Source organism: Medicago truncatula, chromosome 3 (assembly GCF_003473485.1).
Source record: "Medicago truncatula cultivar Jemalong A17 chromosome 3, MtrunA17r5.0-ANR, whole genome shotgun sequence".
NCBI classification, from domain to species: domain Eukaryota; kingdom Viridiplantae; phylum Streptophyta; class Magnoliopsida; order Fabales; family Fabaceae; genus Medicago; species Medicago truncatula.
Window position 1 is genome coordinate 34,584,121 of NC_053044.1, and position 72,089 is coordinate 34,656,209.

At 32.4% G+C, this 72,089-nt stretch overlaps 6 protein-coding genes and 1 non-coding gene across 8 annotated transcripts; 4 read left to right on the top strand and 3 right to left on the bottom strand.

The window, feature by feature from the left end:
- Positions 1-2,519: 2,519 nt before the first annotated feature.
- Positions 2,520-4,205, bottom strand: LOC11409736 (GDSL esterase/lipase At5g45910). Its single transcript, XM_003600754.4, has 5 exons — positions 3,974-4,205; positions 3,535-3,756; positions 3,293-3,435; positions 2,862-3,135; positions 2,520-2,758 (listed from the first exon to the last, which is right to left on the bottom strand). Exons 1-5 carry the CDS (start codon positions 4,203-4,205, stop codon positions 2,520-2,522), a joined length of 1,110 nt encoding a protein of 369 aa, XP_003600802.2.
- A 23,155-nt stretch (positions 4,206-27,360) lies between these two features.
- Positions 27,361-31,036, top strand: LOC11411356 (uncharacterized). Its single transcript, XM_003600758.4, has 6 exons — positions 27,361-27,796; positions 29,611-29,668; positions 29,823-29,998; positions 30,365-30,443; positions 30,592-30,652; positions 30,726-31,036. Exons 1-5 carry the CDS (start codon positions 27,641-27,643, stop codon positions 30,606-30,608), a joined length of 486 nt encoding a protein of 161 aa, XP_003600806.3. The 5' UTR covers positions 27,361-27,640; the 3' UTR covers positions 30,609-30,652; positions 30,726-31,036.
- A 2,928-nt stretch (positions 31,037-33,964) lies between these two features.
- Positions 33,965-34,800, bottom strand: LOC11406134 (uncharacterized). Of its 2 annotated transcripts, none has more exons than XM_039831416.1 (2): positions 34,134-34,800; positions 33,965-34,080 (listed from the first exon to the last, which is right to left on the bottom strand). In XM_039831416.1, exon 1 carries the CDS (start codon positions 34,729-34,731, stop codon positions 34,219-34,221), a length of 513 nt encoding a protein of 170 aa, XP_039687350.1. In that variant the 5' UTR covers positions 34,732-34,800; the 3' UTR covers positions 33,965-34,080; positions 34,134-34,218. The 2 variants fall into 2 exon arrangements, with proteins under 2 accessions (XP_039687350.1, XP_039687351.1); XM_039831417.1 differs by having other exon boundaries at positions 33,965-34,076; positions 34,130-34,800.
- Positions 34,801-34,870: 70 nt separating this feature from the next.
- On the top strand, positions 34,871-34,942 carry TRNAP-AGG (transfer RNA proline (anticodon AGG)). Its single transcript has one exon. It is a non-coding gene; the product is annotated as a tRNA-Pro (tRNA).
- A 1,816-nt stretch (positions 34,943-36,758) lies between these two features.
- On the bottom strand, positions 36,759-40,904 carry LOC11419629 (rop guanine nucleotide exchange factor 5). Its single transcript, XM_003600760.4, has 7 exons — positions 40,249-40,904; positions 39,774-39,890; positions 38,874-39,028; positions 38,701-38,775; positions 38,299-38,589; positions 37,497-37,853; positions 36,759-37,403 (listed from the first exon to the last, which is right to left on the bottom strand). Exons 1-7 carry the CDS (start codon positions 40,544-40,546, stop codon positions 36,909-36,911), a joined length of 1,788 nt encoding a protein of 595 aa, XP_003600808.1. The 5' UTR covers positions 40,547-40,904; the 3' UTR covers positions 36,759-36,908.
- Positions 40,905-52,678: 11,774 nt separating this feature from the next.
- Positions 52,679-65,454, top strand: LOC11409737 (guanylyl cyclase 1). The gene is made up of 10 exons (XM_003600761.4): positions 52,679-52,791; positions 53,759-54,019; positions 54,124-54,248; positions 56,513-56,624; positions 57,593-57,667; positions 58,272-58,360; positions 58,437-58,495; positions 58,973-59,045; positions 64,885-64,960; positions 65,092-65,454. The coding sequence occupies exons 2-10, from the start codon at positions 53,858-53,860 to the stop codon at positions 65,164-65,166; spliced, it is 846 nt and encodes a 281-aa protein (XP_003600809.2). The 5' UTR covers positions 52,679-52,791; positions 53,759-53,857; the 3' UTR covers positions 65,167-65,454.
- A 2,709-nt stretch (positions 65,455-68,163) lies between these two features.
- LOC112420210 (uncharacterized) lies at positions 68,164-70,071 on the top strand. Its single transcript, XM_024778932.1, has 3 exons — positions 68,164-68,281; positions 68,735-69,507; positions 69,712-70,071. The coding sequence occupies exons 1-3, from the start codon at positions 68,164-68,166 to the stop codon at positions 70,069-70,071; spliced, it is 1,251 nt and encodes a 416-aa protein (XP_024634700.1).
- The last annotated feature ends 2,018 nt before the right edge of the window (positions 70,072-72,089 follow it).

Consider the following 72,089-nt stretch of genomic DNA (forward strand, 5'->3'; position numbering starts at 1 on the left):
TGCCACATAATATTAAATTTTTAAAAATAATTTTTAAATTCTAATTGTTTTTAAAATTTAAAAATATTAAAATAATTTTCTGAAATTATTTTTATCGTATAATTTTTAAAAAAAAATTATTTTTTTTAAAATTATAAAATCTGAAATTTCTGAAAAAAAAAATGAAATGATTTTTTTAAAATATGAAGAAAAAAATATAATTTTCAAACTAAAAAAAATTAATGGTCGAAAATTTAATTTTAACAGTTTTTTTTTCGATTTTTTTAAATGATTTTTGAATTTATTTTCATATTTTTTTAATTTAAAAAAATAATTTTCAAAACTTTAAAAATAATTTTAATTTTTTAATTACGTGGACTGCCACGTGGCAAAACCCATGCCATATCATCAAAAATGTGGGGTCAGGGACCTTTTTCAAACAAAAAAAAATTTACAGGGATGTTTTTCATACTTTTTTTTTACAGGGACGAAAATCAAAACGGGCCCAAATTACAAAGACGAAAATCATATTTAAGCCAAAAAATAATCTTATTTTTTAAAAATTGTACATTTTTCTCTATCTATTTTCACATTTTGTTTTATGTTTGATCCCAAGACATACTTTTTGGTAAAAAAAAAAAAAAAAAAGATTATTTATTGGTCCAACGATGAATATAAAGTCATACTTCATCCGTTTTTATTTATCTGTCGTTTGATGTTTGATTTTATGTTTTTATTTAACTATCGTTTTGATTTTTTAAGGTAATTTGTCAATTATATCATTTCTCAACTACACTCATACTCCATTTCAATGATTCAAGTTTTTTTTTAAGAAAAAAAACAGAGTTTGTTTTCTAGAAACAAACGTTTGACACACCTTTCATAATCCCTTAGCATTGATATTTTATATATTTTGTTTTAATTGATGATATTTTAGTGTCGAGGGTTTCTGTAAATTTTGATTTTTTTCGTAGTGAATGATCAAATGTTTGAATTATGAATGTTGTTTAGACTAGGTTTAAGTTCAATATGATGGTTTAAAACTTGAAATAACTCAATGATCCAATAATGTATCTTTTACACTCCAGGTATTTGATGAAATGTTTGAATGTGTTTTTCATTGATTTTTTTTCATTTCTTATGTTGTGTATATTTGGTTGATAAGAAGATGCTCGTTAGGTAGATCTGAACAACCTCTATCCAGTAGATTTTGACAAACTTCAAAGAACTGGGAACACTTATCCAGTAGATTTGAACACCAAGTTAGTCTCATTTTACTAAAACGCTGGAAAACCCAATCTATTTACGGTCGGGTCGATGTCACTCCATTAAATCTGAATGATCAACGGGATCAAATCAACAATCAATTCAGTCACAGAGACACAAGGAGGGTGGACAGTGTTAAACATCAACGTCCATCGACGGTAATGAATGACTGATCGAGTTGGATGCTTCCTTGTTTAGATTTTTCCAAGATATTTGAAAAGTTTGATTCGGTCCAGAACCTATGAAGAAATCATATCTTGCATGGAGGAACCAAATGAAGATGTTAAGTTTTCTAATTTCATATGATCTATTATGTTGTGTTTTATTATGTTGTATTATTATGTTTTTTAAAGAATGTTGAATTATTTTGTTGTTGGATTTAAGTTTAATTCATGCAAGTTTATGAAAATGTTGACATTGAAGTGTCTTTCTTAGTGTAAGGATTTACCAGTCACTTTGAGAAAACTCAAAAGAATGGAGAGAACATTTATTTGTATGCTACCAAATAAGTTGTGCAAATTCTCACATTGAATTCATTCATATAAGGAAAGCAGTGACGAAAGTGAATATTTTACGAAATATTGTTTTGAATTTGATCATGCTTCTCTGCCAATTAAAACATGTCCGTTGACATGATAGTAAGATGAAATTAAAAATAAAAATTAGAACATATTCGCTTTCATCACTAATCCTCTAGTGAAAAAATTCGATGTGAAAATCTACACAACCGTGATATTATTAAGCACATTGAAATTGATAAACTGGTACTATGTAGTTGCACATTAGACCTAAATTCAGTAAATCTCTACCCAAGTTCCTACGCCAAGGTTTTATTGTCTCTATTACGAGTTAAACTTGATTCCATTTCTCCTTTTTTTATCACTACATATGCACGAAAGGGATACACGATTTTGGGATGACTTTTCACTTTTAATTATACCCGTAAACAAATTTTTCTATAATCATATCATATTTTTTGTGTCATTAAAAAATATAGTAGTTTATATTATATCATATTATATTAGCTATACTATTGATTTCATTAAAAATTAATTTTAATCAATTTTTCATTACATCACAACGAGTGAAATTTTTCATTACAAACAATGAGAATATTCATTATATAATAATTAATTTATAGATAGTAATTCACCTTAAAATTAAATTTTATTCACTATATTGAATACATTTAAACTTTCCCATCAGAGATATAAAGTGTAATCATGCTTGGAATTCATCAAAGAAAGTCGTTCTTAATGTTTACATCATCGATTCTAAGCTATCTTGAAAGGAGCAGGTTTTAGAGAAGGATATGCAAAAGAGCCTTCCACTAAACATTTAGCTATATGCTTATAAGCGGCTTCGGTAAAGTGTTGACCATCCCAATTTAATAGTTTTGAAGGATCGGAGCAAATTGTTGTATTCGACGTTCCACAAAAATTCTGATCATGATGATATGGTCCACTTCCTCCGCAACATGCTTTCAAAATTTCGACTTTATCAGAAATAAAACCTGCATCATTAATGAACAGAAATTAGTGCATGGGATCAAATAAATTTGATAAGTATAAATCAATGAAAACTTAACATGGAAAGAAAATAATGGCTCCACGCACCATATTGTTGTGGTGCTTGATATAAACGTTTGGCATCGTTGTAATAGTCAAAATATACTATCTTAGCTTGAGGGTGTTTCTGTTTTATTATCTCTATGGATTTTTTTAGCTGCTCATTAAAGTATTCGATGAAAGTGTTGTAAGCTATCAAACATCCAAATTCATCATAGTCTTCTTTCTTCTGACTAATCTTTTTTGACAATATGTCAGTATTACACCCTATTGGAAAGTTTCCTGAAACCACTAGCTCAACCGCTCCTTCTTCAATTAAAGCCTGATATACATAATTAAATAAATCTCTATTACTTTTTTCCAAGACTGTTATTTATTTAATAATACCTATAACTCAAACACAATATATCTACAATTGAAGTAAACTTTTTTTTTGCCAATACTTCAACATTTAATTACTTAAGTTTTGTATAACATACAATGGTGGTATTTTTGATTGAATCAACTATCAAGGGAACTATCTCTTGCAGTTCTGTAATAGTTTTGAAAAGATGGTAAAAAATATCATTTCCACCAATCTCTCCCACTATAAACAACGATTTTTTGAAGAAGCTATCACATTCTGTGAACTCACAAGAAGAAAAAAAAAGTTTTGTTAGTCATATTGATGATAAATCATTTATATCACACAAAAATAACAAGCAAGGAGTTAGGACAAAACCTTCTTTGTTTTTACACAATAAGGGTTTTAGCTTCTTAAACCAATCAAATTGCACAATTAATGAGTTATCTTTCTGTGGTGTAGAGACTCCACTACCACTGAAATATTCGATGTCAAGTGCAGTTGAACCGGCATAAGCGAAATTAACTCCCTTTTTTACATCACCTTGGCTTTTGGTGATATTCTTAGAGGCCAGTAAAAATGGCAAGCCATATGCCTCAGCTACAGTTAAAATGAGAATGAGCTAGTGAATTTGTCAATCAGAAATGTATCAACATTGAAAATTACTGATTTTAATAATAACAACTATATAAAATAGATTATTTTAGAGTTCTTGGTGGTATTTCTTTTGTTGTTATTTATTATTTTTATTTTTGTTATTTACCATTTCATGAATATGAAAAAATTATTTAAGAAACAAAAGAATGTCTAAAGATACCTATGAAAATTATGATGAGTCGTCCATTTGACATGCGTCCTGATGCATGTTTAAAGTACGTTGAACCATAAGGACCCATATCTCTGGGGTAATCAAATGCAGCATTTCCGGTATCACTTATAGAGTCACCAAAGTTGAAGATGGCTTCATACGGTAGAGGATTAGCATTTGAAATGAAGTTTCCAAAAAAGCCACATGCAAAGGTGATACCAAAGAGAATGAAAATCTTCATGGTGTTAAAAGAAAGATAGCAAAGGAATGATATTCATGTATGCTAGAAAATGTGATTGATAATTTATATATTGTCACGCTTACTCCTGTTATGAAACGATTTCTCTAATTTTTTAGCTGGAACTTGTTTAGCTATTTTTATGTTTGTAAAGTTGTAAACTTAAAATATCCAACGCATAATCATTAATGAATGTGTATTGATTATGCTTGTTTGTTGTCACTATTCTTTCTATTGTTTTTGCTTCCACTTTTTTCCACCTAAATTTTCTAAAACAATATAATATACTAAAATTAGATTATAATAAAAATTAGATATTTTCTCCTCTCAAACAAATAGATATATTCCGTCCACAGAAGTAATTAAAATAGTAATCATAACAACATTCATATACTAAAACTAGAGATCATAAAAAAGTTTCTAGTATCTACCCAAAAAAAAAAAAAAAAAGTTTCTAGTTTTAATTATTATCCTCACACAAATGGGTTTTCATAGCTCCATAAATTTCCAAAAGTATTTCAAATATCAAAGCTTAATGATATCAGATCGTTTAATAGATTGAAAAATCGTCGATTAAACAGTACGATCGAAATCACGACATTATTTAGACATAAATAATGTTGTCGAGTGATATATGAGAATATCAATTAATAGCTAGAATCCATATATGTGATCATAAGCTATGCAAAAGTTTGGTCAATGAAATCTAATACTAACATTTTCATACCTTTATCAATCTCATTTCAATTATTGTTTTTAGTCTGATTAGATTTTAAACAAACAAACGATCAAACCCTAACTTAAGATGATAATTGATGTTGAACGATTTATGATATCGCACTTGTCCCTGTAAAAACGATATTAAAATACTTACTTTTGATCCATAGTAAATTACTACATCAGATTTGAGGGTGTTATATGTTGCACTACTTCAATTATTTTCTTATTCTGAATTTTGTTATTCTAGTACTCCATTCTAGAATATAATTATTTGATACTAATGTACATAGCATACAAATATTAAAGTAATAATGAGGCAGGGCGGGGTGGGACATGTTTTGCCTTCTCCGTCCGCATCTCTTACTCACATATACTTATCCATTAATTGTATTATCTCGTCCCCATCCCTGCCTCATCCCCGTCCCCGAAGTAAATTATTTTCGAAAATAAAAATTGAAGAATTTTCCAGCCATGAGAGCGATTCGCTGTGTAAATCTGTAAGAGTAAGACTGATTGAGAAAAGATAATGAAGATCGATGTCTATGGTGATGGGGAAGAGAGAGACCGAGTGTGTGATGTAACGTCCACTTTCGTTTAATTAATTATTTAATCAAGTTTAGGCGATTATATTATATTTATATAATATATGTGTGAGTTTTGTTGATTTAAGTTGATTTAGATGATTTGAATGACTTTGATGTGTTTTGATGATTTGATAAGATTATGAGACTTATTTTATTGTTAAATAAAATAAGATTTGAAAAGAAAATAAAAATATTTAGTTGAGGGCTGTTTTGAGATTTTAGAGAGTTTTGGGGGAGAAAGTGAGATAAGATAATATTTTAGGAAGAGGTATATAAGAGATAGACCTAGTTTTAGAAAAACAATTGCACGTACGACTGTTTTGGAGAAAAAGGGAGAAAAGGCCAAGAGAAGAGAGAATCACCTAGGAGAGCTGCGATTTCTTCATACAAGGTAAGGGTGAGACTAATAATTCAGTAATATTGATTGCTATAATTCTGATGATTAATTGACAAAGTTAGGATTGATTTAGAAAAGTTTTGAAATTAGGTCAAATCCCTAAATTTGATGATCAAACGGTAAAACTGGATTAGATTGATGTAGAAACTGTCCTATAACCTTAGAATATGTTTAGGATGAATTCTGGAAACGAAATTAGGCTTGAAACCATAAGATTAGATGAATTTTTGAGAAGAACTGCATTCTGCCCGAGCCTATGTTCATCGCTCGCCCTGGCGAGGGATGATCCTCGCCTCGCGAGGGATGAAGTTCATCGCTCGCCACGCGAGCCAAAACCCCTCGCCTCGCGAGTTAATTGTCGTAGCTCGCCACAGCGAGCAACCCTACTCGTCATAGCGAGCTTGACCAGAGAGCATGTCGAATTCTGAGTTTTTGACTTTTGAGTTGAACCTTAGATGCCTTTGAGTACCTTTAGGTGCCTACTAAAGATTAGAGAATGATTTAGAACAAGATTGAACCTGGAACGACCTTAGTTGGGAATCTGGCTTGTACTCGCCATGGCGAGCAGATGCTACCGCCTCGCGAGCACTTCCAGAACTGAGTGCATTTGAAGATTGTGAGACCTGAGTTGTTTGGATTGGTTAGGAAAGGAACTTTAGGTACTACTGAGACCTATTTAAGATATTAACTGAGAACTGTGAAGCTTTTATGAGAATGCTAAGTGATTATGTTGTGATATATTGATTGATTCCACTACTTGAATTATTGTTGAATGATCAAGAAATTGTTGAAAATGAATTGTTATTAAGCTATTGATGTGATCTGATTATGCTGCAATTGTTAATTAACTATGTTGCATGAGTCTGAATAAGTTGATGAAGAACTCCAAATTATTGGATGTATAAGTGATCTGTTGATTAAGGTGTTTTGTTGATATAGTCCATGCATTAGCATACATTGAGCTTTGTCCTCACCACGATCGGAGTCTTGTCCTCCACACGATAGGAGCTTTGTCCTCCACACGATTAAAGTATATTAATACTATGATGAAGATTGGTACCACATGCATAAAGAGTGTCTAAGTTGCATTGTCGCATTTGTCGAGTCTAAGATGTTATGTTATTGATGATGATTGAATGTTGTGATTACTTGGTAATTGTTTATCAAAGATGCAATGATGTTTAAGACTGATTATGATGTTAATTATGATTTCGAATTATATTGATTAATATTATTGTGTTATGAAATCTCACCCCTTCTGCTTGAAAATGTTGCTCTTCGTATGAGTAACTTGCAGGTGATCGTGCTTAGTGTGCAGTTTGCCGTCGTGAGTGGCCTTGCCTCACTGAGTCGTCTAGGTCGCTCTGATACGTAACGGGATGGGGTTTTGATATGCATGCTTCATTCTCTTACGTGAACATTTATGATTATTTTTATGATGGTGAATAACTGTTGAGATATGTTGATGGGGCCTACGTGCCAAAACGATTTATGGATTTCGAAACAATTTTCCGCTGCAACGTTTAAGTTATTATGTTGAATTGTTATTTAACTGATTTGTATTATGTTAAATGTGATATCCCGTTTATTTATGTTGTTTACTCTGATAAATGTTTAGAAATTTTTATATTGGGAAAACGGGGTGTTACATGTGAGATGATGAAGATCGATGGCTTTGGTGAAAGAGAAGACATAGAACTGGAGTGAGTGTAGACACACTCTGACCATGTGAGTAAAATGTTTAGGGTTTGTGTTCCTATTTTTATATAAAAGGAGTAATAAAGAGGTATAAAGTAATTTTTTACATTAAGGACGGATTTGGGTATGAGTTCGGAGTGGATACGTCGTATATCCTTAATACTTGTCTCGAACTTATGTTTTGAAATCGAAAAAAAACTCATACCCAAACCCGATCAAAACGGAAAGAAAAAAAAGAAGGAAAAAAACCGTCAAATCGGAATGATTTTGGACGGTTAACTGCGGATATAATTTTTGTTGTCATGCCTAATCAAAGGCCAACACATACACAATATTGATCGATAAAAAAACATACAAATTAATTTTATTTTTCAACGTGTTTTTGAGCTGACTAAACTTTAAAACTAAATAAGTAATAAGGAAACTCAAATTCAATATGAGCTAAAGACTAAATTAAACACAACTTTGAAGAAAACTCTAATCAATGAATAACGCAGCAAGGGCTTAATTTCCTTTTTGTTGGTTTTCTAAATAATTGAATCCTAAGCAATATATAAGCATAGCAAGTCCAATTCCTTCAGTAGATCTCTGTTTATGTGGCTCTGGAAAATCTTTGGGGAGAAAAGCACCCAAAACAAAGATGGTTGTTTAATTAGATTAATATTAATTTATTTAATAAAAAACTTCATTTGGACTAACACAAGGACTACTTCCTATTCTTATAATTATTGTAAAAAAACAACCATCAATTTGTGCACGATGTGAGCTGGAAGAAGACACTGAAAAGTACTAATTAATCAACAGATCTTAGGTTGAAACTTGAAAGGCTAAAAGCTAACATAATCAACTAATATTGGCTATCAAAAAATAATAATCCTTATTTCAAACTCTGTCACTTGAGTAGAACTGATATTTGAGAGAGTCATAATGATTTTATATTTCCAATATCGTGTTCTGCCGTCAACATTGTCCAAATGAGGAGTTTTTCTTTTTTGTCTCCATCCATGCGAATCTTTACGATAGGTTGAAACTTGAAAATGAATCGAGTTGAATCGAATTCGTCGAGAGCTTTACTCAATTTAATAAGAATTTGTTCTATTTGAAACTCTACACGAGTTTGATAAGAACTTTTTCTTTAGCTACAGTTCAATTCGTTTAAATTTCATAAACAATTCGGTTTGACTCATAAGATTCAACAACTCATTTGCTCGATACACATAATTAAAAAAAGACAAGAGTTAAAAAAAATTATTTTTAACCTTCACTTTTAAAAAAAAAAAAAATCAAAGATTGAATTAAAATAAAAATTATCCCAAGGTTAAGGTGTTTAATGGATAAACACAAATACAATATTCAGACCTACATAAATATTAAATATTCAGATAGATATAAAAAAACTAAAAACATAGTCAGCTACAAACACTCAAAACATAAATATAAAACTACATTAAAAAAACTTGTACATCTAAATGAGATAAAAACCAAAAAAAAATCATAAATAGAAATGGAAATCCTCAAACTACTATTCTATTTTTAAACTCCAATATACATTTAATATATATATATATATATATATATATATATATATATATATATATATATATATATATATAATCGAGTCACATCAGAATCAAACAAGTTGAATTATGTATAACTGAAGTTCAACTCATTTAATCAACGAACGTAATTTTCAAATCAAATTTAACGAGTTAATTATCGTATTAAGTTTTGATTTTTGTTTGATTAATGGTTCAGTTCATTGTCAGCCCTACTTTATATGACATCAAAAAGAATTAACCAAAAATTTAGTTTACACATCAACATATATGTTATTTTTATAGTTATTTTTAACATATGAAAACATAAGTTTTATATAAACTAAGTTAGTTTTCTCAATATTTTGTTATTTTGTTTTGATGAATATAAACACAAAAGGAATACGAAGACAAAGCTAATATTATTGATTTTACATTAAAATATATGCATTATCCACATAAATTCTACCTCATGTGAAAGGTTGCATACAAAAAATGTTAAATATTTAAAAAGAAAGAGAGAAAGAAAAAAAAAACATTCTTCATTCCTAATTTGCAAGATGACAAACACAGTTTGTCATTTTCCTCCTTGACTTAGCAAAACAAGAATTTTAGCTTGGCTAAAGTGATTCCAATTTCAATTATTCTCTCCTCAAATTGATGCAACAATTCCATGTACACATGTTCAAGTCAGTAGATTGGAGTAGCTTTCGGGCAAATTCTTTGAACCAACCTGGCTTTAACTTTGTCAATAATGTCATTTAAAACATAGGGATTTCTTGAATATCCAAAGCACGCTGAGCGTTAATATAATTACTCTGAGGTTTGAAGCACTATTATACATTGGTCAAACCAAAATTTAATTAGACACTCTTTATTTGACGCTTGAGGCTGGTGAGGACAAAGAGTTATCATCGGTGAACTTGACATGTACAATGAGAAACTCTTGGCATGATTCTAGATAGGGGGTGCATGAATGAACCAAAATACATCAAAATGAGAGGGATTCATTGGTCTTGTAGATCTAGAAAGAACTGTACGGTTAAAAAAAGGTCTATAAAGATTGATTGGTATTACCAATACCAACAATAAGTATCTTCTTTTCAGTAGTCTAGAAGATAGGAATTCAATTGTTAAGCGTTGTTTGACTTGAAAAACTTTTTGGATGGGTGATATTATGAAAACTTTTCCATAAAATATGTGAGTGAGAACAAAACATACTGAAAATTAAATTCTAGTGTTGATTTATAGAATTAATTTGCAATCCTAAAATCATTTTGGAGTGTACACATTACCTAGCCTCTACAAATGTATGTTCACAAACAAGAAATCCCAACACGATATGTCACCTCTAGGAATCTCTCGTAATATATTAACTTCAATCTATATAACGAGTCATGCTAACAAATGTCTTAATAAGGAAATTGTCAACAAATTTAATATTAATCCTAACTTTTTTAATTATCTTGATTTGATCAATGAGGTTTTTTATTTAAGAACATAGATATATTATGCAATTACTTTGTTAGCTTTCAAGGAACAATAGTAAATAAATTAAGTTTGATATATGGAAGAAGAAAGAACATTTGTTTCATGTCGTGCGATTACTTGTGAAAATAAGTTGCATCGAGCTAGACTTTATATTCATAGATCTAACATGTAATGCAAGACTTGAGTCTAGTTTCTTTTTTAAAAATAAAAATAAAAATTTATATTGATTTTTTTTATCAAGTAGTCTATTGACTAAAGTTCGCTTTTAAGATGAATAAATTGGATGTCTGAAGTTTAAATCTCGATCCCTACATATTACATTACCAACTGAGTCATGATCAGCAATAGAAGTTCACATTGGTTTTATTATCAATTCTAGAACTTCTTTGAAGTGTCAATAGGACAAAGGAATCAGAATTTGATTCCCCATATTTTATTATAAAGGGAAAGAAAAAACACCCACGTTCAAGTGTTCATATTTGCTCCCAATTATTTTCTCCTGCTACCTATTTTTCCTTGTTTTTCGGCTACTATACGTAACTTAAAGCTCTTGGGTTTCTCTATTTTGCTCTCTTCAGTATGGTGTTGTCACTTATCATGAAAATGTTCACCCAAAAGTGTTTTATATTCTTTGTTTGTCTCCTAATAATTTCTCCTAAGTTAACGCTCATTCCAAACAGCGTGGAAGGCAGAAAAGTTTTTACCATCAACAGGAAGGAAAACGATTTCAAAGGTGAATTTCTCTAATCTCACTCTTTGTGTTTTACTCGAATTTAGGATTTGCCTAACATGAATCTCACAAGGTATAACATTTGAATCCTTTTTAAGTGTTAAATTAATGGTGCAATTTAACCGTATAGTCAATAGATTAAGAAACAATGTACATATATATTTCATGAGAGTTGATAGACATGAGGGATTAGGATATATGAGAATGAGTGGTTGAGCTAGCCTTATAGTTGTTTAGATTTTAGAATTTAATTAGGTTTTTAACATACGTTTAGTTGTTTAATTGGACGACGTTTAAATAGTTAAACGAAATAAGATAGAACCTCTCATTAGCCTTAACAAAATGGTTCAATTGGTCACGCTTTAGTATGTTGTTTATTGTTGAAAATGAATCATTATTACTTGTTTGATAGATTAATTTATTTTGACGCTTTTGGTATCTTAAGCAACTACAAAGAAAACTTTGTTGGTAATGCAATTTGTAAAAAAAAACTCAAGAATAAAATCAACAATGAGTTTTCGTGCAAATTTGTAATAACATATATTTGATTAATTCTAATAAATAGGCTATTCAAAGCGTGAAGCTTATTCAACTCTGGGTCTTGTTTGCAAATGTTGTGATGGTGAAGGTGGCGATTGCATAAGCACTTGGGATGCTTCTTGCTCCAACCTCATGTGCAAACCGTGGAAATATTAACAATATAGCTATATGTAATTATAGATATTTACGTAGTTTCATAAATAAATCATCAAGAGTAGTAAGTAAGTATATTCATCTTGTATTTATTTTTAAAAAAGGCTTGTGTATGCTAGATGTACTATGACCACCACATAAACAGTATTACATTTCTCAAAATAAAATTCAAACTGTATTACATGTTATACAAAATTAATCTTTTTTGTTAGCTTGACATTTTTTTTATGCAAAGAAAATATAATAAATAAAAAAGGAGTATAAAATATTGGGAGACATAAACATGACCGAGCGTAACCGTAAATCAACCCTAACAGGTAATACAACCAAGATTACAGAAAGTGGTACAAAATAACCAACTGAATTTAAATCCAGTAATGAACCTAGATGCATCGCAGAAAACTACACACCATAAGTACAAACCAGCAAGCTCAGCGTGAGACCTTAAATTAGATTGTAAAAAGAAATTGATGTGTATAAAATTACAACCATTAAATGGACCAAACGAACCAAAGACACGTCTGAGTAATCAAACCGTCTTTTGAAGAATGATTTATGAAGTGTCCATCAACACAGACAAATTCACGTACCAACAGACCCTGCGACAAATCACAGCAAGCATTTCAGCCCTTTGAACCCTACACGCAAAGTAATCGTCTTTCCCGTTTATTTAATTTTAATCAGTGACCCAAACAAGCTATTGGTTACCAGAAAAACATGCTACTGGTTGGGTGCTCCCCTGTACTACTATTTTATGAACCTAGATTACTTCTTTTTATTCCAAGATGACATATATAACTTATAACATAAATAAAATTTGATTGTTATAAAGTCATTCATCTATTAAATTTTGATTTGAAATTAAACTTTATAATGGATTATGTACCATCACAATCATAATTTAAGTGTAGTCAACCAACCCTACAAATCAACACGAGTCGTTTCAGCATGTTTTGTTCTCACTCGCGCGTTTTTTGGGAAACTTCTCATAAAGTCATTCAACTCCAAATTACTCAAAGTCAAAGACACTTAAATGTGAAGTTCTTATGGAATGAGAGCTACCAAAAAGAAAATGCATCTAGTTGGTATAGATAGTATCAAACAATTCTTATAAGTCTTCCTTGAACCATGCAATCTCATACCTGTACAACCTTAAGATCCCTATCATTTCAATGTAAATTTAGTCATTTTCCTAGAAGTTGTTAGGAGTCTATCATTGACATGTCTTGTACAACGATAATCACTCTCCACCCCCACCTTAGGGGTTCCAGATTAGCTGGTGAATGAATGAAAACTTTAGCTAGCTAAGTCCATAATAAAAATGAAGGATATGGAAGCCTTAGGTCTTCTTTAAGCCTTGTGGAGGGTTGAGGACTAGGGTGTTCATATCTAAATTGATCTAAATAAAAACTGCAAATAAATTCAAAAAAATTGAAAACTGCAAACAAATTCAGAAAAATTGAAAACTGCAAAAACCAAATTTATTATCATGTGAAAACAAATTGGATCATTTCATACTTCGGAGTCATTTTTCAAAAACGAACCATACCGCATACAACGTTTTTTATTTATTCTTTTATAAATATGATATTTTGTATTAATTAATATATTATTTGTTAGTTTTTAACTTTTTTTTAATAATACTTACTAGTTTAATTTAACTTATATGTGTCATAATCAATCATTGTTGTTCGATAATATTAATTTTGATATTTTATGTGATTTTTAATTGAAATGGACCAAATTTGTAATTTAAGGTTATCATCTTTACCACATGTAATAACTTTCTCTTTCATATTAACATTGTCCTTCTACTTTCTCTCTCTATTGTTTTGATTTTTGTGTCACTACCTAAATTTCTTCGTATAATTTAGTTGTCAAACAAATTGTCACAAGAAAAAGTTGTTCAAATAACATTGCTCTTCTTTTTAATATATTTGGGTCACTGTCCTCAATGGACAAACCTTTTTGCCTAAAAAAAAAATTAATAATCTTTGTCCTGGATAGGTTTTTCTCATCAAAATCCATATAAACCTCACCAAAAACACCCCCTACTTAGGTTGCAGACACAAAAATATTAAGTGATGGGGGCAACAAATATATACATTTGTAGCATATTGTTGTTTCCAAGAAGAAGAAAAAACACTCCTACATTTATTTTTGAAGCGCTTCTTAGCATGATTCATATAGAAAAATGTTAAGGAAAAAATGTTAAAAACAAAGTGGGGACACTTGCAGCCACAATGATTCACATAAGTTCATCCCTTCTAAGGTTAGCAGTATCAGCTTTACTTTGTGGTTTTTGAGTTTGATTCTCAATTTGTGGTGGATATAGTCAGATGATTTGGGGCCAATGATTCCTCGGAATATGGATCCATCGTCTAAAAGTGTAGGCATCAAAGGATGTGGAAGAAATTATTGAAACAAACATATATATTTGATGATTTGAGTTATCTTGCACTACAAGAATATATAAGATTCGCTATCATAACTATCTTAGGAAAGGTAATGGTAGTAAATATCAAAATAATTAGCTACCATTTCACTGAAATTAGTTTTATTTTAATTTTTTATGTTTAAATAATTTTTTGTCAAAGATCCTTTTTGTAAAAAAATAAAATTCTCTTAGAAACACACATCACCACACTATCATGAATAGTGATCTCGCTCTCGCTCTCTCTGTAACCGTTGCTTTTGCGATCTCCATTGTGAAATTGATCATCACTGTCGTTCGCACCGATCTCCGACTTAACGCCGATCATCGTCCTGTGCTTCTTCGATAAGAAACCCTAATTTTTCTATTTTCGCCTCAACTTCATCTTCTATGTAACTTTTTCGAAGTTTTTCACCTTTAACCAAGCTTATTGTCAAATTTATTTGAATTAGGATGAAATTATTTGAATTGTAGTGAAAGTGTGTTTGTCTTAGTGTGTCTGTGTAACAAGCTTTGTAGTGAAACGTATTTGAATTAGGATGAATATTCACTTTTTTGCTAGTTCAATTCATTTTTGCGCAACCTAAAATCTTGTCTTGGTGTTATTGGATATTGAAATTCCCTTTGGAGCATGTGTTAGTTGTTGTTATGCTGCATCAAACTTTAGAGAACTATTGAGTTATGGTCTATTTGGATAAATAGCTTATTTGGAGCTCATAGCGCAATTACTTCTCACATTTAGTGCTTATGTATGAGCTTACATAAGCTAATTTTATAGCTAATAATATAATGAAGTTAAATTATTTTTGTATATGTTATAAGTTATTTTCGTAATTTATCTTGGAGATCTTTTAAAAATAAGCTGAAAAAATTTCTGCAAAATGTCATACGTTGTTTATAAAAGCTCTCCCAAACAGTCTTATAAAACATATGCCGATATATAAGCTCGAATAAGCTAATTCAAATAAGCCCTTATTTTCATATAGTATAATCTTTCGATTTTTTTTTTTTAACATTCAACACTGTCTACTTTTAAACATTTCAAAGCAGCACACGGCCATGATTATTTGAAAAAAAATCTCAAGTAAAGATCTATCAACCTACTTTCAACGACACTAACTTTTTGAGTTCTTTCTCGTTTCTTTTCACACATCTCACTCCCTCAATTGCCATGATCTCTTTATTGAATATGAGGCATTACAACATTACGATCATGGCTGAAAAAAAAAACTTCATTTTAAAAATAAAAATAAAAAATAATTGCAGGGATGAGGATGAGGCAGAGATACATGTATCCGTCAAAAACGGAGATGGAATTTAATTTTTCATCCTCGTTGGATATAAATAGTATACAAGTAAGTATATAAGAGTCGAAAATAAGGGCAAAGAAGGTAATATGTCTTTGCCCCTCTCCATTATCATGCCTAGCTATGGGATGACTTTGGCTATTCCAAAAAAAAATAAGCTAAATATTTATATCCCAACATTTTTGACTAAATAATCCGCTTTCTACCTAATAGTAAAAATTAGTATGGTTTTCTAGGTTAAAAAATATTCACATCTCCATTAAAAAAATTTATTTACTTCATAGATGTCTTGCGTCTTATTTTAAAATTATTTTTCACTTAAGCAACTATACAGAGACCTTTGTCAGCAATACAATTTGTCAAGATAACATATAATTTATCTTATTTCTTAATATTATTTTATATTAATCTAACCCCCTTATATAGAAATGGCTAACTTTGTCGGAGACCATAACTTTGTTGATCCTCTAAAAAATGAGATGTATCAACTTTTATTAATTAGGATGAAATACATCAACTTTTATTAGCTCAATTTTTTCTTATATATTAAGATTCAAATGAGTAATTTATGCCATTATTTTGAATTTTCTATCATAAACAACTTTGCACACAAACTATTATATAAACTCATCACAAAATTAAATGTGCAAAGATATTTGCATTTTAAAACCATAATCTATGTTAGGAAAGAAAAAAAAGTAGCAGTAAGGATTATCAAATCTTAGTTATCTTAGCATTCTTTTTTTCTTTTCTTTTATTACTACTACGTTATGGTCAAAGACTCATTTTCCAAATGTCAAAGAGGGCTTTGAATGCCAAATTAGTCAAAGTCTTGGCTCTATGTACCTCTCTTCTTGATAGTCTATTTCAGATTTGAGCCGCACATCTACCTAAATTCCATTCTTTTCCCATCTTCCAACCCATTCTTGTTCTTCTTGACAACAAAAAGGTTATTATAAGCACATGCCTGTCTAACTAAGTTGTCGGCCTAAAGAAGTTATTCTTAGAATTGGTATTTTCTGATGAATTGTTGGAGATCTATAAACTCATGAAATTGCCATTAGATTCTATATTTTTTTCAAGAGAAAGTCAAGCATATTTGCAAACTTTATACAATTTGATTTGCTTCATACATTCAAAGAACATGAGCACAAATCTAAGAAAGAAAATTCCCACTATTTTTATCGAAGTCAAATGCCTAGATCTAAATTTCATAAGATGAATCCAAGCACTAATTAAAAAAAAAAAATAACAAAATATTATATATTAATTATGAAGCAAGTACAAGTCCAACCTACAAGTACAAGGAGGCGAAGAATGAGGGTGTCCAAACACATTTGTACATCAACATTATGAGACAGCAATACAATTCCAATATCCACTCTTATACACACTCTCATGTCTAGCGTGGGTGCTATGTCCAATTCCCACATTGCAGCAATGAGTTAATGATCAAGACGACAAGAGAGGAATATGTCAAATCTCCACTCAAAACCCTGAGACAGTAGGTATATTGATGACATCTCTTATATATCCAATATATTATTCGTTCATAGACAATGTGAGACTTAATCACTCACACTTGAAACCTAACACGCTGTTAAATCCTTATGGCATGGTTTTTGAGTTGGTTGTTCTTATGCGAGTTTTTGTTATTATCGGCACAATTTGGTTGTTTTCGACACGATTGATTGTATAGTTCTAGCTCAGGTTTTGATTTAGTTGTTCTTTGATGTGATTATGTTACATCCGGTCTAATTTTACGGTCCTCCGATGCGGTTATGGTACTATTTCTGGCATAATTGTGCTGTTTTACTATGTGATTTTAGCTTGTTAGTAGAGTTGGACTTTTTTTTTTGTATGTCGTTAATTCAGATGTTGTGTTTCTTTGATGTTTAGTTGTTATATTTCAATTAATTTGTCTAACTAATTAAGTTGATTATTTAGGTTTATATTATATAGTTGTCATTGAGATGTTTTTGTTTTTTGATCGACAAGAAAGTGATGCTTCCTGTTAGGGGTGTACATGGGTCGGTTGGGTTGGGGTTGGGTTTGGCCAAACTCAAGACCTGAACCATATAAGGTACTCCGTCACCTTTTTCAAGGTGAATAAGTGGGGTGTCTCGGGTTCGAACCCCAGCCCCTGCATATAATTATGCATGTCCCTGCCAACTGAGTTATGCTCACAGGGACGTAACTCTAGCATGTTCTAGTTCAATATAAATAATGTTTTTTTTGTCAATTTTGAAAATTAGACTTGATTTATGACCAAAATCTTTTGTATTCTCCTTCTTTCCAATAAAAATAAAAATAAAAATGTTGGCATTATTGAGTAAGTGAGTTTGTTGAGTTTGAGTCTAGTTTTACCCAAAAGTCATTATTTTTTATGGATTTTTCATTTTTAAAACCATATTCACTCAATTACCCAACCCACTTTTTTAGATTTTTTAGGTGGGTTTAACTGGATTTTTCAGGTTGACCCAAATGATGTACACCCCTAATTCCTGCTAATATGCTTTGTAAGTTTATGGTTGGTGTTAGATAATAGTCTCTTGAAAATATATTATTGGGTCTTTTATATTTCTAAGCTAATGGTCTATTTCTTTTATATTTTACGATATATTTTCTTGGTACCCGTTATTTTCATTATGATTATGCATTGTAGTTCAAACCTTAATCCATCTCCCCTTCCCCTCTTTTCTCTTTGTATTTGAATCTCCTTTATTAACAATATATACACTTTCATACATCATTTGTTGAATAAATCTAAAAAGATGGCTTTTATTTATAATGACGATCGGAAAATGTATATCATCTAGTTAGTTTGATTCAGGTCTAGTTACAAAATACACATTAAACCTAACCAACATGTGAAGATGTGATTGGTTTGGTTGTTTTTTCTTTTGTTGCTTACACCCCTAATATGTTTTTACTTTTGAAAATCAAACTCCAATTCAATTCCTAAATCCTAATAGTAAGAGATAAGTTGAAATTTATAAACAAAATTACAAACTTCAATATTGAAAAGACAAGCATTTGATTCCCCCAGCCAATGCATTAATAGGATTAAGGGATTGATAATTTATCCTTTAGGCATATATGGAAGCTAATTTGTTAGTTTGTTTGAAAAGCTTCCACGGTTTTGAGGCATATTCTATAATACTAACCTCCAACATTATTTGATGTGAGAATGTACTTTAATTTTGATGAAGAATATGTTACCCTATGCAGGTCCTTATCTTTAGTTATCCGAAACGAACCTAAAAGAATGAAGGGAATTATTTATGTACACCTACATATACTTTTACTAAAATTCTCCTTCATCCCTTGTATATAATATTATATTATATATGTTCTTATGTAAGACCATTCCCCATGTGACCATTTGCAACCATTATTTAAACTATGTAATGTTAACGATACAACTGCTGCTTATTAACGATAGAATAAGGATCTAATCCTATATTAATTTAATTAAATAAAGGAAATCTAATCATGCAAATTTTGCTTTTTTGATACCTTCCTTTTCAAACGATCTTATGAAACACTTATGCATATCAAGTTCAGTGCATTTATTAAATGGTTCTTGTTAGTTGAAGATTCTTGGATGTATTATCTATTTTCAAGATTATTCACTAACTAGTGGTGTCTACATTCTACCATGTTGATCGAATGTATTTGAGTCATGTTTTAGAAAATCCATTTTAAAAAGGAAAATTCTAACAAGTGTTATTGAAGTAGTATTCGTTAAAAAGTTTAAAGAGAGAATTTTTGTTTTGAAAATGGTGTATTCAATACATTGAAAATTTTAAAAATAAAAATAAAAATTTACATAAAACTTGTAAATTATTGTCATTTTTGAATCCTTAATAAGGGCAGGTTACTTGTTAACAAAACTCTTTAAAAAATAGGAAATGCTAGCAAATACCTTTAAGACACTTGTTTAGAGATTTTTCAAGTGAAAACTTTATCTTAAAAATTATGCATTCGAGATATTAAAACAGTAAAAAGTAATTGTTTTTACGTAAATTTTTAATTATTTCTATTTTTAAATATTTAACCGTGCCCTTGAAACATTTAAAAAACGGTCATGCTTGGTTTAAAATGTTTTTACTTTTTAACAATACTTTAGAGTTTTAACAAAATAATGCACGCAATTTCACCGAAGTCATTGTCGAGCCAAACATGAAACATACCATGTTGATTGATAGTGGAGTCATGTTTTAGGAAATCCATTTCATAAATGTTCATGTTTGGATTGAAATGTTTCTAAAATACTTTAGAGCTTTGACAAAACAAAGCAATTCTTCAAAAAAAAAAACATGTGATTTATCCAAACTCATCATCAATCCAAGAAACATAAATATAATGTAATTTTTTTTTGTAGGAAGTCAATGTAATAGTAGTACTTGACTTCGTTAAAGAAAATTAATACTTAATTAACGCATTTATGGTGGCTAGTGGATCATTTCAATTTTCCAGGCACAAGCTCTTGTGTAAAACTTGGGACTCAAATTAAAGAAAGTTGTTTAATAAGCACCTTAATTTCATTTGATCATATTGTAATCTCTTGATCGGTTTATAAATGGAGATGATTTTGACCCACTATTTTAAGATGTCTATTAGAAAACCATCCCAATTAATTTGACAAAATCATAGCCTCCGGTAAATATAACTCGTAGCCTTCTTTTACCCCTTCATTCCATTTTGAGAATGAAAACAGAGTTAGTCTTACAAATTGTATGTATCTACTAATTTTTTATGATATCTGGAAATACCTTTTATAAAGAATCTTCATTTCTTGTTGAACACTTCCAATATACTAAAATACGAGTAATATTATGATGCATATTATGATTCCACTGCCACTTAAGCCAGTATTTAATTGTAAATCTATAACTGCATCTAATCAAGGAACTGGTATATCTGGCCCAAAAATCTTAAATAGAATCTTTTGAAGGATTTGGTAGAGCTTAACTAAAATTAAAAGCAGGACAATAGTGCACTTTATAAAGAGTGCATGCACACTTACTTTTGAAACTATAAATTACTTTTAAATTATAAATTATGTGTTAAAATATTCTCTAACACACTTTTTTCAACGTATTTTTTAATTGATTGAAATTTAATTGGGTCTCGTAAGATATATGTGGGATCTATCTAATTTAGCGTGCATATGCTCTAAAACTTCATGGGTGGTTCTATCTCCTTTAAATTTCTTCTCGGTATGTCCTCCACCAATGTTGGTATATGTTGCATGTACTTTCTCCCTTGTCTTTTTTTTTTTTAACAAATTTTAAAATTTAAATCTTATTATTATTCTCTTTGAATATGAAGGAAATCATTGATCAACTTATATGATGTTAATTGATCAATCAAGATTGGTTTAATTATATAGTCTTTAAGGTGGATTCAAAATGTGACTTGGACATTGTTGAGTATGGTTCATATGTACAAAAGAGAGGCAAGAGGCGGGTGAGCTGAGCTAAACGTTGTGTAGCCAGTAACCATTAAATGTAGCTAATATGTTGACCAAACAAATTGCCGGTTACAAGTTCAAATATTGCTTGGACTTGTTACATGTTTCTCAATGTTAAGTGAGAGGGGTACATGTTGGAATAATTATTTAATTAATAAATTATGGATCTACAATAATCAATTATTATAAGTTAATATCATAATATAAATTATGGTCTATTGTGTTAAGTACTAATTAGTTGATGAATAAGTGTGATTGGGCTATTCTTTCTAAATGGACCGTGATGGGTTGGACCATTTAGCTAAGCCCAATGAGAGGTCCATGCCCTTAGCCGTTTAACTATTTAAACGTCATCCCATCAGACGGTTAAACTATTCTGAACTGGTGCTAAACGGAATGAGGGTAGTCATCCCTCTCCTCCTTCTGACAGCTATCCTTCATGAATCCTAATCTTAAAGGTCACAATCTCTTATCTCTTATTCCTTCTTTACTGTATTGAAATGCTGTAATTTGTATCTAATGATCCATAGTTAAATCTTTAAATTTTTATCGTACACCCTCTAGTTGTCTTTATAGGAACTTGATATTCGTTAAGGTAGAGATTGTTGAGTATATTTTGTAGGCACGAAAGAGAGGAAAGGGGAGACGAAGTTGAGCTAGCACAACATTACTGTGAATGACATCAGGAATGTACTAGTACCTTAGAAGGTGAAATTTTTCTTGTTGTGGGTGTGTTGAAACGTGTTGCCAACTATATAATTAGGCCACAAGATAACATAGTGCAGTGGCCTCATAATTGAGATGTCCAAGTCTCATAGATACAATATATGACATATTATTTTAATAGAATATAATGATACAATAGAATGTGTACCTTGTATGATCGAATAATTCATATTTGATACTAATACTGAGAAAAGCCTTTAGAGAAGCGAGGGTGTGAGAGTTTTTCTACCTCTTACTGATGAGCGCAATCGATGTTTATTCTAACCTAATGGAATTATTAAAATATATACTCATTAGTGGATGCAGAGATCTCTCAACGGATTACAACCTAATATAACATCAGCTTATATATATAAAGTAAGTGCAAGGTCAAAACCTCTTCAATAGATTATGTCATGTTTGATATGTATGCAACATTTTCCTCTCATAGAGATTTTGTTGGTGTTGCTTGAAAATATACACATTTAAGAAGTTTCACATTGCTTATAACTGAAACCTCACCTTAAAAATCTATTGGACTCAGGGGGAGCTTACAAACCTCATACCTGGCAGTCAACTTGTTAATTAGATCAACAACAATTGAACATTTTAAATACTATTGTTTGTCGTCATCAAAAAGGGGGAGATTGTTGGAACAAAATGTGTTTTACAATAAACCTTAATGAGTTTTGATGATAACAAGGTATTAAAAATTGTCAATTGGTTATTGCTAATATTTGTTCAAGTGTACAGGACCATAGGCAAAGTTGATCAATTTAATAGGTCTTGGAAGAACAAAAGAAAGCAAAAAAAATCATCAAGAAGAGGAACCTAAAGCATCTGAAGAAAACTGCGTCTGAAGTTTTGAAGTGCTTCTGAAGTTTCAAGTGCCTCTGAAGTAATGACGTCATCAGAAGCAGAACTCATCAGAAGAAAAATTCATCAGAAGCAACTTCATCAGAAGCTATATCATCACCAGAAGCTACAGTTGATCAGAAGATTCAATCTGAAAGCTCAAATGGCTGTTTATTGGATTTAACCTCGTCTAAGAGAGCGAAAGACTAAAAGGGAAGTGACAATGTTCATTTGAAAAGCACTAGGTGCTTGTCCTTCATTGAAGAGTTGACAAAGTACAAGTGTACAACCACTACCTCCACGACTCTGCTTGTGTCTGCGCTACAAGACAAGATAACAGCTCTGCCTGCAGAAATGTTCCTTCAAGTTAGGAATGGTTTTGAACTTGATCCTTCATAGGACAACATCCAAATCAAGCAAAAGATTAATGTTGAATGATCAAAGGTTCTCAACGACTCTTTAGACGTGCTTAAAGGTCTCAACGTTTCTCTACACACCTCTATAAAAAGGAGTGAAGACTTGAAGATCAGGAGAGACATTATAACAAGTTAAAAGCGCCCAAACTCTGCCAAAATTGTTTCTCAAAAGCACTTTGAATTTCTGTGTTAATTTGATATATCTTAGAAATTCTTAAGTCTAGAGTCTTTCAATTGCATTGTATTGTGAACACCACTGATTGTATATCAAGTGTTCAAACTCAAACAATTTTCTGTGTAATTCTGTTTGATTAGAAGTCTCTTGCTTTAGTGCTTGAGCATAGGAAGTCTCTTGCTTTAGTGCTTGAGCAAAGGAAGTCTCTTGCCTGCGTGCTTGAGCATTATTGAAGTCTCATACTAGGTAGTATTGAGCAGTTGTAATCTGTGTGATTATTTCTTAGTGGAAATCTCCTTGGAAGTGCAAGGGGGACTGGACTACTTCCGGTTTGTGGAAGGAACCAGTATAATTGCTTGTGTCTCTCTTTCTTTTCTCTACTCTGTTTTTACTCCGCTGCGTATCCGATTCTGAACAATACATCAAAGGCAATTTGATTGCATCTGAAGTATTATTACATCAGAAGCACTCTCACAGCTTCTGAAGTGATATCAGAAGAATATTTTTTTAAGAAAAAGAAAACACAATTCAACCCACCCCCCCCCCCCCCCCCCCTTCTTGTGTTTTTCTCACCTTCAAAGAAGTTTCACATTGCTTATAACTGAAAATAAAGAAGGAGACCAAGGATATATATATATATATAGTCAGGATCCGTTAACACGTGTCAACGGATTCGTTGATACCAAATCTCAACCGTTTACTTTTTTAATCCAAAGGGCCGCAATTGTTTGTTAAAATTATTCACCTGGGCTATTTTCACTTGATTTCCAAGTGCTCCATCTTCTTTTCACTTGATTTCCAACTGCTTCATCTTCTTTAAGCAGCCAAGAAAGAATGTATTCTCCTCACCGATTTCAATTACACAATCACATGATAATTATTGATTTTTTTTCTCTCTATAGGACGATTGAAAACAATTCAATTTAAGGGCTTTACCATTTTATCAAAATCATAAATTTAATTTACATATTCAATCATGGTGGTTAATCTAAATTTCCACCAATTAATTCAATAGAAGCAAACTCAACAAATATTACTCCAATTGCAATAGTTATCACTAGCTTTATACATAAATTGTTTTAATCTAATTGGTAGAATTAGCCACCAATTAGCACAAAGAGAAGGGAGATGCAAACAAGAACAATTGTGAGAACCTAAGAAATTGAGCGTAACAAATTCTCCCAAAGAGAATAAGGAGGTTAAAGAAGATGGAACAGATGGAAATCAAGTGAAAAAAAAAACACAGAGAGTAAATTTAACAAACAATTGTGGTCCTTTGGATTAAAAAAAAGTAAACGATTGAGATTTGGTGTCAACGAATCTGTTGACACCTAGTGTCAACGGATCCCGACTCATATATATATATATATATATATATATATATATATATATATAGTGCTTCTTTTATTTTGAAACAAGAGGTGAAACTAAGGCAGACTAGGGTTTATCAAAAAGGGAAATCCTAAGCAAATCAAAATGTTAAGGGTTTGTTCCTTTTGGTGTAGAAATTAGGGTTGGGAAACGCTTGGGATCTTTTGGCCACAAGAAGAGATTCAGAAAAAGGTAGAAATTATGGTTTGTTCTTAGAGATCTCATTGAAGGTCAATTTTTTGCAACCCTTGTTTCTCTTTATAAAGAACTCTTATATTGAATTGGAGCGTTCTCTCTCCTCCAATTTTGGGACAAACAACGTAAACAAATATCCGTGTTTTTCTTCTTATCATTTATCTTATTTTATTGTCTATGATCACTTTGATTTTGGTTGTTGCTAATTGTTTCTCCATGCTTCAAAATATTGGTGTGAATTTTGACCTGAATTGACAACAATTGGCACTCATCGTGGGGTAATCATAACAAATCATTATTGAAGCATCATGGGTACCAAGTGGGATATCGAAAAATTCATCGAAGACAACAATTTTGGGGATTGGAAATTAAAGGTGCAAGTAGGCTTGATCCAACAAAAGTGCGTAGAGGCAATGAAGGGTGAGCTTGTGTTGTCGACTACATTGTCACAATCAGACAAGATCAAGATTGTGGACAAGGCTAGGAGTGTCCTTGTCTTGTGCCTCAGAGATAAAGTTTTGAGAGAAGGTGTGAAAGAGATAATTGTGGGTGGTGTCTTGTTAGGTAGAGGAAGAAAGTTGAGTATCTCAACTTTAAAACAACGACTCTTGCAAGTTGACCTTCATGTAGAAGTGATGGTCGTCTGGAGAGACGTTAAACACTCAACATCATCCTAGAAAGGAGGTTCTAAGAAGACTCAAGTTCATTCTGGATAGACGAAGGTAATAACACTCATGATTAGTCTTAGGGTGGAAGTTACAAGGTGAAAGGTATAGTGCATGTACGCATTTAAAAATTGAGGTAGATATAACTCAACTTGATGTGGAATCTTTAACTAGTGAGACTATGAGGAGACAAACACTGGCACCAAAATGGTACAACTATGGAGTCCATGTGTGTTGTGCACTACACAGATGTGCACTCTAGAGTTTGAAGAAGGTATGAAATGACATGTGAAATTACCTAAAAGACCATAGGTAATTGAAAGCAAGGAGATATTCAGAGACAAAAATTGATCACTTTGGGGACTGAAGAGGTAATGATGAAAACTTGTGAAACTATCTAAAAAGCCTAGTGTAGTTGGGTGCAAGGATTTTTAAGAGAGTCGAAGGAATTTCGAGGGTTGAAGAGGTACAAGTGAAAAGTTTGTGGGACTACATAGTGTATTTGAATGCAAGCATAAGAATCAGACTTGATGGCTTGTGAAACTACCAAGGGTTGTTCGATGCAATTGGAAGTCGGTGTTCAAATCAAGGTTTTAGTGGGGCTTAAACTTGATCGATTTTGTCTTCGAGAGTGAGGCAAGGTTAACGAGTAAGGTAGTTGATGGTTAAAGTGACATCACTGTCGATTTAAAGGTAAGGTGGAGTATGAAAATGGAAGTAGATGTATCATTTTAAATTTTTAGATTTGATATCGGAGCAGGTATTGTCTAGGGATAGGGATAAGGAACTCAAGTTCACAACCGTTAGCAAAAGGATACATTCACGCAATCACGTTGTCAAGATCATTTGTTCAAGATTGAATCATGAAGATCTCAAATATATGTTAACATTTTAAAAATTGAAAATTTCTATTTTAAATATACACTATTTGATCTCAATCTAATGATTTGAATGACATGAATGCATGTTTTTTTGTTGATTATAGGGAATCAAAATCCAGAGATTTTGGATGTGCATACAATATTGATACAATATTGTTGATTGTTAGTTAGTTGTAAAATTATTTATGTTGAGCAAATATAATTAGGCTTAATTGCACTTTTGGACCCCTATCTTTTCAAAAGTTGCGGTTATGGACCCCTAACTAATTTAAATACAAAACAGCCCCCTATGTTTTGATTCTTTGGCAGTTTTGAACCCCCAGTCAAATGTTGACTCGGTCAACGCTGACGTGGCACCCTAAATGAGGTGCCACGTGTCAAATTTTTTATTTTTATTTTGCTTTGGGATCCAAACTGCCAAAGAAACAAAACATAGGAGGCTGTTTTGTATTTAAATTAGTTAGGGGTCCATAACCACAATTTTTAAAAAGATATGGGTCCAAAATTGCAATTAAGCCATATAATTACCCATACTCTCATTGTGTCACATCTATTGTGCTCACATGTCTTCTATTACAACATGTATTGAATCTTTCACATGAATGAATGTATAATGTCCAAAAGAAATCTTGAGAAGTCAAAGAAATGAAAACCTATCATGACACGTGGCATGATTATTCGGATTTAGGCATAATGTCCACGTGGGTCCCATTAGGACAAGCATGTGTCATGGAGAGGGGAAAGGGATGGAAAACAAGTGAGAGCACATGGAGAGAGCATCCTATATTTTTCCCTTATAAATAGCCCTTTCATACGTTACATGTTCCAACACACACATCTTTTATCGATCACGTGCTTTCCTCTTCTTTTTCTCTGCTCTTTCTGCACTCTCTCACCTTAATTGTTATCTCTTTAAATTTGTTGGCTTCTTCCATGCAAACCTTATCCAATCTTTTTTAGTCGTTAGTTTTGTTCGTTAGCTTTTCTTTTTTTTTTCCTTTTCTTTTATATATAAACAGTTTTGTTCGTTGGTTGACAAAGTTAAAGGTCTCAAAAAAATAGTTAAATTATAGTAAGTGTGAATTATACACTTTAGTAGCAAAAGACATGGAGAACAAGAACAACAAAAAGAAAGTTGGAGGAGCTGGTTCTTCCTCATCCACTCCTACCAATTTTGATCATCTTTTTGGTCCTAAGGATCCATCCACCACTTCATCTTCTTCCAACAGCATCTTTAGCTCCATTTTTCCACCTCCATCCACTGTATGCATGATTTCCTCTCCCTTATATAAATTTTTTTTCATGCATGGATATATTTTGCTCATTTATGCATGTCCCTTCAAGACTTTTTTTTATTTTTTTCATTTTATATTTTCAGATTGTGTATTAGTTTTGGAAATATGTCATAGATATTGTTTCTAAGTTCTTCTAACTTTGACCTAGCTACTGGTATTTCATCTTAAACTAACTGTTCTACACCATAAAACCATTGTAGATGATCTATGTCCCTATTTAGGGAGGGACACTTCCCATAGCTATGGGGTAGTCATGGCAACCCCAAAACAATTAAAATAGTATAAACCATATATACGTATATACAAGTTGTAAGTTAATTATTTAACTTACTCTTAAAATGTACGCTATATTGATCAACACAAAAATAAAATTTGGCTAAAGGATATTTTGTCCCAAGCCAAAACATGCCCTTTGATTTGAAAAGTTGTATGGTCTAAAACAAGTGTTGCAATGTTTAAGTATCAGTAAATTGAGTTGAGTTTTTGGTTTTATTAAAATAGAGGGTTTTTTTATTTTTTGAGGAGATTAAAATAGAGTGTTTGTTATTTTTATAACTATTGTTTGTAGATATACTCCTAATAATTTTAGCGCTTTTTTTTAATAAAGTTTATTTTGCTTGTACAAAATTTAGCTCCATACATAAAAAGATTAGGCTAACTCCGCCATTGCTTCTTTTTTTTTTAGAATATACTTCTGTGTGCTTATAAACTAATTGTAATATCCCGTTGTCAAAAATAAAAACTAATTGTTATATCCCTTCAAAAAAAATTGTAATATTTCTTTCATTCAACTTTTGTATATATACTTCTTTCATTCAACTTATTTGGTCCTTTAAGGTTTTGAAAGCATATAATATATATAGCTTTATTTAACTATATTTAATTTATTGAGTAAAAATAAAATTTATATGCAGTGTATGTTTTTCATTTTTGTAATAATACAAAGAGAAAAATATGCTAAAAAAAAGATATGTATATAACAAGATAAACTTTTTTTTTTTTTGACAAATTTAACAAGATAAACTTAACATCTAGGAAGGAAAATATGTATATGGACACAATATGGTTTGGATGCAACGTTTGACTACACACACATACTCAGAAGTACGTATCATTTAATTATTTTAGTAATATTAAATTATTTTCTCTTTCTAACTTTTTTTCAAATATGTGAATGTCGAATATTATGTCCAAATTATTGAGACCACGCAAAACTTCCTCCATCTAAAAGATCTAAGTGTCTATTCTAGTTATGGTCAAAACTGTAATAACTACTAGTCTATCTCAATATCATTATAAGGTATCGAATATATGGATCGTCTTTATTATATATCTAACATTTAGTTTAATCATAGTTGATATGAATTTGTGGTTGATATGAATTTGTGGGACATGTATTTGTGAATGAGTATATTTTACTAACTATTGAGCATGTATTTGTGGGACATGTATTTGTTTATGAATTTTAGTTACAAAAATGTTTTATGGACACCTAATTTTTCAACACCTACAACACTCAGTTAATCATGTAATAATGTCATTAATTTAGTTGAGTATATGATTAATTTTGATTATGTTGAAAATTATGAAATTGTGATTAATATATAATTGAATTTATCACAATTTTAACAGTGAATTGAATTAACAATTTACTCAATTGAATTAATCATATTTCTTAAAGTAATTAAGATGCTTGGGAAAACATAGGTGTATGAGTATCATTACTCTTATAGCTAGTTGACATGTTACTAATCATATACTGTCACTGTCTTGGAACTTTAGGGTGGATGGAGAGATTCAACAAGGCACGACATGGGATCCAATACTTATGGAGCACCAGGTTCGTTAAACATATACTAGTTTGACATGGAGAGTACAAAATATATATGCCATCTTGAGTTAATTCCAACCTCAAAACTTGTCTACATAAAGGAAACATATCACTTTTTAATGTCTAGATTTATATAGTAAAGTTTCAATTTGGATTCTTTCAGGAAATTACTCAAACAAAGGTGGAAATAGCGCTAACAAGAATACCGGTAGTGATACCACCTATTATCAGAATGAGACAGTGGAGCCCAGTAATTACTACAGTTCCTCAATCTATTATGGTGGTCAAGAAAATTATAATTCCCCAACAACCTGCAAGACCACTCAAACTCCCCATTTTGTGAGTCTCTTTATAAAGATTTTTATAAGAACTATGTAAACATAGCTTAGATGGTAGGATATTGCGATATAGAGGGGTCAGGATTCAAAACCTTAGATATTTTCCACTTTTTCGCTTTAAGAGATGAATTTTTAGTCACATTAAGATACTTGATAAAAAAAAAGACTTATAAAATTTATAATATGACTACAACTATACTTGCGATATACAGGGGTCAGGATTTGAAACACAGGATATTTCCCACTTTTTCGCTTTAAGAGATGAATTTTTAGTCACACTAAGATACTTGATAAAAAAAAAACGACTTGTAAAATTAAGAATACATGTAATGATGCTGAAGCTAATTGTACTTTGTTAATTTTGCAGACCAAGAAAAATAAGGATGATGATGATGATTCGAATGGTAGCGATAGTGGCAGTGCTTCAAGAGGGAACTGGTGGAAAGGTCAGAAAGTTCTCTTTGGTTTGAATGTCCATTAGCAAAAGCAATAACAAAAGAAAGTAAAAAATAATAATCTAAGTGAAACACATTTTAATTACACACGTTAAATAATGAACTTTTACTTATTATTTACCGTTTATAATTTGTGCAGGTTCCCTTTATTACTAACATCATAAGTCTGCCACAGTATGCAACACCACCCTCTACACAAGGTATTTAAAATTGAAGTTAAATAACAAATTAATTAACACAAGTTTATATTCTAACATTTGAATTTGTTGACAGTGTTACAGGAAGAACAATGTACTATATAAATATGAAGAAGCAGTACTCTATTCTAGATAGTTAACTAGTCTATGGAAGGAAATAAGACACGGTAGCTAGCACATACAATGCAACTACCTATTTTAGCAACATGTGTGTTGGGTCTTTTTTGTCACATCTCGCACATATAAATATATATAAGTTACAATATATAGTACCAAAGACAACCTTCAGCAGTAGATAGCATAATTACTACGTGCCGAATGTGTTGTATTTTATACATAAATAAAGGTTTCAGGATGATATATATAAATGTCCTTGTATTTAGACTATAGTGTTGTTGTTTTATAAACATGCGACCCTGTTATATAATATAATTGGTTACTGTTTGACTTTTAATGAGTAGTCTTTTGTTTATGTTTCACGATCACAATGAAAAGATTAAAGAAGAAATGAAATAGCACAATATGAATGTAATTACTATGAAGTACGACATGTTCTGGTATTGGACATGTGTTGTGTTCAACACCGACATAATACCGACACATATAATTACACTGAATATGTTATTTTGTCTCGAGCAATTACAACTCACAAAGCTCAATCTATAGGTCAGAATGTTCGCATCCATTTACTTGTACATATTCTATCCTTGTCTCTTATATACTAGTTCAACGACAATTACAAAGTTTGTTATATTGCTAACCCCATTCGACAAGTAGTTGGAAAAATGTCAACTATAACTCTATAAGTAGCTTTGTAACTTCTAACTACCTTTGAGTATATCAATGTTGGAGGGTCACATATATTCAACAAAGATTTTGGAAAAGTCGTCGCATGAAGTTAAGTTTTGACAATTATTAGATTTGACTAATAACTTCTAAGTAAATAAAAGGTCAAATGTATCTACAGATCTTTTAAGTTTTTTGTTTTTTCTAAAGTAGTTCTTTAAGTTTCAAAAGTCTCAAACAAGTCATTTAAGTTTCAAAAGTCCCAAACAAGTCTTTTTAGTTTTTGAATCGTTTCAAACAAATCATTTTAGAGGATGATAGTGATGATTCAAATGATAGCAACAAAGAGCATTATCCACCATTTGCCATGCCTAAAAAGATGACTAATTTTAAGCGGGTCTTAGGAGCCAGATTTGGTACCAAAGATGAGTTCAAGGAAGCAATTACCAACTATGCTATCTACAATAAGACTTGTTTGAAACGATTCAAAAACTAAAATGACTTGTTTGAGACTTTTGAAACTTAAAGGATCACTTTGGGAAAAACGAAAAAGTTAAAGGACCTTTAGATGCATTTGACCTAAATAAAATTGTTCCATAAATCCTAACTCAACTGGTAAAATGTCAAAATTGTTAGGCCAGACGTCGTGGCCGGGATTCGAACCCTGGGAGGCTGACACTTCCACTTCGCGTGTGTGAGTTTACGATGACTTTGTCATTTCATGATTTCATCTATCTACAAAATAAAATAAAATTGACCAAACATTCATTCCTCCCTTAAACTCCTCTTTCATTTTTTAGTAAAAGGTAAAAAAAAGGTTCAGACTAACAACTATATTTAGATCACTTGTTAAAGAATCTAAAAGAAGATTTGGTGTATTGAAAAAAATATTTTTGAAAATTTTAAAGAATGGATTACACAAATTTCAAGCTATTCTTATTCTTAGTATGTTTAATTCTTCGGCAATTTCCCGAAGGGGTACGTTATACCACATAGATAAATAATGTATGTGATAAAAGTGTTACATAACTCCTTCAAAAAAAAAAAAAAAGTGTTCATAATTATTTATGAATTATGTTATTTAACAATGAAATTTGGACACCATATACTTCTATCTCTTTGTCTCACTTGTTATCTTTGGCTTAAATATACTTCTTAGTATACTTCAATTGTTTTATTTTGATCACTTAATTTTTGTTGCATGATTTTTACCCCTCTTATTTACCCGACTTTTTATTTATTATCCCCAAGTCATATTCTAACCAAAAAGCACCAATGTATTAACGATGTAGCCGGTAAATCAGAAAGGGGAATAAATGAGTCAAAATCGCACAATTGAAATGAAATCCATGTTCTAATAACTTGCTGTTGCTAGAAGTTGATAATGTGGTGGAAACTGTATAACCCATAGTATATAGCAATGGTTTTATCACCTCAAGTTAGTTTTCAACTCTTCATATATTCCTCTTCCAATCAACTTTCTATTTTAAAATGCCAGATTTCCCCAGTACTAATGTGACAATGGATAGACAAAAATAGAACAATGCAGTCATGAGAAATGCCTACCCACAGTTTATTTGCAAATAAACCCATCCCACACTTGTTACCCAGCCTATCATTACTCATGCCAAAATATTTTCTTCACCCTTCTAATATAACATACTTGTATTGACAGTGATAAGAATCTCATCATCAAAATACCACTTCCATTTCAGAACATATTACTATTTTATCAATGCTCATCAAATCAACAACCACTGAGAGCATGTTTTGATTGGCGGCAAAATCACAACAACACATCGATTTTCTTAATACAGTGTCAGAGTAACTTTTGCCAAAATTGTGTTGGCTCACCGTAGTCCTGAGAGTCCCACAAACAAGTTTCCTTTGAGGTGGGTGGATACCTGAATCCCAAATATAGCTCGTAATAATCCATCTTCTTCGTGAGTAAATGAGCTTCGTGAATCCAAACATACACGGTGATTCCTCAATCAACCCCCTAAAAATGCGGGATCTTATCCGAAGCTAGCTTGGGTAGTAGTATATTTACCAGTACACTGCCAGAAGTTAGTTCCAACAATGCATGTTGACAAATGTGATATAGGGGAGAGATGAGCAATCACCAACAAACACTTAAATGAACAAATTGTTGGTCAGGTTTCAAAAATCAGTGGTCCAATCCAATTTTCCCAAATTAACAAATTAAAATATCTATCCAATGTTTCCCTCAATATTTTATAACATTCCAATTATCCCTACCTAATGTTAAATGTTGTAGCAGACAACCTTCTTCTAGTTGACAAAGATTTGACTCATAATCAATAAATGCATGAGTTCAACTCCAACTATCAACATTGAAATCTCGTTGATAGGTAATCTGTAACCATAAAACTAGGCATCCCTTATCTTCATTCCTGTCTAAGATCCAACTCACCTAAACTTTTCGTCCGCAAAACAAATAGATAAATCTTACAACAGCAATAATCATACATCATATCCTATGAAGTCCAGACACAGACATCTAACACATAAAACCAAACACAACATAAACGTTGAGAATTGATACATAGATAAAATTTTGAGATGGCAACATGATTTAATGTAACCAGTGTTAGTGTCATATACATTTTAGAGAGACACATACACATGTCAAACACCTAACATGTCTTGAATTAGATGTGTTGGTGTCGGTGCTACAGAGATCATGAATTCATTCAAAAGAACAAATACAGCTTAAAAAAACAAAACACTCTAGTTGAATTGAACAATTATTTCATCAAAATCTAACGAGTAAAAGCATAAACAACAACAGTAACATAAACACAAAGCGAAATGGGAACAAAAACAAAAAGCGGAACAATAGCAGCCAAAGCATGTTGACTCCCACAAGCAACAGTCCCAAGTTTAATCTGCACAACATTCACTAAAGCAAGCATAAGAAACGCACATCCCAAAACAGATCCAATCCCAGAAACAAGCATCCCAACTCTCAAAACAGATCCATTAACATGAGCGACATGAGAGGAAGTTCTCGAAAGACGAATAGTTTGTTTCAGTGCAAGAGCGATGAGACTAGAGAAGAGAAATGAGCTGAATGAGTAGACATGAAATGCGACGAGATTTTCGGCGATGGCGGTGGTGGGGATGCAGGAGGGGTTGGTGTTGAGAGTGTTGGAGGGGTCGTTTGGGTTGAAGGAGAGGCCGATGAATACGCCGAGGGTGAAGAGGGAGTTTACGTTTGTGATTGCGTCGAGGGCTGTTATGTGGACGCTGGTGATTGATGATGAGAGGGCCATTTTTGTGTGCGTTTCAGTGTTTTCCTTACTAGGTGCGTTTTGACTTGACTAGGTGAATGTTTTTGTTGTTGTTGTTGTTGTTGTTGTTGTTTTGGAATTAAGGTTTGACAAGGATATTTTTGGGGATGTTGGCATGTAAGGGCATTTGGTCTAGTGGTATGATTCTCGCTTAGGGTGCGAGAGGTCCCGAGTTCAATTCTCGGAATGCCCCTTTTGTAATGTTTTAAATGTAACAAGCATCGTAAAATGGCTTTTTATGCCGCCTGCATTGATGACTTTCAAGTTTCAAAGTTTTTACACACATTCTATAGCAAATATTCAATAGGGTCCGTTTGTTAAGAAATATATGTTACGGCTTAAAGTGGAATGATTAAACAAAATATATGTTTGGTAATTGTCATTATAGCTTATTTTCATTAGCTTATAACAATTTTTTTCATATTTATAAACTACTTCAACCTCTAATTTTACTAAATACTATTTCCTCCGTCTTAAAATATAAGCAAAAAAATCTCATATTCTTTGTCTCAAAATATAAACAAAAAAGACCAACTTTTATGCCATTATTATGTTTTTTCAAACAAATCATTTTTTCCAATGTAAAATTAAATGCAAATTGCATTCAATTTGTTCTCCTTTTTATTTTCTCCATAATTTTTAACCAATGAAAATTATTTTTACATCTTTCCATAAAACTTATTTCAAGGAGAACACAAAAAATTATACCTCAAATCACTAAGTGTTAGTTTTCTTAATAAGTGTGAATTAGTGTTTTTTGCTTATAAATTAAAACAGAGGGAGTACAAATTCAATCGGCTCGTTTATATGCTATTAGTTATAAACTAACTTATAAATCAATCATTATCCGCTATAAGCTAACTTATCAATTATTTGCTATTTTTTATGAAATAGAACCATAATATGGGAATAAATTGAATAAATTTCAGTCCAACTTACATAAAAGCAAAGTATTGAAATAATTAAAAGATTAATAGATAAATGTTTATTTTAAGAAGATATTATATTTGATCTTGTGGTTATTTAAGAATAATCTCACATTCTAATACATCTTTTTTTAAGAAAATATTGTATAATGAGTTGGATGTTAGGAGTAAGATGGTCGGAGATAGTTATGGCAACAAAACCCATACACGTGGTTAACCACCCGAACCAAACTTAAATTGATGGGTTTTCCCCGTTTTGATTTGGTTTGGGTATGGGACGGGTAACATGTATATAGGTATCCACCCCGAACTCATACCCAAACTCGTCCCAAATGCAGAAAACTACATTGTGTTGATATGCCATGTTATTTTGTTTGATAATTGTCGTATTATAAAAACTAACATTGATATTGAAAGGAGCAACTAAATCAATCAGTCTAACAAATGTTAAAGTGAGCATATTGTTGGATAATGCATTACAACATTTCTCTAGGGGTTTCAAAAAAACTTCTATTTTTTATTTTAAAAAATTATTCAATGCGAGGACGAGGATGGGGCGGGGATACCCGAACCCGTCGGGGACGGGGATGGGGTTCAATTTCTCATTCCCGTTGGATATGGGTAGGGTAACGGGTAAGTATATGAGAATCGGGTATGGGGACGGGGAATGTAAAACTCATCCCCACCCCGCTCCGTTGCCATGCGTAGACTCAAAGTGTTGGACAAAAATAATCACATATCTACCGAAGTCTCATATCAACAGCGGAATTTGAGCTCATGTTCTTGTAAAAAGAGTTGATCTTAGTCCCTTACCAACTGGACCAGCATATATTGGTAGGAGCTATGTTACATAGACACAAAAATGAACACCGTATACAATAAATGTTGATGTTGAATCCAGAGATAAAAAAAGAATTATATAAAAACAAAAATCATATAAAATTACGATGTATATGTTTTCTATAGAGGGGGTGATTTTCCATTCAAATAATACTACTCTATTTTAAACTATGAAAAGGAAATATGATTTCATCCAATTAATTGCTGAAATATCATTTGAACATGATTTCAAACATATTTGAATTCAAATATATAAATACCAACTACTACTTCAGATTTAAGTAATATAATAACTATGAATTTGAATTCTCAACTACTACCAAATAAAATATTGGTGAATGGATACAAATGAAAGGGGAATAAAAATTGATAAATGTTTACAAGACTTTATGCTCAACCGAATTTCACAGCACATGTTTCCTTTTGAGGTTGTTCTGTTTTCTTGCTACTTGGGTTTGAACCATTGACCTCAGTTGTATTGGCACATGTCTTTGTTTTAGTCTCAACACCAAGATAATTTGACAAAGCTCTTCTCACACCAAAGCCGCGACGCTGAGGTTTGATGTTGTTGACGTTGTTGACATTGTTATTGTTATTGTTGTGGAGGAAAGGAGTTCTCTCCCCTCTTACAGGACTAATCAATGGCACAGAAGGCGAAAACTTAGGTGTGCCGAATGCTGCTTTGTGTGGAGTGCCTGAGACAGACACTGAAAATGGACGCAAAATCTGCTGAGAAACCATATTACCCGTTGTAGGAACCAATGCAAATCTATCTGAATGTTTTGTCAACTCATCGACGTATAACAAATCATCGATGCGTGATATAATGTTATAAGCCATGCTCTCCAAAACTCTAGAGTAGCTTTCTAGAATAGATTTTCCAACATCCTGAAATGTTTTGAGTAAAATGTGTCAATGTTAAAAAGGTCATAAGATTTGATCATGAAATAATAAGATATATAACTTCTATAGAATTGGAACCTTGTTGCATTGGATCTTGCTGGTATCCAAGGTAGTTTGAGTTAAGCCAGGGAACCGATGCTTCAAGGAACTTAGAATGTTTTCAGCTCTATGTGCTAGCAATTCTCTCTTATCCCCATCAAGCATGAAGTCCTTAACCATCCCCCATGAAGACTTTGTAGTTGAACGGTTGGGATTAGGCGTTGATCTGTGGTTAGATCTTCGACGCCATAGATAAATAGCAGCTTCCACGCGGTTCGCAATCTCGAGTGCAATATGTTCAGAAGAGAGGTCTAAACAATCAAGTAGGCACTCTGAGGAGAATTGATCTGATGTGATGTATCGGTAAATAAAATCTCCGAGGCAAGTTCTTCCATTCTGTAAATTGATAAACTCAAATTAATGTTCAACACAATGTCGTTAATTGACAGAAGATTAACAAGAGAATATTTCACAGGAGGTATTGTACATATATATGCAAAAGAATCGTGTATGTGTGCGCGCGCACACTTGCAAAGAATGTAGGTGTAGATAACCAAGGTATGCCTAAGTCTATAATGGTGTAATGGATCTCATACACCTATTCATCGGAAACAATTTTCCTGCAGTAATTGTGTCATACAGTTACTGACCTCAACCATTCGATCTAAACTAATGGTTGAGATCGTTTGAAATTGAATTAATGAACATGTATTCCGAGTCTTTCTATATGAAATCAATGGTCGAGATAGATTTCTGTGTGTAAATCTGAATCGATGTTTATCTTGGTCATAAAATGGCATAGGCTATAGAGAAAAGGGACTATTTATGTTAGAAATAAGACCTTAGGGAGGGTTTCCAAATATGACTCAGGAACTTCCATTTCAGCCAAAGCAATGCTGTTGATAGACATAGCTGCTTTGAGAATTTGACTTGCACTTTCTCTAGAGTGATTCAACTTCTTTCTTGACTTCTCACCAAGACCTGCTTCGGGTACACGGGGAACAGGGAGCCACCACTTCTCTTCTTGCCGCTGAATTGACTTGCGAAAAGAGGCCGAACCTTCTGAATCAGCGGCTACAATTCCTTGATCAACATACCAAAATTCTGTAGCTGTGAAACTGTCTAATATTTCCTGTGTTAAAAGAAAATGTAAATTAATTGAAAACTGCAAGCAATCATTCAATGATGTCTCTGCCGACTAGAACTACTATTGTGCCACAAAAGAACAAGATTCGATACTCACAAGTAGCATGTTATCGAGTTTGCGAAGGGCTGGAAGATTGATGCAAATATCTGTCCTGGGCCTGCAAGTCATTACCTGCAGAATGAACCGTATTAGAAACATCATAATCATAATAATTCACATATATGAAGTGATAGTTTCAGCAATGGACTTAAGATTTGATCCAAATTTACCTCAAGTTTCTTTCCATCAGGAAATGTTTGCCAAGAAGGTATTAATTCAACAATGTGATCACTAACACTAACAAGCCATTCCATCTCTCTTTGCCACATTTTTTTCTTCTCACAAGGTAGTGGTTCTAGTCTCCAAAGTTGCCCAAATGCAGTAGCTACATGTTCATAAATTTCAAATTGAATTGAATAAATCATACCATTTACTATTTGTTTGGTTTTGCAGTAACAAAAATTGATTTCAATTGAATAGATTTTGTAAAAGTGAGTTCAATGTGGAATGGATTATGTTTGAATACATTCATGTAAAAGTGAGTTAAAGGCTTTTTTACTATTGTAACACTCTTATAAAAATTATGTACCAAAGTACCATCCTTTTGAAATTAATAACACTATTACCACCACTCTTTTTTTGATTGGACACTATAACCAATAGTATTGGAACACGTGACACACCAATACCATCCTAGACATGACGGTATTGGTATGCCACGTGTCCCAATACTAGTAGATATAGTGCTCGATCAAAAAAGAGTGGTAGTGTTATTAATTCTAAAAGGATGGTATTTTGGTACATAATCTTTATAAGAGTGCTACGGTCATAAAAAAGCCATGAGTTGAACACTAAATTCAAGTGTTAAAAACACGTTTGGAATCAAAAGTTACAAATCTTAATTTCAAGTCAGAACCAACTCTAGAAGCTTAATCAATTCAAATAGATATTGTCCAACATGTCAAAATTAATTTTATGTGCCTAGAATCACTTTTAGCTCTCCCTACAGTGAAAATACACACATAAGTAACTTAAACCAAAAGAGAATTTTGAATTTTGAAGCTTTTGACAACTTAAACAAACCAAACAATTTCTCAACTATAATATGGATCTATCTCAGTAAAACATACCACAAAGATTAGTAATGGCATTAGAGATTGCCAAAGCAGTGCAAACCCCTTTTCCTGAACCTGACATATCTTCACCAAGCAACAATTTTGCAAACCTTTCCTTCATCATATCAACATCTGTTACAATCCAAAAAAAGACAAATCCAATAATTAGCACTTAAAAATCAAAATAACAAACAAAAAATATTCTTAATAACATCAAATCACGTTATTGACTCCAACCAATTTAATTACACAATAAAACAAAACACAATGTTATATACCTATGAAGACCGACACATACATAGACACCGAACACAACACTAACATACATGTCAACAACACATGGACAGCGATAATAATTTGATAAATCAATCAATTGAATGTAATCACATATGTCGATATCAGACAATAACAAGTGTCTGACACCAGACACACCTTTGATCAGAGGTGTCGGTCTAGAGAGTATAGCTACTATCACAAATTAAAAACTAACCTGAGACTTTTACATCCATAGTTGTACATTTTGTGTGTTCCACTTCCATGTTCGATTTGTGTTTGTTTTCTTTGTCATCAGAAGAACATGAACGCTTTGAGCTGGAAAGTGTAGCTTTTAGAATAGGCCAACCAAGAGGAGTACCATTTGATTTAGCTTCAACTTCTGAAGTAGAAATTGACGAGGTTGAATTAGATCCACTGAAACTTGTAGTTCTAGACTCTACACTTGAATCAGTAACACAAGAAGAACGAGACCCATCTTTTTTCTTTTGAGAATTTTTAGATAAAGTTTCCATCTTTGAGGTAAGAAAAGTTTTTGAAATGGAAAAGGTGAAATGGGTCTGTTAGAACTCAACGGGAAAAAAAGAATAACATGGGTTGAGACAAGTTTGAAAAAATATAGGATGTTGGTTTTAACTGTTTAAGGATGTTTGAAAGGGGGTTGTTTTGTGATGATGAAGACGTGTGGCTTTTTAGGAAAAGGAATGTGAGATGAGAATGAGATTCTTCTTTGTGCAGAGAGACACACTCACTCACTCACATACACAGTCTCTATCTCATTTGATTTCATTTTCAAAGTTTGAAAAAATGGTCCAAATGCTTATAACGTCTCTATGGCTTTTGGCTCTCACACTACTTGCAGGTGTGTTCAAAAATTTATGTCAATAAAATAAAATACAAAAGAATTTGAACATTGCATATAGTGGAGAGAAGTTGAGCTATTGAAATTACTTTTTTATCCTTTACTTTCATTGACATTGCTATGAATCGGATTTTTTCTGCAATTACAGAAACTAATCTCTCAGTTGGGTAGAACTATAATAGGAGCAAAACTTTCATGAGATTGGTGCATATTAAATATTACTTCTTTGATAACAAAATATAAGTGAAAATATCTCTAAAAGACAAAAATTTGTTTAAATTTTAGATCAAATATGTTATTTTTAAAATTTGTTTGTTTATATTTTGTTACATATGGAGTATTATTATCCATGCATCCCATTTTATTTAATTTGTTGCAACTTTTGTGAGTGTAATAAAGGAAAATACCATTTTTATGCAAATTGAAATCTTTTTAGGGATTTTGCACCCACAAATGGTAGTACTTATTAAGGCAAAAACTATATGTGAATTACTTTTAATCATAATGGAATGTCATTACTAAAAAGTTTGGGTGGATGGGTTCCAACGAGGGAGTGACAAAGCTTGAAAGATTAGTTTATGTAATTATAGAAAATATATGATTCAGAACAATGTGAATGAAAGCAAAAGATAAAAAAAGTGATCCTGAAATCGGATTTTGTCAGCTTAAGTTAAGGTGGATGGTCTCCAATGAGCTAACCTTTTGGAGAGTATATGTATCGAAATTGCAAACACATCTATAAATATATTTTTTGATAGTCAATTTAGTCCTCGAATGTGGTTTATCTTGATCAATTTAGTCTATAAAATTACTAACAAAAGAGGCACTAGAGATATGTTGCAATCTCAATACATTTATGGACTATAGTGATAGTGTCTCACACATTCATAGACTAAAATAAAATGATTGTTTATCTAAAGATTTTTGTGAGGGGGGGGGCAATTTGTTTAGTGTGTGAATATATATATATATATATCCTTTTATTAGTGTATTTTATTATTGATTATTTCAAGTGATTAATAGCATGGTTCAAACTAGGGTGGGAATAGAATAAGCCGAGTTAGGCTTTGTAAGGTCTAAACCTAGTTTGTGAACAAATTTAAGACCTAATTATGGCATGCAGTTTGTCATAGACTTACTTTTTAGGCCTGAGTTTGGCCTTCTGAAATCATGATACTAACCTGTTTAAAAGCTTATTTCATATGAACATCTTTAAATAAGTAATGTGATCTAAGTTTAAATATACTATCAAACTAATAGATCAATGAGATTAAACTCTCTTTTTGTATTTAACATGAATTTTTATAGAACTTGACTTAATAATTAAATAATTAAATACATTTAAATAATACAATTTGGGTGGGTTCATTTAGCTTCTTAAAAAAAAACATTTAAATATGCGAAAAATTAATTTATACTAATAAGCTTGGATTACGGAAAAGGTTAATGAATTTATAATTGAATTCAATGAACAAAATATAATATTATTCATATTTACTTAAGTTGGTCGGTCTAATAGGCCTAATATGCTTTTTTAATGGACAATGATGTGACTTTTAAGCTAAATGAACTTCTAAAAAAGCATAAATCTTATATGTTTAAGTCAAAAGTTTGATATGACCTCTATTAAATTAAGTCGTAGGTTCTTGTAGACCGATCCTGTCAATTGCCATCTTACCTCAAACCATGATTTTTGCATTATAGCAATTTTTAAACAAAACTTAAGAAGAAATGCAAAAATGGTACCAACGGAATTCGAACCTACTTCACAATGAATGTTTTTTTTTTCTTTCTAAGGGTACTTCACAATGAATGATATTAGTCTTCTTTTTTTTAAGGGCCTATTAGTCTTTTTTTTTTTTTTGACAAAAGGGGACTATTAGTCTTGTTTATCACTTAGACACTATATATATTGCATGATTTAATTAGCCATTAAGTCAAGGTCAATAGTAATTTATTCCTAACATATTATTATCAATTAGTTATTCTTTTAGGTTAGTTATATTTTTTGTCTCTTTAAATATTCTAATTTTTTGTTTTGATTTTTTAAATATTTTTCTTCAACTTTTAGTCTTTTGAAAGTTTTCAATCACTACTTTTGGTTCCTGCTTTTAAGTCAAGTCATGTGTACCCTTCAAAATTTTAAATTAATTTTTCATAAAAGTTTAGAATATTATAAGAATCTCTATATAAATAAAATCATAAAAGTTCATATTTAATTAATTCATGTTGTGTTAAAAAAATTAAAAAATTTTGGAGAGATTCTTATTATTTTTTAAACATGACTGTAAAAAAAAATTAAATTTCAAATGATACACATGAGTTGACTTAAAAGTAGGGACTAGAAGTGGTGAAGAAATTTTTTTGAGGAGTAAAAGTTGAAGAAATTTTTTTGAAGGATTAAAATAAAAGTTAAAATATTTATAGGGATCAAAAAGATATTTAACCGTTTTTTCTAATCATTAAATAGATAAGATAATATAGATATGGAAATTAAATAGGTAGTAATGTAGTCTTTTTTTAAGGGAACTAGCTTATAACATTTTATTCGAAATCAAGTTGCAAATACAAGGCAGTACATCAAGGAACAAATAAGAGATAGTTAAAGATGGGGATATATTCGCTATAGTGTGGATGACACCATTGACTTATCTCTGATTAAACTCGACGTGAGAGTTTGAGAAAATAAATTACAATTCTGCTTACATTCAAATTATAATGCTTCCAAATTCGATAATGTTATTGCTGCCTCACTGAAAATAATCCACCACTTTCTTTGAATCTAGCACAAAATTCATATTATCCAATTAGAGATCACACCCCCATATTACAACATGATGTATACTAAATGCTTCCCCTACTTCAACCAAGCACGATGGGGAGAACCAAAAAGTCTTTGCAAGTACTAAACAATAATTTTCATCGTGGGTACACATTTCAATCCCTACTTTGTTTCGAGATAAAGAAAATTAGGTGTTTATATATTTATGCCTCATAAGTTGCGTCTCATTTTCACTACCCTAAAAATAATAAGCAATCATCTGCAAAAATGAGTTGAGAAACAACATGGACATTCCAACAAGTGCTAGTGTAATGAACATCTCCACGACCCTCTACTTTCAATATTATGGATGATAAGCTTTGAACAGATAGAATAAATAGATAAGGAGATAATGGACCCCATTGATGCAACCCTCTTCCAGGAGATAATGAGTTGTTCATATTGTTTTCCAACGAAAAATCAAGAGGTGAAAGACCTCACAGTGGCGATGTCGTAAACATAGCTACACAATCTCACTGGTAGCCTTGTGACGAGATCTTCCGGTGGTTTAAATGAATGAAATCAGAGTCGCGGTTCTTCAATTCATATTCAAGAACCTTCTGTTTCTCATCATCTTGTAGAACAACAAACACAAAATCGTCGTAATCGACGATGTTGCTAGAAGCAGTAACGAGAACACAAGATATCTCCCTAGTCTTGATGGAGAATCCATCAAATTATGGTTCAATTGAAGTGTTGGAAACCGAAATTGCATAAAACAAATTCATTATGTGAAGCTGGGAATTCCAGAATTTGTGCGGAAGCTGTGAGAACTTCATAGGAGTAAATGGTATGGTACAATAGAGAGACTTATTTATAGGAGTGAGTCGGTGTAACTAACTCCCAACTACCTAACCAATTTGGTAACCTATCAACTAACTCTGGTTGATTAACTATAGTGTAATATATAAAGATCATATTATTTTTTTTGTTTTTTAGCTTAGTAATGTTACCATTATTTCACATTCTATAGTTCTCAGTTAATTGGTGCGGTGCCCCCGTAGCTTCTCAGTTAAATATCTCTCCTCATCTGCATGCAAATTTAACAAAGTTAAAGATTTCATTCTCAATGGTCAGTGGAATTTTCCCTCCTCAATGCTCATCTGTTTCCCTCAAGTCAGCTTTATTGCAGAACAAGTAGCAATTCCTTTTGAAGTCACTGAAGACAAAAGAATTTGGCAACCTAGCAACAATGGAGATTTATCTTTCAAACAAGCTTACGACTTCAAATATAGGGTTGGTGAGAACATAAAGTGGGCCAAAGATTTGTGGTGTCCTGATATTCCTCCAACCAAATCCCTGTTGGTTTAGAGGATTTTGCATAACAAAGTGCCAACAGAGGAAAATCTTTTGTCCAGGGGTTTTCAATTTCCATCACAGTGCTCTTCTTGCAATATCTTGTGTGAATCTACCTTCCACTTATTTTTTGAGTGGTCTTTTGCTATGCATCTGTGGAACTGGTTGCTCTCTACTATAAACATAAACATATAATTCACCAACTGTTTTGATTTTTTGAAGATTTTGGATAGAAACTGGTCTCCTCAGTGCAGGACTGTTCTAAAAGCTTGCATGTTTAATATAATTTACACTATATGGATTAGAAGAATTAATGTGAGATTCAAAAATCAATCTTTGCACTGGAAGCCTGCACTCAACAAGATTATTGCTCAAACTGGCCTAGTAGGTAACATCACCACAGAAGTCTACAGAGGGGATATGTAAGAATTCAGGATTCTTAAAGCTTTTAAAGTAAACATTAAACCCCCAAGGCCCCCCATCATCAAAGAAGTGATTTGGACACCTCCTCTGACAAGTTGGATTAAAGAAAATACGGATGAAGCAGCTACAAAGAACCCCAATAGAGCAGCTACAGGAGGAATCTTCAGAAATTCTGATAGCTTATGTGTTGGATGCTTTACTCAGTATCTGGGGGAGCAAAATGCACTATATGCTGAATTAGTAGCTGCTATGACTGCTATTGAGATAGCTCACATCAATGGTTTCTCAAATTTTTGGTTGGAAACAGACTCCCAATTGGTCATTTTAGCTTTCAAATCTCTCTCTGTGGTTCCTTGGATTTTAAGAAATAGGTGGCTTAACTGTCTGGTTTGGATTAGACATATGAGTTTTGTGGTGTCTCATATCTATAGGGAGGGCAATGCTTGTGCTGACAATCTTGCTAATGTTGGTCTAACTTTAACTTCTGCTGACTTGTTTTGGTCTGATGACTTACCTGACTCCATTAGAGGAGAGTACAATAGGAACAGGTTAGGTATGCCCAACTTTAGATTTACTACCTTTTGAAAAGGTTTTGGTATAGTCTCCCTTTTCTTTTTTGTACTCTTTTTTTTTTGTTTCTAATGGATAGTTGCTTTTAAAAAAAAAAAACATTCTATAGTTCAATTGATCCATGCAGCTTGTTTTATGACATTAAGCAAACGGATATGAAGATCATCACTTATCACATGGACTGTCATCTAAGTCATTTAAAGGGCTTATTATAGTTAACCCTTTTTTCTTGTCAAGATAAAATTAACACTTTTGTTTGTTTGGTAAAAGATAAGTTGCACAAACCAAATTAAGAATCTACATTCCACCGTATAGGGATCAAAAGGTGAGAGTGGCTAAAACGGCTCGTACATTGTTTTCGACAATAGATTAAAAGTAAGGCAAAAAAGGTATTCTTAATATATCCGTTTGTGAAAGAAGAGGTGCCGTTAGTTCTTGACTTTTGCTTGCTTTTTGTAAAGCTTAACTTTTGTGTACCTGCTCAAAAAAATAACTCTATCAAGTTGGCTGAATTCTCTAGAAAGTAAGAATACAAATAATACAAAATATACTTGTTGAAAATTGGTTGAGTTCAAATTCAAATGAACCCTGCTCGTGACAAAAACGTATTATTAGAGATAATAATAACATTGTAGCATAGCATGGACCACCTCCAAATATATGATTATATTTCCATTCACTTAGTAATATATGTATACATTTACCGAGCCAAAAAGAAATTCAAATCAAGATGGTTTCATAAATGTGAATTTATTATTTTCACGTGATACAAGATTACCAGAATTGTTTTGGTCAATTAGGGATGGATAGTTTGTGGTTCAAGAATTTCTATCCATATGATCATTTCAAATTTCAAATATGTAATTAAAAATGTGTACATGCATATATGTTTTTATAAGATTTATAAACCAGATACTACAAATTCAGGAATGGATCTTCTTCGTTTCTTCTCTTACGTACTATAATTTTGAAAATATAATTATGATTATGTGTCATTAAGTGGAGTTTGTTTTTTATGTCAACTGAAATTGTAGTATAAATTGTGGAGTGAAGACTCATTTTACTCTTTAAGAAAATTTGCAAGATCTAATTTAGTTTCTCAGAAAAATAAAAGCGTTTTTTAATCTCTGAGAAAACTAAATGGAACAAGTTTATTCTCCACAGATTCTTGCACATAGATATTCTAATAAAATAAAAAAATCTTTGGCTTTCGTATCGGTTTCCGACTCATCAATGATGGACGATTAATCTGACTTATGCATAGAGGCATGCACAATGACTAAATATTATTCTCTTTGAAAATCGACCCCGATATTATTCGGGTACATCCTTAAAATGAGCTTCTTGTCATCGGAGCTCAAACAACTTAGTTTATTCTAATAGAATTTTATGCAGTACTTTTTACCATTAGTTTTTAAAATAATACATTTATAGTATGTTACTAAAAAGCATTTAGTATGTGATTCTTTTATATTTTGATTTATTCTTTAGAAACTTTTTCTTAAAATAATATAATAAACGCGGTCCTCGTAAGCTTATCTCAGTTGATAGAGACAATGCATAATATATGCAAGATCTAGGTTCAAACCCCGACCACCACAAAAAAATAATATAATAAACGCGGTCACCAAAATATCTTGAATTATGGCAGCTATTGAAATATTTGGTTATTAAGTGACACAATTATTATTTTGCAACCGTTTTTAAGGGAATTTGAATTTCGTTGCATGAACTTACAAGATCAAACTTTGATGAAAGAACTTTTCAATCTCAGGAATTGGTTCAACAAAACCTTCGAAACTTCTAATTTTTCGCATTAAAAAAATTAGAGAATCCATAAGTAACAAAATAAAAGAAAATTTTCACTATAGCTAGTACCAAAAAAGTTGATTAATATCACTAACTTCTTAGCAACGGCGTCAAAAACTTGATAGCTTTCCGCAAGTGCATGGTTCTATCGAATAGTAAAAAGAGCATCGATCCACATGAAGTTAAAGTGATTATCAATCTAATTTTAAGATTTTGATTATATGAAAATGAATAAGTTTTCAAGTTCAATGTTTGTTTGGTTTAAAATTTAGATATAAAGCGTCATGGGATCGTTGATTTCAACATAATGCTAAATTCTAAATATTCCCTATCCATTTTCTATTTAGAATGAATTCATTTCTAAGGACAAAATGTTCTTTGGTATTTTATGTTTTCTTTCATAATACATAAACGTATCTCAATAATAATCAAGCTTATTCTCATAGTTGATTACCATTGAGACCCTTTAAGTGCAGCCTTATTATCCCAAGACTCACAAAATTGTTCTCATATTTTGTTTATCTTATCTAATCTCATTTGATCCAATATCAAACTTCACCTCTCGGTTCTTCGTTTGATATATGAGATATGATTAAATAACAATATCAAAGTTCACATCTCGATTCTTCGTTTGATATTTGTTATAATATTTAACAACAATGAAATTATATTAGAAAATGATTTTTTATAAAACATTTTATACTTGGGTTAAATATGATTCAATCATTAAATTATTCCAAGACTATAAAAGTCTACTCACTCATGATAAAAGTAGACAAAGGATTAAAATGTAAAGATATGAAAATAAAAGGCATAAAAATAAACAACTGGAATTGTAAAGTGCATCAATGTAAAAAGAGCATAAAAGTAATGAAGAAATATAAAGTGCAGAAAAATAGAACAATAAGCTTAGAGCACCAGGTGAATTCATTCAAAGTTATTTTATGGATCCTATTAAAGCCACATCATTTTGAAACAACTCACTTATTTTTTATTTCAATGGTGCAACCTTAAAAACTCGTATTGAGTCCCACAATATTATCTCACATGATAATATTATATTGGTATTTATTCATGTTGGGCTCATAAAATAACGTTACTTCAGAAAATAACGGTGATGCCACTGTGGCGCACATCAAAACAGTCATGTTTGAAGGGTGCACGAACTGCGCTCAACTTCCTGCCCTGTATTCCTTCTTTTCTCCACATGCACACGGTGGTGTTCAGGGTCGTGCTCAATTTCCTGGTCTTGAAAATTCTTCATTTTCTTCGTTATTTGTCGTGAAAATAAAAATTGATATTTTATAGTAAAATAACTATAAAATAAGACCAAAGTTTCACAAATATTATTAAATTCAAACGCTAAAAACACACTAAATTAAAACTCCCTAAAAAAACACACACACTAAATTAAACTTATGAGATTACACCAACTAAGTGTTGCCAAATTTTTTCAAAAAACAAAAAAAGTCTTGTCAAATAGTTGGTCACCCACTAGCTAGCCGTCCTAGTGATTGGGTGGACGTGAATCTATCCAACTTTGAAAAATGTCAAAATGAGGATTAAGCTGTTTAAGCTACTCAACAACGAGTTTAATTTTGACACGGTGTAAAAAGTTTTATATTATCAATTATGATTCAAATTAAATATTTTTAACTGACAGTATAAAAAATACTTGTATAAATTAGATCCAACCTAAAATTTTGTTTTGCATGTGAATCAGATCATGACTTTAGAGAATTGACATCTATTTTTTTTAAGGAAAAGAGTATTGACATGTATTGTGTGTACTTTTTTTTTTACATATACATAAAATCATATTTCAACATATAGCTAATAATAATAATAATAAAGATATTTTAAAATTAACACAACAAAGTGGTATACTGATAACCTGGTTGATTCTATGGATAAATATTTTTATACTTTTTTTTTTATCAAAGGGAAAAAAAAAGACAAGAAAATAACTAAGCAACGTCCTGTCTATACACCCAAATGAGAGTGCAAGCACAGATGAGATCTAATTGTGGAGGAGCAAAAATGCAAACACGTAATCTAGCTGCCATTCATCGCTCTGTAACGTATCAGTCACTCAACCTTGTATTTCTCTTTCTTTCTTTTTTTTCTTCCCTTTTATATAAGTGATTTTCATATATGTTAACTTTTTTTTTCTTCTTCATAATTTTGTCGTTTTAATACTACATTGGTTTGTTCTTCGTTTGGTGCAACATTATTTTGTTTTACCGTCTTGTTATGATACTAGTTCAGTTCAAATTGACATATTAGCTCTGATCCAACACAAATTCAATCAACGACTTTTATATCTTCAACTTCAAGGATCCAAAGACATAAATATTTCATAACTCTAATTTGATGTGTTTGTGGACAATTTGTCGTTGTATGTTATTATTAACTTGAGTGTTGCGAGTTTGTTTATATGGTGTAAGAATTTCACATCTTCAAAGGATCAATATTTTTATTTTTATTTTTTTAGTCAAGTAATCTGGTCGTTAGAAATTCACATTTATTGTGAATAAATGAGGAGTCTGTGATTCGAATCCAGAACCCTGCATACTGTAACGTCTATGTCAACTGAATTATGCTATCGGAGACAAAGGGTCGATATCATAAGTGAAAGAAATACTCCCTATCTATATTTACTTTGTTGAAATATAACTTAAAATATTGTTAGAAAAAAGTCTCACATCAGAGAATAGGAAGAAATATGCAAAGATTTAGCCATATAAATAAAAGTCTTGCGTGTTAGTATTTCTTACACCAATAGTAAGTAAGTTTGCTATAATTGGTATTACCTCTACTATTCAATATTTGTAATAATTGATTATGGTGGAATTCTTTTCATGACTCTATCTGTGGATTAGTCAACACATTGCTCGATACTACGCCATATCTTGTGTCGTTTTGATTTTGTCCTACTATTATTATCATTATTCTCGCTTCCCGTTGTAACATACTTTTATATAACCTTTTGCATGGGGCATCAAGGAAGATGGTGAAATGCCCATTTGTTATCTATACGATCAAGAGCATACCGTACAAGAGTGATAAGAGAGAACTTTATTAGTTGAAGCATGAATATCTTTCCTAACATTTTGAAATATGTCTTTGTTTCTGTTCCGCCAAATCTATCAGAATGTTACAATAAAAAGTAGTCATGTCATAATAGAAGCATGATACTCAAACCAAAACTTCAATAAATATTCATAAATATATAAAATCATCGAAATGGAACGAACATACCTTTAGGTGGGCATTACATTAGAGAAATCACAAAAAGTATGCATATCATCTCAACAACTGTACCACACCTACGACACATAATACATGTGAGATGTCTCAACCTTCTCAAAGCATTAATTGGAAGACTACCATGTACCGCTCCAAATGACCTCATCATCAATATCATGATCAATGATTATATTGCGAAACAAAACAATCTTGATAGAAAGGATATATAAAAAAGAAAACGATCAATGTCGCTGATATGAACATAAGACACTACATCATAAACATATATTCACTTATCATACCAAATAGAAATTTGACCTCGGCCAACCCTACAAATGAAACTTGACCAAAGGATCTCTCCCATTTTAACAATTTTGATGCAAAACGCGAGTCTCTTGATTTAAAAGGACAATACATATCAATCGTACAATGACAACCAAGCCTTATCCACTAAGTGGAGTCAGTTACATGATTAAATTATGATATTCAATCATAAACCATATTCATTTCCAACTTATTATCTCTAGATTATTATTATTTTTTTGACAAAAATCTCTAGATATTTCTTAATTTAAATCTATAAGTTCCTCTGTTGATTTGACTGTGATTTATCCGATCTACTCTCTTTACTATAGAATGTTCATATCTTTTTTCTTCAAACCACCTAAGTCGAGTTTCCACAATTTTATCTATTATAAGTGCTACTTCAACTCTCTATAATGCTGTTATTTCTAATCCTATTATCTCTAGTCGTACCACACATCCAACAAACATTTTCATATTTGCTACGCTTATTTTATTCTCGTGTTGATTCTTCACCATCCAACACTTTATTTTACACAACAATGCTGATACAGTACATTGTCAATTAAATCCTAAGAAATTATATGTAAAATTTAAATAGAAATTTTTTCCTTGAAATTCAAAGTTTAAATAGATTTTACTTCCTCGGTCGCTTTTTATTGTACATTATAACAAAGGCCAAATACCTCTTTTGATCCTTTAAGTTTTAAATAGGTCCTTTAAGTTTTTTTAAGTTTCAAATATGTCTTTTAAGCTGTTAATTTCACACATCTATCAGAAGTTTTTAAGTTTCAAATAGGTTCTTAAAAGGGTAACAGTACATTAAATTAACAACTTAAAAGACTGATTTGAAATTTAAAAACTTAACCAAAATAGGTATCGCTAAAACAAAAATTAAATACATTAAGAAACAAATTATTACTTCATTCTATCTATATTATACAAGAGACAAATAAGTGAACAAAAGTTGATATATTTAATATATATCGGCTTTTATTGATCTATGTGTCTTTTATTAAAGAGAAGTGATATTTGTACAATCATTTTTTGACAACTTTTGAAACAATCATCTCTCTAATACTCACATGTGTTTTTATTCTCTATTTTTTTCTTTCTCTCTCCATCGTTATTGTCCAATCACAAAAAAGGAAAGTGATTTTCACCAAAATATTAATCGTAGAAATATCACTCATCTTTATTAAAAGGATATGAGGAAGTACTATAATACTAATAAGTTGACCATAGAAAATTAAATTAAATTTACCAAAAAAACCAAGGAAAAAAAAAAGAGAAAAAGAAAACATAATAAAAGAGTAAAAAAGGGGAAGAAAAACAAACAAAAGGAAAATCATCATCAAATCAAATTCAACAAAATTGGAACAACCTGTCTCTGCTTCAACACACACCCACGCGCCTTCTTCCACCTTGTACGTTCAATTTCATCTCTGATTCGTTCATACATTCATTGCTTAATTATTATTTTTGTTTGAATTCGCTTATCATATATCAATTGCTTCTGTTATCCAATTCGATAATCATAATTCATAATCTTGTTACCTCCATGAAACTGTTGAAATTTTATTGCATTTATACTTGTTTTCAAAATTTTGATGATTTCTAGTTTCAAATCAATCATTGTGTTCATTTGCTGATACAATTTTCTTATCATTTGAAATTTTAACATTGGAGGTTTAGTGCATGTTTGAAATCGCGGTGAGTTTCACAAAATTACAGTGTCGGTGTGTGTGATTTTATTGTAGTTTTTGCTAAAATCACATAAGCACGCCATGATTTTATCAAGTTCTCCCCAAATTCAAACATTTACATAAAAATATTGGGTTTAAGATAAAGGGATTGATGTTTAGAATCTGAAAAGAAAGTTTGTTATGAAACTTCGAGTATAATATCTACAACCTATCACAAAAGCTTCATGTTAGAGATTCTATTCAAACATTTTCTAAGAAGCAAACATCGTTCATGCAAACGTGATACTTTTTTTTAACTGAGAACCATGTTTGCTCATGTAAAAGCAAGTTTGGGGAGCTTTTCAAAGGCCATCTATGTTTGATTTTGTGCAATCTGTATTGAATTTGGACAATCCTCATAGAAAAGTTGGAGGAACGGGTAGAGACATTAATTTTTCATGTTAAGACTCCTAATATTAAGTGTTTAAAAACTTGAATGGATGGTTTCATGTCAATCCCTCTTTTTTTTTTTTTATCTTCAAATAAGAATAATATCCCTCTCTTCCCCTACGTACCAAACTCATTCATCCAAATATACTCTTAATTTCTTATGTTGCGGCCTTTGGTGAAATTGGTATTCCTAACTACAAAGAATTTGAAAGAATTATATATTTGACTTCTAATAATTTTTATGTCAATGCTGCTGCAGGTAGGTATATACTGCAACTCTATCAATTTGCTTTGGACTCTTCTGATTTTCTGAACCCTTTTTCGAAGTAAACGTTGTCGACATTCAATTTGGTCATTGATGTGGCCCATATGTCTGCTATTCAACAAGATTCTTAAGACGGAAGATGAAAGAGAATTAAAAGGAGAAAATTTGAGTACGATAGAATCATACCTGTTTCAGCATTCATCATGTAACACAGATTCCCATCCTCCGTCGTTACGGCGTTCACTTTTCAATGAAGTAGGTGCATGTGATTAATGGCTGAAATTTTATTCTGCAAAGCGTAAATATTTTGCATTCATTATACATACTGTTAGTTAAGTTCTTCCTGATCATGCGTGTAGGTACCACTAATAAACCAAATATATACATGGGATTGTGGCCTTGCTTGTGTAGAAATGGTTCTGAAAACTATCGGTGTCAACAACTTTGATATTGAAGCACTGGCTGAACTATGCCGCACAAATAGGTCTTTTCACTTTATGAAAGTCTAGATATTTTCGTTACTATGTTATATGGCATCCTTTAAGAATTGTTATACTCCATTTGATGTATGTCAAATGCAACTACGAAAGAAGTATAGTTCATACATATTTAATAGGTTAAGAATGTTAAAGTTCCTGTAGTAGGCACTACGCACACCAACAACCATGTGTGGGACTCACTGTGAGTTCCACTCAAAGTTGTGAGAGTATACACTGCAAGACCATGGCTATGCAACTACATTGTTAGTCCTCTTCTCCTTTCCTCTCACTGGTGTCTTAATTTAATTGAAACTATTGAGAAAATCTTAAAATGTTAGTTAGGTGACAGGGTTTCTTATTTAACTTTACATTACATTTTGGACCACGGTATCATCAAATTTTCTGGCCTAAATACATGGATTTTCCATGTGTGTGAGTAATATAGTAATATTACAGATAATCAGCCTTCCACCTTCCACTTTAGTTTATTTAGCCCATAACTGTCACTGGCATTATGCATCTCTTTCTCACCTTATCACCTTAAGATGATCATCTTATCTTGCTTTATGTGTTTTAACATATCGTATATCTATATCATTACTTTATAATACAATTATTGTTTTTAATATTATGTGATACATTGTTTTGGTAAAGGTTTATCAAGAACCAACTATCCGAAGAGCTTGAGTTATTAAGTTAAGGCAGTTGTATACTTGAGTGATTTTGTTACATATCTCACACCTCTCATAGAAAGGCTCTTTGATTCGGGCTAGAATTGTCGATAATGCACAGGCCTCTATACTGTGCTCTAGTTCAACATGAAAGGCTTCAATATCATGTGATAAATTAACTTTTCACCACTCATAAAGGCTTTGCTATCCTGTCATAAAATAACTCTCCTAAAAGTTTAAGCTTTTGGGTGTTTGTATGTAGATATCCCTAGTGTTTTAGGCTCCCTACTTGACAAGTGATACTAAAGCGAATGGTCGTGTTTGAATGTAGATATCCATGGTGTTTTTGGCTCCCTACTCGACAAGTGATATTAAAGCGAATCGTCGAGTTTGCACAAGTTTGAAGAGAGCATCAATGGCCCAGTTTGGAGGAGATCTGGCTCTTGGGTGTGGGCTTCGCTCTTGGTGACAACGTTGAATGCATCAAAGGCTTCTACTTTACAATGTGTTTGTGTGCAATACTCACACTTGAGAGGGAGATAGCTAGGAAGCCCAGTTTGAGTTATAGGTGAGTATAGGAATCCTGCACTGGAAATAATGGACAAAGTAAGGACTTTATAAGAGGAAAAGATCCATAGACCTACTTTCTTATGGTTTAGAGTTGAGATGTGGTGTTAGAACTATTATTGGTTCCTTGCTCAATTCATTCGACTTAGATTTCCTTTTTTTTTTTTGTGTTCCCCTAACCCAGTGGGTTTTATGTTAGTTGGAAAGTACCTAAACCAACCATAAAATGACAAAATCCTTGTTATCGCTGGTAAAAGTTCAGAAACCAACTTAAAGTTGGTCATCATATATTGATAGTATGTAAATAGGAAATTGAAAGTATAGGAATTAACACAGTCTGGTTCTGCACATGATTTTTGTCTTTGCTTCCACTGTCCAGGATTTTAGTTAAAAAGCAAAGTGCAAACAGATGGTTCAAAGCAGGAGAGAAATAGGAGAATAAACAAATTCTTTGTTAATTTTAACGGTTGTTAACTTTTTTGGGTTATGTCGTCAAGTGCCAACAACAGTGTTTAATTTTCTGTTGGTCTGAATCTAATTATGATAAAACATATGGTGTAATTTGATCCATGTAGCCGACTCCACTTAGTGGGATAAGGCTCGGTTGTTGTTGTTGTTAGGAACCCGAATTAAAATGAAGAGGAAATTGTATTATTAATTGGAAAATAAAGGAAAATGTATTACAAGAGATCTCTCTTGCAACCCCGGAGCAATGCTCCTCAGAAGAATGAATCCTTCTGTCCAGCTCAAAGCTGAAAATTAACCCAAAAGAGTAACTAATTCCTTTTTTTCCCTCTCATGTGTATTTTCTCTCCATCTCTCCAACTAACTTGCCAACTCGGCACTTCCCTCTCCAATTTGGCTTTTATGATCATGAGTCCTATCAGCTGTTGTCTGAATCAAATACTAAAACAGATTAATATCATGTACACCCCCTCACCCCAAAATATCAAGATGAATATCATAATTCTCTATGAAAATATATGATGGACTTCTGACTTCTTCTCTCACTGTTGACTACTGTCTTGCAGCATTTGGACGGTTGACTTGGCGTATTTGTTACAGAGATTTTCTGTTACTTTTTCCTACTTCACAGTGACAGTTGGTGCAAACCCAAACTATTGTGGTGAATCCTTTTACAAGGTGGTTACAAGCTCTTTAATGTTTGAGTGACACCCGATTTTTTCTTAAAGGGTTAATTTCTGGTGATTGCAAATTTAACTTGACGATATTTTGATGCCTCGAAATTATTATATGATTAAATTGATGTAATAATCTTTCAAGTAGCAAATTGATGTTCCAAAGATGTTCTGAGCACCAAATGGAAGTTTATTCTAATTCATTATGTTTTTGCACTGTGCACACTCATGTCTATATATTGAACAAATTGAAGATATGAGTATTTGAAATGTGGGTCAGAAATATAATCTTTTAAGAATGTATCAAAGAGAACATTTGGCACATGTTTAGGTGATTCACCAGTTTTAAAAGAAAAATGACTTTGTTTTTACCCAAAATGTATCTTTGCTTGGTTGTAGGTCTTATTAATAATCATTGTCGGTGATGGGGACTTGGGTATTATGGGGTGCCCAAGTCTCACATTGAAGTAGTATGGGATTTTTCGGTGGAGTATTTAAGTGGTTTGGTTCTTCCCCCTTAAAAAGGGAGGGTTTTCCAAGTGCTTTGATACTTATCAATTAGTATCGTAGCTGGTTGTCAGTCCCTCAGAAAGGGCTACTTACGGAGGGACTGACCATAAAGGCTGGATAAAACTTCGTAGAGTGCAGCCGCCGAAACTTCGGCTCTCAGGGAAGGTGCTATATAGGTAGTCCCACATCAAGCAGTATGAGATGCTTGGTGAAGTATTTTGGTGGACTGGTTCTTCTCCCCTTGATAACTACCTTTTACGGGAGGGTTTCCCAACTAATCAGTTGATTGGAAAGGATATCAATTTATAGGTTATGATATGTTGGTTTTATGCTTTTTACATTTGATATTGGTTTGTTGGAGATTCGAAAAGAACTTCTCCGTAGAGATCTTTCTTCAGTACTCATCCGGTGCTGTGTATCTATTACTCTAGGTTGATAAGATTTTGTTTTAATATTGTGAAGGAGGAATTGCCTAATGATCTAGAAAGAGTGGATATGCTGTTTCAGGATGCGGTGGAGGCTGGAATTGATATACAGGTATGCTTCACCTTTTTTATTGAATCCCCCAGGTATAATTCTAAGAAGTTATTAGATTGTCACTTTTTGAAACCCAAGAATTCAATTTCTAAGAAAGAACGCCTTTATTAAGAAATGTGAAAGAATAGGAGAGAAATCTCTCCTCCAACGGTTTCTCCTTCACAATAGAGTTACTACTTTATTCACCATGTTTACAATACTCAATGACGATCAACTCTACATTGCAATCTCCTATTTATACAAATAACTATAACAACCTCAACCAACCAACTAACTAACAACCCTATAACAATCCCAACTAACAAACTAACTTCTATAAGACTGTAACAACTCTTAACTACTTTAACTACTCTAATTAACCACTATTCTATTCCTAACAGTCACTATTGGAGAAGAAAAAGAAAATGTCATACGTTGAGTATGATGGATTAGGAATTAGACAGCTTTTAAAATGGTGTTCTCTGGCAAATTTATTTGGATTGGAAGAAACTGGCTTGCAGAACTTTACCATTATTTCTCATTTCTTCTTTCTGCGACATTTTCTTTGCTTATGACTTTGTTGCTTCTGTATAAATCGTCAACAAACGTTTCCATCTTTTTACAGTGCAGGTCAATTAGTGAAAAAGAGATTTCCTTTCTCATATTGTCGGGAAAATATATAGCCATTGCTTTAGTTGATCAGAATAAATTAAGGTAGAGCTTTCTTATAATTCCTTCTGTACTTTAGTTGTGAGCAGTTCTATCTACTACTGAAAAGGTTTTGTTTCAGTTATGTTCGGCAAGATGTTCATATCCCTGGCGCCTTGAGCGATGACTCTGAATACACAGGTGAGCATTCATATTTTTGCCTCAACTTATTTGTATACACTTCGTATGCATTCTTTAAATGAAAGTTATTATGTTACAGTTATGCTATATAAGTATCTATTCCTTTTGATTTATTTAGTTAACGCACCCAGTGTGCATGTACTGAATGACTTGATATAACGAGTTTAGACAAATATATCAATAAATTATTATAATTTATTTTTCAATCTAGGCAATGTGGGGGGGATCGAGTTTTGGTTACTCTTAAATGAGGTCTCAAATTTAAGTCTTGAGGATGGAAAAAATAGATGTTAGTAGAGTATTTCTTCTTTTAGTGGCTTGACTTGGATTAGTTTGATTCCGGTGTAACTTTCAAATACCAAGTATCTAAGACCATAAAGGGTATACAATATACATCAATCAGTAGTATTCATTCTAACATTTTGAAATTTATCAATTGATTAAGTCAATTACCGAGTATAAATATTCTATTGACAGGTCACTATGTGTTGATATGTGGCTTTGATGCTGGAGCAGATATGTTTGAAATTAGAGATCCTGCTAGCTCTAGGTATCTTCTTTTCCCTCTTTCCACTAACTGTGTGATATCTTATATTATTTAAGGAATGAATTGTGCATTAATTTTTTACCCTTATTATTAAAATCACTCGAGTGAGACCAATGTTTGATGAGAATTTCCGAATATGCTTCAGTGAGTGAACGCGCACAATAGAATCATATTTATATACAAAAAATATATAATTTTCGAACAGAGTAATTAAGCTAACTCAATTTCCTAAGATACAATGAATCTTATGATGCATGAACCTTGGAGAGAGCTACAGTAGTTGAGATATTCAATTTCTAACAATCACCCTTGTTGAAGTTATGGAGCTTTGGATAAAGAGAAGAGAGAAAGACTAAAGACAACAATATGACTATAGTATAATTGGCAATTTGATTATATTTTTAGTCTTTACCTAAAATATGACTAATTTTAGTCTTTGTCTGCTCTTTATCTAAAAAAACCTCATAACTTCAACATGGTATCGAAGTCTATCTGGGATTTGTTTGCCTACTCACGAATGTCCTGTTATGCAAACATCACGCCCAAGATGTTCAACCCTGGATGTGAGGGGATGATAGCAGTATCACATTAGATAGTGATATCTTTTTAACAATGGTTCTAACTTCTAAGTGGGGAGTAACCCGCACCCTATGAGCAAGCCTCCACACCCTATGAGCAAGCCTTTGGTATTGATTTAGGCCCAAAAATAAATTATATTCCCCCCTAAAGCTAGATCATAGAGATTAAACGCATCCGACTTGCATCCCATATAAGAAATCTGTCCCCAATGAGCTTTGGTAAGCAAACTGACCATTGATCACTTGAGTTTATACTGGTTGTGGTAATATCCCTTAAGCAATCTTCTCATGAACCAAATAATAATTGTTAAGAGTCTCACATTGGATGAGAGATGGCTTGAACAAGTGCTATAAGTGGGGGTAGTCCTTACCACACAAGCCGGTTGTGTAAGGTTGAATTAGGCCCAACTCAGATTATAAGATGGTATCAGAGCCTCCTCCAAGATCCGTTGGGCCACTTGCTATTAGGTTTCCGTTATCGGGTCACTCACCATTTATATACATGCACCAAGCCCAATAGTGTTGGGCATGAAGGGGTGTGTCATGAATCTTGTTGTGAAAGTGACTCAAAATTGGAGGTTGGAAAGCTGTCAAAATCGGAGTACGATTTGAGAAATCGGAGCACGATTTTTAGAGCAGAATTGGCACTTCCCATTCGTAAAATATCGGAGCATGATCTGGCAAAATTGGAGCACAATTTCGCGCAGAAGCATAAAAATAAAACATTTTTATGGGCCTTATTTTGTTACAATTTATGAGGGATGCTTTTACTATAAATATAGACTTTGTATCAGATGTAAACCTCGAGATAGAGGGGGCTGAAAACAAGGGTTTAGAAATCAACAAGAAAACTAGGGTTTGTATAGAGTTTGCTCTTGGCAACAAACACCAGGGTTGGGGTTGATTCACCTTGGGAAACACTATTAGGATTGAGTCTCTTGGTCACGGGAAAAGATTGGGACTTTGGGTAGAATTAGGCGGGTGACTTATTCTTGTAACCCTGATATCTCTTTTGTAAAGTTACTCATTGTTATAGTGGAACGGAGGGCTGCTCTCTCCCCCAGACTAGGTCAGTTTTGGGCTGAACTGGGTAAACAAATTCTCATGTGTTCTCTCTTCTTTTCTCTCGCTGTTTTTCTACTCTTACTTGTGTTTATAACTTCCATACACTTTGTTTTGGTTGCTTGATTATTACTTGCTCCACACATCAAGTATTTATTGGTGTGATTTTTCATCGAATTCACAACAAATCTCACATTGGATGAGAGATGGCTTGGGCAAGTGTTTATAAGTGGGGGAAGTCCTCAGTCCTCACCTCACAGGCCGTTTTGTAAGGTTGAGTTAGGCCCAACCCATATTCTAAGAACAATCAATCTCTATATGTTTGGTTCATTCATGGAAAGCTGGATGCAATTCAAAAAGTTCCAATGTCACAAAATTTTAACTACTTTGAGTCATTACAACCATGTGTTCACCTGTAGTAAGAGTCATAGCCAAGTATTCTGCTTCAACACTTGACTTCAGAAATGCATTTTGTTTCTTTCTTTTCCATGAAATGGGATTTCCTCCAAAGGGAACACAGTGGCCTGAGGCAGATATATCCTACTAGAAGGAGATCTAACCTACTCTACAATAGTATAGACGACAATATCATTATGGCCTTTGTTATTATTATACAATAATCTTCAATGATCCTGCAATGAATCTAAAAAAATTGTCAACTTTATTTGAATGGTCAACTCGAGGAGAATTAAGGAATTGGCTTACCACATTGACAACAAAAGAAATGTCTAGTTTGGTTAGTTAGATAATTTAGCATTCCCATTAATATTTTATATCTGCTTGGATATGAGAAAAAAATCTCCTTGGTGACTCGGGAAGAAGCTTAACACTTAAATCGATCATGCGAGTATATATTGATTTACAGTTTAGCTTTCTGGTTTCACAGAAATATCAAAAACGTACTTTCTTTGAGAGATAGAAATTATAAACTTTGACTAAGCAACTTCAATCCCAAGAAAGTGTCTCAATCAAATGACCAAGTTTTTTGTTTCATAGTGACAAAATATATGCTCTTTTAAATGCTGAATCTCATTATTATCACCTCCTGCTATGATATCATCCACATAAGTCACAAGATAGATACACAAATCAGTTGATTACTTGAAAAATACCGTGCAATCCACTTCACTTATAATGATTCTAAATTTTTGAAAGACTCGGATGAACCGCCCAAACCGTCTTCAGAGATGATTTTTATGACAATATTATATTCCTAAGTTTTCAAAAGAGACCTAATTCCCCTCGAGCAACAAACCCTGGGGGTTGATATATATATATATATATATATATATATATATATATATATATATATATATATGGGGGCTGCTAACTTGCATCCACCTAAAAACACTAAGGTGCAAGTTAGCAAGTTGCACCCACTTGTATTTTACTAAAAAACCACTATCTACTATTTTAAACTAGTATTAACTAAAGGATAGTTTTGTAAATTTGTTTCTGCTCATTTATTTAACAAACAACAACAAAGGTTGTTACAAATCCCATGTTTTACTCTTTTTTGCTTTTTTTTTTTGTTGATGTTACACGTTTTTCCAATTTTCTTTTTCTAGGGAACGTTTTTACTACAGGCCTTTTTGTTATTTTTTTGTTTCTGGGAACATTTAATTTCAATGCATTGCAAGCGTAATAACGTTCCTCCTTTTGTTCTGAGCATGTATCGAAATTAATTGGAAGTAATTGAACCCTCACGTAAATTCCGCCATAAAACTAGGAGAAACAGTTATGTCCTTAGAGCATCCACAATGGAGACCCTCAATTTGAAGGTCTTAAACGGGTCCCACCTGTACACATAACTTTTTTATTATTTTTTAATAAGGTACTCATTCACTCCAATAGAGACCTTATGGCAAAAAGCCTAAATGGGTCACACAACTAACTCTTCATCATTTACATTCCACCACTAACATATTATTTTAATAAAAAAAGTGTGTGGGGACCACTAAAAGATGGGGTCTTAAGTTAGACCCTGGGTCTTAGAAGACCCCCAAATTTTTTTCCCACAATGGGAGTACCTATTAGGTACTAGGTCTTAAATGGTGAAGACCTCACCATTGTGGATGCTCTAAGTTGCTTACAAAATTATCCTTCCATTTAAAATAAATATTAATAGAGACTAAAGGGTGTTTCAGTAAAATACAAGTGGGTGTAGCTTGCTAACTTGCACCTTAGTGTTTTTAGGTGGGTGCAAGTTAGCATCCCCCTATATCTATATATATATGTATATCCTTGCAAGTTTCCATGCAAAAGCACATATTTTATGTCTAGTTGATGTAAAGCTCATTGATTCATAGTTTCAATGGATAGACAATCTCGGATTAGAAAGAAAAAAATGTATGTATCTATGTAGTACTTACTAAAATTGAGTGCAACCTTTGGCCATAAGATGAGTCTTGAGACCATCCACTATAACTTTAGGTAGTGAAGACCTGTCCCACTGAATTTCTGTTTGGAGGTAAAGGAATAAGTGTCAATACATTTGAACCATTTGCAAGGGTCGTGAAATGAGGAGTTTTGTGGGAGATGAATGAGAAAAAGGAAGGCTTGCCAGTAATTTAGACTTTTACACCATATTCCAACATCCAAGATCCAAATGGAAGATATTGAGATAATCAAACTGAGGAATCACCGTATTGAAGTATCGAGGATGAGACAATACTAAATAGAGCAGCCTTGGTCATCCTTTTCCTCAACATCCATCCCCTTATGTCTTGTCTGTTTAAAATTGCAGCATTGTGGATAATTACCACGACCACCCTTTCCACGTCTTCGTCCTCGCCTTGCACAATCCGAATGTGTTAAAAATAGTAACAGAGCCTATTTGAGAGTCTGACTTGAGAGATTCTTTAGTCAAAAGAACAATAAATGATAAATCAGCTCCATAGTAGTAACACTAGAGTTCGCTAGAACTTCATTTCTAACATTTCAAAATCCCCATGTAAACCATGAAGAATAAAACCCTTGTACATTTTATCTAGTTTATCCAGTACCTTTTGAGTGCTCTCAGTTATAATCATCTTCACTTGCTGAATGTTAGACTGAGGTTTGTTCAGATAGGTATTAAATCACACGATCATGTATTTGTAGTGTTGCTAAATGATGAAACAGAGACGTGAATATTGATAGGATAAACACACTTACCCTTCTTCCAAATCTCTTAACAAGATTAATAGGTGCGGTAGTGAGAACTAGAAGCAATGGATCAATAGATTTCTTAATCAAGGATGGTAACTGATAATCAATTTTTTCCCATTCTTCCTTAATGAATCGTCAACTTTTTACTTGGATTCTGGAATGATCATAAAGTCTCTAGCTAAGAAGCCTGGCTTTAACAACTGAGCACTAGTCCAATCAATTCTTACCATTAAGATTTTTAGAGAAATTGATGGGGTCCTTCAAAAAGCAAAACTGCAAAAGAGATGTGATCTGTTTGACTTGTTGATCCCTCCCTACAGATGACCTCATGCGAAAGAAAATAAGACAAGACCGAAATTTTCTTAAAGAAATGCATATCACTAGGGGAACCTAGACCCATTACTCATACCAGATATCAATTGTAATTTGAGACTCATAACAGGCTCCAGAGAGGCCGACAAGTAGTTTTGTGGTGGTGTGATTGAATTCTGGCAATTTGTAGCTTTTCTCGGCTGCTTGGCTATAATATGAGTCGAACAAACAATAATTCATGATATAAAATTTGAAACTTTACAGTTTAGACTTTAGAGAACCTCAAAATAAAAAATCGACAAACGAGTTTCTAATGAAATTACCAATAATACAGTTCAGGTGTAGGTGTTACAATTCATTATTCACGCCAACATAAATTTCTGGATGTAGTGCTGTGCTAGATTTTCTTATCTGAATGCTCACTTATCATTGTTTATGAACTTTTTCATAAAGGATTTTGTAAATATTCTTAAACATTTGTGCAACAAATGCATATTGGTTCGAGCTACGTACTATATTACATGGTACATTCATAATAGCTAAAGTTCCTTTTTACCATGTCTGAATTTTCTAATATATCAAAGGATAACAAAACCATTGACATTAATCAATTTTATTTATGCATTTAATTTCTCTAAACAATTTTCTGTGTATGGAATATATATTGCATATTGTTTGAGTGAATAAACCTTTTCCTAGTTCTTTTTTTTTTCTGATTTTAATTCCCTGAAATTTGTCAGGAAACGTAAAAGGATATCTTCAAAGACTTTAGAAGAAGCTCGCAAAGCCTTTGGTACTGATGAGGATATTCTCTTGGTAAGTTAATGCATAATATACCTAAAGCCATCTCCATGGTTTTAGTCCTATGTTCCTATTTCTTATTCTACTCAATTAATAACTTCATACTGTTATATGAAATGATTATTTTTCTTTGCATTGCTAATCAGATATCTTTGGAGAAAAGCAAGAATGGTCAGCAACCTTCTCTGCAACTTCCCATCAATTCCAATACTGATTCTTGATTCTCTTTCCCTATTTTTCTTATATACCATGTTCCTTGTGTATTTTAGTTACTATACATATCTTCCTTGTGTATTTCATTACTCAAAATTGTATAGTAGTGATCAATTCATTGTAATTTGTAATCTTATGTAAACTATTTATTATTTTATCCAACAAACATGTTGGTCAGAAAGCTGTGATGTCACATTGTATTGTATTGTATTGGGAACTCAATTCCATTGCCCTACTACTCTACTTGGACAGCAAATGTTGTATTATTTTGCATGAAGTTAATAAAAAGTTAATTACATTCTAATTTCTATTTTGTGACAGATTTTCACATTCTCTTACTCTCTTATAATGTGGCATGGATATTACAAGCAACCATCTTCATTTTCTACTATACATTTCTTTTGTTCGGCAGTCATTGCCTTGTAATTCTGAGCAAATTTATTGTGGTCACTGACATTAGATGAATATACTGTTTCTTTTTTGTTTTTGAGGAAGATGAATATAGTGTATCTAAGCAGATGAACATGATTGTATTAATGCTATTCTATCACAGAGAAAGACAAGATTGGTTCTGATAATATTGTCTACTCAATAAATGCATGTGATATATAGTCATTTATTCATTCATGACCTGTTTTACATTAAAAATTATTGAATGCATCCTCTCTCATTTTGCTTCTGTTGATGGGCTACACTTAATTCTTCAATACCGAGTTCACTCTAAATGCATGAATGCATGTATTATATTGTATTATACACTAGTATTATATTTAACACTTATGTGACTCCCACATGCAAGATATGAATAGATAAGTGGAATGCAAGCCTGGTTTTGGGGCTTTTCGCCATTTGGAATGGGTTTTAATATTATTATTTCCTGATATCTGGATCTAGTTGCTGTGATACTCATTAAATAAAAATTAATGTAAACATGCAGTAGTAATTTTATGAGCAAGCACCAAGACCGGTTGCATCATATGGTAAAAGATAAGATATTTGGGTCATGATAACCAATGTCTTTGGGTACTTAAGACTGGTTGTAACAGAAATTTTTTAATAGAAAATAACACTTTTCAAACGTTTGAGGAGTTGACTGTATAAAGTTTCAATATCGTATTACTACATTTGTTTCTTTGACCTATGTTTCGGGGACCGGTATCCTTAATCAGTCCCGAGAGTGTCGATTAGCATTTCTTAAGATATTTTTTAATTTAATCAAGGATCCTAAATTTAATCGATGAATGCAAGTGTTAATCTTTTTAGAGAAAGTTTTATCATCTGGTGCTTATTCGACGTGGTGGATTAATCATTGCAGTTGCACGTGCATGATGTATGACTCACGCAAACACAAAAAAATGAGCAAGCAAGCGTGGGTAAGATTGAATAATTCTATTTATGGTGGCCGTGTCATTACCGTGTTTTCCTCAAACAATTGTTTCCAATATTGCTGTGATTTTTGTTGTTTTTGTCGGTGAATGACGGTGGTGGAAACATTGGTGATGGAATATGGAAAAGAAAGAGTTGTGTTATTTGAACATCCATATATGTGATAACTTCTGTGACTATCAAAATTTTACAAAGGAAATTAGGTATTGGTACAAAAATCAAAACAATAAGGAGGAAAAATAAAAAGATAATGTGAGTATAAGAGAAAAAATTGTCACAAAAATTATAAAAAATAATTGTTTGTATATCATTCTCGAAGAGAAATGAGTTTGGTCAAAACGGTGAAAGATTCTATTTTGTTTGTGAAAATGGAACTCCACTTTTCAAAGAATCTTCTAAAACAGAGTTCCCCGACACACCGTCTCTCTCCCGCAGAACAATAAGACATGTTCCTCGTTAACTAGATTGGATTATTAATGTAGTACCTTCGTTTCATAATTGTTAGATATTTTTTTATCGTTCCATAAAATAAAGATAATTTGTTATTTTAAAAAATAAATTAAGATAAATTTACTTTTCATAAAAATTGCTATTGCAACTTATTTATGAATGATCGACTTGTTTTTATTATATCTATTTTATTCGGTCTTGTAATTTATTTTATTTCCTTCTTCAAGACTCTTTAAATTTGTTTTAGTAGGGGTACTGAGATGGGAAAAAAGGTTCATCAAGTTATGTGTGATGTATTAAGTGTGATAAGAGATTTGACTGTTCGTAGTTTATGTATAATGCATACTCTATTGTTAGGAAAATTATGGTGGAGATTGAAAAAAGATAGAGGTTTGTGGTTTAAAATGCGAAAACATAAATATGCATAAAATTATGGTTATTATTGTGTTAAGCAAGCGTACAATGAATTGATGTGGAACATTCAAAGCAAAACTTCTTCTTTTTATGAACTCACCTAGAGTAAGTTGGTTTGTTGAAGGTATCTCTATTCACATAGAGACTAGTGAATAGTAGGCTATTCACATAGAGATATTATTTCACCCGTATCATAATATTAGTCGTTTAAGGTTTGTGCACGATTATTAAAAAATGATTAATTGTGCTGATTTCGATAGTAAAATTAATAACATTTACTAAAACACTCCTATTATTTGAATAGTTAAGTTAGATGAAATTCAATAAATAATGGTATAATAGTGAAAAAAATAATAAATACTGCATTTGTATTGTAAAGTGAGAATTATTTTGAGAAAAAGAAAAAATGTTAAAAAGACAATAATTGTGAGATGGAAGGAGTACATTCTATATCAAGTCTTTGGGTATGATTAGATTGTTATTTTGGGTTGGTTGAGTATTAGTAGTGCTTATATAAACGTTGCTTCTTGTCATACCCGTCAATTTTGTGGTAAATGTGACTTATAAGTTATAATTTTGTGCTGAAGGGCTCTCTTCTCTCATTCGAGATGCTGAGGAGCGAGACATTATTTCAGGGGTCCGAGTTTGTCGGGGAGCTCCATATGTTTCTCATCTTCTATTTGCGGACGATTGTTTTCTTTTTTTCAAAGCTGAAGAGAGTCAGGCCCATGTTATGAAGTCTACTCTTACGGTGTATGAGGCAGCATCCGGCCATCAGCTTGCCAAAATCTGAAATTTATTGTAGTAATGTTCCAGACCCCATGAAGCAGAATATCACGGCTATCTTAGGAGTCCGGGCTGTTCTCGGGACTGGTAAATAATTAGGACTCCCATCTATGATTGGCAGGGACCGCAATTCTACTTTTGCTTACATTAAGGATAGAGTTTGGCACAAGATTAATTCATGGAGTAGTGAGTGTTTATCTGAAGCGGGCCATGAGATTATGATCAAATCGGTGTTGCAGGCCATTCCCTCCTATGTCATGAGCATTTTCCAGTTACCGACAAATTTAATTAATACTATTTAGAAGATGATAAATTCTTTCTGGTGGGGCCACGGTCGAACTTCTCATCGTGGCATTAATTGGTTGAATTGGGAGAAATTGTCCATGCATAAAATTCATGGCGGAATGAGATTTAAAGACCTCACTGCTTTTAACTTGGCTATGCTAGGAAAACAAGGCTGGAAATTCCAAACAGAACCTAATTCTCTCGTTTCCCGTATTTTCAAGGCAAGATACTTTCCCTCTTAGACTTATCTCACAGCTAACATCGGTCATAATCCGAGTTATGTATGGAGAAGTATTCTTCGCGCTAGATTTCTGGTCTGTGGGGGTGCTCGGTGGAGCATTGGGACAGGTAGTAGTTTCCCTATTCTTAATGAACCGTGGTTATTAAATGGTAGTCGTATTGATGGTAATATTGAGGGTGCCCACTCTATTCGAGATTTTGCTGTTAATAGCTTGCTTGAAGAGAACTCTAAAAGATGGAATGAACATCTTATCCGACAAGTGTTTAGCCAAGACATTGCCTCATCCATACTAAACACGCCGCTTGTCACTCAAGTCCAGCATGATAAACTTATATGGAAAGCAGAAAAGAATGGAAAGTACTCGGTTCGGAGTGCATACCGTCTTTGTACTGACGAGTTAATTGACACTTCCTACCTGAGGCGTCCGGGATATTGGTCGGGGATTTGGCGTTTGAAAGTCCCTCTGAAGGTTAGAAATATCTTTTGGAGTGTTTGTAGAGGTGTGCTGCCAACTAGAGTTCGGTTGCGTGATAAAGGTGTGCAGTGCCCCCTTTCTTGTGTGAGCTGTGATGCATACAATGAGGATGTTGCGCACCTACTGTTTAAATACCCTTTTGCCATTCAAGTGTGGCAGATGTCGGGGTTGTGGCATGAAATTCAGCAAGCAATCACTTCAAGTAACTCAACTGCTGACATTCTTTTTTATTTGCTGCAACATTTCACTATGGAACAAAGCCAAGTTCTTGCTGCTTCCATTTGGAGCTTATGGAAACACAGGAATCTGAAGGTTTGGGAGAACATGAATGAGTCGTGTGCCATGACAGTTGATAGAGCACGCGTTTTGATCAAAGAATGGCAGCGCGCAAACATGAACATACCTGCTGCTACACAGTAGGTAGCACATCAGCAGTTGCCAGACAGTTTTTTGCAGCGTGATGGTGTGCAGCTGTTGTCCACTTCTGCGACTTCTGTGCATAATTTACGTTGGCAGCGTCCATCTCAAGGTCGTTTCAAGTGTAACGTGGATGCATGCTTTTCAGTTGCCTCAAATAGAACAGGCATATGCATTTGTGTGAGAGATGATGAAGGTGCTTTTGTGCTCGCCAAAACCATCAGCTTTGATGTAGTGCATTCGGTTCATGTTGGTGAAGCTTTGGGTCTATACCATGCTATGGAATGGTTAAGTGATATGCTATTCGATAATGTTGACTTCGAAACAGATTCTAAGACCACTCACGATGCTTTCCATGCTCATAAAGATGACGTTTCTGAATTTGGCTATATCATTGCGGCTTGTCAATATCTCTTCACCAATCAATTCATAAACTCTTGGGTTGAGTTCACTAGGTGACAAGCAAATGTGGTTGCTCATGCACTTGCAGAAGAAGCCTTTTTATCAGCTAATTCCGCTATTTATTTTAATACCCCTCGTTGTATTAACAGTGTTATTTTTAATGAAATGCTATAAACAACTTTTTCTCAAAAAAAAAAAAAAAGTTATAACTTAACAAAATTGCTCTTCTCTCTATCAAAATTGCCCAATTCCTTAATTCAGCATAAATTAACTCATGTTCAGTATTTTTCAGCGTGCGTTGAATTAAGAGAAAGAAAAAAACGAAAGGAAAAAGAGCAAATTTCATAACTTAAATAGAAATGTTGCAGCACCTACTAGAATTAAACAACGTTGAATGATAATAAAAGTAGAGCATGTGGAAGCATAGGTGCTGCCCATGACTGTAGAACACAGAAGGCTACGTTTATTTTCATAGAAAAATCTAATCTAAAGTAAAAGTAAGATCGATCACATTAGTCCATGTTATAAAAAGTTTGAGATGAAGACACCTATACTTTCATCCTAACACGAATTATTGTCCTCTTGCCGGAATCGGTTACCCATTTCTTTAATCACATATATAATAATATTAAGCTAGGTACGGTTTTTAGTTTTTACATAGTTTATATATAGTAGTGGTGGTCCATATTCAATGAGAAAAAAACAGTCAAGTATGAAATAGAAGATCCAAATGTTTGATTTTTGTGATCTCAAGTCATAGCCGTTTCTTTGTTTGGTTGTTTGCTGTCCATTATTTTTGTAGTGGTTTCTACTGTGGATAACTTTGATAGGTGGTTTTAGTCCAAAAATAAACTTTGATAGGTGGTTAGAATAGATGAGTATATAGGATTATTTGAAATTTTAATGGTCCGTGATGAAGACACAGGTAGAAATTTTTTATCCTCTTTAATTTGATGGTTGAAATAGTGATTTAATTGATGTTGGTTTGATAAAGATAAAAGTTAATATGAATATTATTATAAAGAATGTTTAAGATTTAAAGAGAATTTACAAAATGATTGATATTTAATTTCTTTTAAAGACATTAGTGTGGTTTGAACTCCAAACCTTTTTTTTTTATATAAGGTTTTTGATGCAAAGAGCATCAAGTATCTATTAACACCAAAAAGAAACCAAAAGGAAAGGGGGACATAAAGCCTAAACATTTCAGCCATTTACAAACTTGTAACAGGGTAAACCTAACCTATCCCTAATGTAATCAGTTTTAACTTGTAAGTGAATCTCATTCATCCATAAAATAGAATTACAAGACATGCCAATATTTGCTAATATGTGTAACCATAAAATAGAATTTCATTCTATCAGCACAGCAATTACCTTCTGTTAAAATATATGTAACCATAAAGTTCATCTGCCTTGATAGAGAAAGACAATTATCCCATCTAGTTCTGATTCTCCAGGGAACTAAAGAGATAGATTTGAAGTCCAGCAGGACTAATATATAATATGTCTCTAACCAAAAATTAAATCAGCCTTCACTGTGAGCAATCTCAATAGCTTGCATGGCTCCTGATAATTCAGCAAATAAAGAGGATCTTAAATCCAAGTTTTGATCAAAACAACCTATACATTCAGCTTCGTTGTTTATGAAGATACCACCACACACATCCTTTGATGGAATACCACCGGCTAGACCATCTGTGTGCATTTAATCCAGTCAAAAATAGGTGGATGCCATAAGACTTCAATGAGCTTTGCTTGTATTGTTACCAGACAAAGAAACATTAGCAACAATCAAGTTAATAGCAATTCTCTAGTGAATTTTCTTGTTTGAGAATCTTGATTGATTCCTCACAAACCATATTACATGGAAGATATTGACAATGATGGCTTGAATAACAACTTTGCACTGTGGTGACCATCTTCCATCTGTCAAATGCCAAACTTCCTCAAAAGAGATGAACTGAAGCCTCCTATTGAGAATAGAAGCTAGCCAACTCCACAAATTATGGGCAAAACTGCAATGAAGCAGAACCTTATGGCAGTTTCTTGAGCCTTATAGCAGAACCTACACA

What these genes read in the sequence shown, in the direction of transcription:
- LOC11409736 (XM_003600754.4), bottom strand. Translation starts at nt 4,205, where the DNA reads ATGAAGATTTTCATTCTCTTTGGTATCACCTTTGCATGTGGCTTTTTT. An exon ending in ACTCATCATAATTTTCATAG is followed by an intron (nt 3,757 to 3,973) that starts GTATCTTTAGAC and finishes TTTTAACTGTAG; the next exon opens with CTGAGGCATATGGCTTGCCA. An exon ending in ATTGTGTAAAAACAAAGAAG is followed by an intron (nt 3,436 to 3,534) that starts GTTTTGTCCTAA and finishes GTGAGTTCACAG; the next exon opens with AATGTGATAGCTTCTTCAAA.
- LOC11411356 (XM_003600758.4), top strand. Translation starts at nt 27,641, where the DNA reads ATGGAGAACAAGAACAACAAAAAGAAAGTTGGAGGAGCTGGTTCTTCC. An exon ending in TTTTTCCACCTCCATCCACT is followed by an intron (nt 27,797 to 29,610) that starts GTATGCATGATT and finishes TTGGAACTTTAG; the next exon opens with GGTGGATGGAGAGATTCAAC. An exon ending in CAATACTTATGGAGCACCAG is followed by an intron (nt 29,669 to 29,822) that starts GTTCGTTAAACA and finishes GGATTCTTTCAG; the next exon opens with GAAATTACTCAAACAAAGGT.
- LOC11406134 (XM_039831416.1), bottom strand. Translation starts at nt 34,731, where the DNA reads ATGGCCCTCTCATCATCAATCACCAGCGTCCACATAACAGCCCTCGAC.
- LOC11419629 (XM_003600760.4), bottom strand. Translation starts at nt 40,546, where the DNA reads ATGGAAACTTTATCTAAAAATTCTCAAAAGAAAAAAGATGGGTCTCGT. An exon ending in TATGGATGTAAAAGTCTCAG is followed by an intron (nt 39,891 to 40,248) that starts GTTAGTTTTTAA and finishes GGATTGTAACAG; the next exon opens with ATGTTGATATGATGAAGGAA. An exon ending in ATTTGGAAACCCTCCCTAAG is followed by an intron (nt 37,854 to 38,298) that starts GTCTTATTTCTA and finishes ATCAATTTACAG; the next exon opens with AATGGAAGAACTTGCCTCGG.
- LOC11409737 (XM_003600761.4), top strand. Translation starts at nt 53,858, where the DNA reads ATGTGGCCCATATGTCTGCTATTCAACAAGATTCTTAAGACGGAAGAT. An exon ending in GAACTATGCCGCACAAATAG is followed by an intron (nt 54,249 to 56,512) that starts GTCTTTTCACTT and finishes ACTGTCTTGCAG; the next exon opens with CATTTGGACGGTTGACTTGG. An exon ending in CGATGACTCTGAATACACAG is followed by an intron (nt 58,496 to 58,972) that starts GTGAGCATTCAT and finishes TTCTATTGACAG; the next exon opens with GTCACTATGTGTTGATATGT.
- LOC112420210 (XM_024778932.1), top strand. Translation starts at nt 68,164, where the DNA reads ATGAGGCAGCATCCGGCCATCAGCTTGCCAAAATCTGAAATTTATTGT. An exon ending in CCGGGCTGTTCTCGGGACTG is followed by an intron (nt 68,282 to 68,734) that starts GTAAATAATTAG and finishes CTTATCTCACAG; the next exon opens with CTAACATCGGTCATAATCCG. An exon ending in GGAAACACAGGAATCTGAAG is followed by an intron (nt 69,508 to 69,711) that starts GTTTGGGAGAAC and finishes TTACGTTGGCAG; the next exon opens with CGTCCATCTCAAGGTCGTTT.